Source organism: Carettochelys insculpta, chromosome 17, assembly GCF_033958435.1.
Source record: "Carettochelys insculpta isolate YL-2023 chromosome 17, ASM3395843v1, whole genome shotgun sequence".
NCBI classification, from domain to species: Eukaryota; Metazoa; Chordata; order Testudines; family Carettochelyidae; genus Carettochelys; species Carettochelys insculpta.
In genome coordinates, this window is record NC_134153.1 from 31306897 (window position 1) to 31367551 (window position 60655).

Consider the following 60655-nt stretch of genomic DNA (forward strand, 5'->3'; position numbering starts at 1 on the left):
GCAGGAGAGGGCTGTAAGGTGTGACGGGGAGATGGGGTAGCAGGAGAGGGCTGTAACGTGTGACAGGGAGATGGAACAGAAGGAAGGGGCTGTGGGGTGTGATGGGGAGATGGGCTAGGAAGCATCTGTAGGGTGGGACAGAGGGAGATGAGGTAGGGGGAGGCAGCAGTAGGGTGGGACAGAGGGAGACAGGTAGGAGACAGCAGTGGTGGGAGACAGGGTGGGAGGCGGCAGTGGCTCTGGTGGGACTGCGGGAGATAAGGTCGCGGGAGGTGGCTGTAAGGTGGGAGGCGGCGGTGGCTCTGGTGGGACTGCGGGAGATGAGGTAGCGGGAGGCGGCTGTAGGGTGGGAGGCGGCGGTGGCTCTGGTGGGACAGCCGGAGATGAGGTAGCGGGAGGCGGCTGTAGGGTGGGAGGCGGCGGTGGCTCTGGTGGGACTGCGGGAGATAAGGTCGCGGGAGGTGGCTGTAGGGTGGGAGGCGGCGGTGGCTCTGGTGGGACTGCGGGAGATAAGGTAGCGGGAGGTGGCTGTAGGGTGGGAGGCAGCGGTGGCTCTGGTGGGACCGCGGGAGATGAGGTAGCGGGAGGTGGCTGTAGGGTGGGAAGCAGTGGCTCTGGTGGGACCGCCGGAGATGAGGTAGCGGGAGGGGGCTGTAGGGTGGGAGGCGGCGGTGGCTCTGGTGGGACCGCGGGAGATGAGGTAGCGGGAGGCGGCTGTAGGGTGGGAGGCGGCGGTGGCTCTGGTGGGACTGCGGGAGATGAGGTAGCGGGAGGCGGCTGTAGGGTGGGAGGCGGCGGTGGCTCTGGTGGGACTGTGGGAGATGAGGTAGCGGGAGGTGGCTGTAGGGTGGGAAGCAGTGGCTCTGGTGGGACCGCCGGAGATGAGGTAGCGGGAGGGGGCTGTAGGGTGGGAGGCGGCGGTGGCTCTGGTGGGACCGCGGGAGATAAGGTCGTGGGAGGCGGCTGTAGGGTGGGAGGCGGCGGTGGCTCTGGTGGGACAGCGGGAGATAAGGTCGTGGGAGGCGGCTGTAGGGTGGGAGGCGGCGGTGGCTCTGGTGGGACAGCGGGAGATGAGGTAGCAGGAGGCGGCTGTAGGGTGGGAGGCGGCGGTGGCTCTGGTGGGACCGCGGGAGATAAGGTCGTGGGAGACGGCTGTAGGGTGGGAGGCGGCGGTGGCTCTGGTGGGACAGCGGGAGATGAGGTAGCAGGAGGCGGCTGTAGGGTGGGAGGCGGCGGTGGCTCTGGTGGGACAGCGGGAGATGAGGTAGCGGGAGGCGGCTGTAGGGTGGGAGGCGGCGGTGGCTCTGGTGGGACCGCGGGAGATAAGGTCGTGGGAGGCGGCTGTAGGGTGGGAGGCGGCGGTGGCTCTGGTGGGACAGCCGGAGATAAGGTAGGGGGAGGCGGCTGTAGGGTGGGAGGCGGCGGTGGCTCTGGTGGGACAGCGGGAGATGAGGTAGCGGGAGGCGGCTGTAGGGTGGGAGGCGGCGGTGGCTCTGGTGGGACAGCCGGAGATGAGGTAGCGGGAGGCGGCTGTAGGGTGGGAGGCGGCGGTGGCTCTGGTGGGACAGCCGGAGATGAGGTAGCGGGAGGCGGCTGTAGGGTGGGAGGCGGCGGTGGCTCTGGTGGGACAGCGGGAGATGAGGTAGCGGGAGGTGGCTGTAGGGTGGGAGGCGGCGGCTCTGGTGGGACAGAGGGAGAGGAGGTAGCAGGAGGTGGCTCTAGGGTGGGAGACGCGGTAGCGGAAGCGACCAAAGCAGACGAGGTTGTGCATGAGCAGCAGCGGGCACTGGCGACAGAGGAGACCTGGAGCCAGCAGCTGGCCTGATGCAGGTGGGATCCCAAGGGTGGGTGGGTTTGATGGCAGCGGCTGAGGGAACGCACAGCCCCGGGAAGAGCTGGGGGACAGGCCCTGGGAAGGGGACACGCCTGACAGTGGCGGACTCTCCCAGGCTCACGGCAGCCATGGAAGTCCATCTCTACACTGCCTGCCTAGGCTGAGGTGAGCTGGGGCATGCGGCCTCTCGCCGGCACTGGACAGGAGCTGCTCCAAGCCAGGAGCACTGGGCAGACCCTGCTGGTACTTAGCTCCAGGCAGCAGGGCAGTGACAAGCCCGCTGGAGCCCCTGGGTGCTGGGAGGGTGCTGCAGAGCAGCAGGAGGGACACAGTGGAGTGCAGCTTGCCAGTGCCACATCACTCCCCACTCCTACCTCAGAAGCCAGTGTGCATGAGCTGCTGTGGCCTCAGGACTGGGCCCTCCATGGCACCCCGGCCCCTGGGGTGGGCCAGACCCCAAGCACAACCGCTGGGGCCAGGGGCTGCTCGCTGTAGGGACAGGGCCTGGGGCCTAGTGGGGGTCCTGGCCCTGGCCGTAGGGACACCTGATGGCATGGGACCAGCCCCTGCAGATGATGCACAGGGCCGTCTCCCTCCTTTCGAGCTGCTGCGTGGGGCAGCCTGCCATGCTACAGGCCTGGGGCCAACTGCCCCAGCTGGGCACACTTGGGGGGCAGGTGGAGGGGGCTGCAAGGGCTGGTGGCCTGGGCCAAGCAGGCTGCTGCATACCAGAGCTCTGGGATGGCAGGTGAGGCCAGGCCACCTGGACCCCAGCCTGCTTCCTAGCAGCCCCCTCCCCCACCAACCCCTCATTGGTAGCCCTGCACTAGAGCTCGGGGCCCCCCAAAACCTACTAGCCCTGCCGCTGCTGTGGGGCTGGTGGATGAGGGTCTCTGGGGGGACCGCAGCCATGAGGAGTTGGGGGTTTTGCTTCGCACTTGCGTGGCCTGGGCTGATGTTTCTGTGGGTCAGTGGCCTCCGCACGAGTGCCACTCCAGCCGCCGCACTTCTGCCTCTCGGGGACAGCTGATCCCCAAGCACAGCTCTTCTCTGCCCCACGAGCCAGCCCCTGCAGCGCCTGGGCACGCCCAGCCAGGCCGCCTCCAGCACGCTGCACAGCAGCCGCGGGCTCTGGCTCCCCCCAACACGCTGTTCTCTCTGGGATCGGCTGGGAGACCAGGCACCTGCCCTGCCAGCCGTATGTGACCACCTGCTCCATCGCCCAAGCCCCCCGGGCAGAGGGCAGGCTCCTTCCAGGGATGCAAGCAGCTGGTGCTGCTCCCACCTCAGCCAGCAGGGGGCGGTGCCCCCCTCTGCTCTCTCCTGGCCCTCAAGGTCACCGGGGAGGCTCCCCCAGGGCCGGCACCAGCTGGTGGCCAAGCCCGGCCCCAGCTCCCGAGAGCACTTGGCAGCAGCTCAGCAAGGGAAGAACCAGCCCCACGCGCAGGGCGCTGCTCAGAGCAGGAGGTAGCCCTTGCTCCACAGCAGGAGAGCAGCACGGTGCCAAGGAGCTTCTGGGGGCTGTGCTGGGGGTCAGCCCAGCCCCGCACAGATGGACCCAGCCGGGAGCTCCCCGTCCCTCTGCTTCTATCACACCACACAGGCAATGTGCAGAGGGAGGCTGGGGCACAGTACTGGCCCTTCATGTGAGCGTGGGGCTGGGGACAAGGAAGGGGCGAGCAAGTGCAGCCCCGGCCTAGCCCGAGGCTTCTGGGGAAGCAGGAGGTGACAGCCCCCAGCCAGACCTACCCACAAGCTCCAGGGCAGGAAAGAACAGGACAGCCACACCGGCTCAGACCATAGGTCCATCCAGCTGGGCATCTGGTCTGAAGGCAGCAGCCAAAGCCAGGTGCAACCAGGGGAGTGACCGATCTCTCCTGCCGTCCATCTCCAGCTTCTGACAGACGGGCCAGGGCCACCATTCCTACCCAGCCTGCCTATTGGCCATCAATGGACTGAACCTCCATGCATTTGTCTAGCTCTGTTTAAACCCTGTTACGGTCCTTCCCATCACAGCCTCTGCTGGCGAGGAGTTCCACAGGTTAACTGTGTGCTGCGTGATAAACAACTTCCTCTCATTAGTTTTAAGCCTGCTGCCCGTTAATTTCATTGGTGTCCTCTAGTTCTGGTGGTCTGGGAACAACACGCATGATTTTACATAGCTCTATCATAATCCCACTTCAGTCTCCTGCTGACCAAGCTGAAAAGTTCCGGTATCTCTAACCTCTCCTCCCATGGGACCCCTTCCAAGCCCCTCATCATTTTAGTTGCCCTTTTCTGAATGTTTTCGAATGCCAAAATCTCTTTTGTGAGAAGAGGAGCCCACATCTGTCCGCAGTATTCAAGCCGTGGGTGTACCATGGTTTTATGTAAGAGCAATAAGATATTCTGTGTCTTACTCTCTATCCCAGGCCCTGCAAACAGCTCATCAGACTTCTCAAGCTGAGGTTCTGCTCTCAGACTCCCAGCCAGGAGATGCCAATGGCCAGGTGAAAGCATCTCCTACAGTAGGGCTCAGGGCAGCTCTCTACGACCGGCCACTGAGTGGCCAAGCTAGGGCTTGGGGCACACATCCAGTTCCATCGCTCCCAGCCCTGGGGTCGCCCAGCCCCGCAGCTGCACCCTCGGGAGACACGCCCAGCCCTGCTCTCACAGGACAGGCACTGAACACCCCAAACAAAAGCGGCGCCGGGGAAAGGAGAAACCACTCGCCCAGAGCAGGTCCTTTAAAATGGCCCAGTTACCGACGCCACCATGGAGCATGGGGGCATTTCCAGGGGGCCAAACACAGACGAGACGCCCCCCGGGCGTGGTTTGCGGGTGGGCTGGAGAGCCAGGGGTGAGGGCTGCGCCGGGGAAAGCCACAAGACCCACCCCTGCAGCTGGATCACTCACCAGGTGGGCATTGTAGGGTGACGAGACGACCCAGCCAGTCCAGGGCTCCCCTCACGTAACAGGCACATGCAGCACCTCACGGGCCTGGCCCTCAACCGCCCACTGAGCAGCAGCCCTGGCTGGGGTAGCAGCAAGCTCCCTGCCAGAGCTCACAGCACTGCCTCCAGCCCCCCAGAAACCGCCTACAGGTAGTCGTGGGGAGCGTCCAGCTGGCGTGTCACACGCCGACCCCCAGCTGGGCTGCAGGGCGTGATGGGGGAGCAGGAGAGGGCTGCAGGCCCAGGCTGCCCACACTCCCTCCTGCAGTGCTCGCTGGGGAAGCGCTGTTCCCCTCTCCCAGCGCGCAGCAAGGAACAGCAGGCCAGACGCTGGACTCCAATAGCACCCAACAGGGGCAGTTAGTCGCGGCTGCAGCAATCTGCTGGCAGGGGGCAGCCCGGCCTCGCGAGGAAGCCGATCACACCGGCTCTTCATCAGCACCACATCCCCCTGGCGTTGTTCATGGGCGGGACGGCAGAGCCGGCACCTCCCCACCAGCAAGCCCCAAATCCCCCCGGTTCTTTGAGCTCCTCCACCCCCAAGTTTGCTCACTTCCTTCTTCTAAAACGCCCTTCAGGGCTAAAGCGGCCCTGCCGCGTGCTGCCCCGCCTGCAGCGATTGGAACAAGGTGGCCGGGGCAGAGAGCAACAGCTGGTATCTGCTTCTGGGGAGGTCCCTTCTTCCCGCCTCCCAGCCCAGCTGGGCCTGGGCAAGGCACCCAGGAGACAGGCCAGAACCAGCAAGTGCTGCAAGGCAGGTGGCCTGGCCTCCAACTGGCCTCCCCACGTGGCGCTGGAGGTGCTGCCAGGGCCAGGGCCAGTTCGCTCCTCTGGGGGCTGAGAGCCCTGGAGTCCCTCTGCCTCAGTGCCCAGGGCGGCAGGGTGTTCTCTGCCTCAGCCCATTAACTGCTGGGAGGCTCCAGAACAGGACTTGCCCCAGCAGGTCTGGAAGAAGTAGCAGACGCTTTGTGCAGCAGGGCAAAGGAGTGAGGCTGGAGTCACCCTGGCGGGAGCTACACTCTCCTGTAGCTGTGGCCAGCGCTGGAGTCGACCTGCAGAGCCACTGGAGCTTGGAGGGCTGGGGACGGACTGACTTTGCTCCTGCGGGAGCAGCCTCGCTGGGCAAGGCAGAATTGTGCAGGAATTAACCTGGTGTGGATGGGATTCCTGTCCCCACCCCTTGAAATGAGCTGTCCTGGTGCTGAGCACCACGGGAGCACGGCTGGGCCTGGCAGAGCCTAGCTCACCCACAGGAGGCAGCAGGTCAGAGGGAGGACGTATCTGGGCAAGGGGGTCCCTAAAGCTGTGCTCTGGGGAGGAGACGGCATGGGTGTCCGCCCCCAGGCAGAGGAACGGGAGCTGGGCTGGCACGGGGGGGTCCTGTCTTGGCACAGCCCTGCACGCCGACCAGCGTTTTGAAATAAATTACCAATGAACCAAAACTGGCGTGAGTCTGTCGTGTTCCTCGGACAAGTGAAATCACCGTTTAAACGACTCTTTAAAATGCTGCGTGCATGCTGCCCCTGGCCTGAGCAGGTAGGCGGGGGGGAGTAGAGGGAGCTCGGGGCAGAGACGGGTCCTACCGCTGCACGTGGCTGAGTCGAAGCCAGGCTCCTGGGAGCGGCTGGGGAATCCCAGCTGGACTGGCAGCCCAGGCCAGATGCCTTTGCTGCCTGAAGGACATGGCGCACACACTCCTCTCCCCCCCGGCAGTCCAGCCTCACACCCCCACAGCGAGCCCCAGGGTAACAAGCCGACGCACAAACAGCACAACCACGTCCCATCAGTGGCAAGCCCCAGACGCTGTGGCAAAGGGACCACCGCAGGCCTGGCCCTGTGCAGGGAGCCTGCCAGAGGGCCGTCTGCTGCAGCCTCCAGCCTGGCTGGTGGGTGCAGGGGCGTAGGACCTGACCCTGTACCGATCCCAATGCCCAGCCCCACCGCCCACCTCCCTGGCACGTGCCACAGTGGCTGATACAACAGTGCAGCTATCCACATGGTCTGGCCCTGCCCCAAGGCGCAGGGGGCCGCCAGTGCCACGCACACAGCTTGGCAAGGCCGCCCAGCTGGGGCGAGGGTCACAAGCACCGCGCCCCCCAGCCCGGCCCCAGGGCTGCTGCTCCTTCTCTAGGGCGCTTGTCCACGGCACGGCCCCGGGGAGGCCCAAGCTCGCGGCCTCAGCGCGGCCAGACACTGCTGGGGTGGGGGGGTTCTCTGTCCCCCAGCCCAGGGCAGGCAGGGCCCAGCTCGGGGGGTGCTGCGTCTCCCCTGGAATCGTCCTCCCAGTGCAGACACCCACCCAGAGTAACGCCCCCTCCGGCCCTGCAAGCAGGTCCAGGCCGAACGGCGACGCCTCTGCTGCAGCCTCTGGCTCCGCACTACCCCTACTGGCTGGGGGGGAGTGAGGAGACGTGCAGTGCATCCGCAGGCGTGAGGGGCCCCTGGGACCCCCCGCAGGCTGCGGCGGAGCTGGCGCAGGCAGGCAGCGTGCGCTTTCTGCAGGGCCGCAGACAGCAGACCCGGCTCGGCTCGGCTCGGCTCAGCCCAGGCCACGCACCCTGGCTGGCTCCCTCACTCACTCAGAGGCCCCGCCTTCTCCTCCGCCCGGCTGGGCTCTGAGGGGTGCAGCTTGCACTTGGAGGGGGAGTGCCGGAGAGCCGAGCGGGAGGGCCGGGCGAAGCAGGAGGTGAGGGACTGGGAGCTGCAGTCGCAGGCGGTGTCCTGCCGAGAGAGGAGAGGAGAGGAGAAGGGCTCAGGGAGCTGTGGCTGGGCCAGACCTGGTAGCCCGCAGGCCTCGAACTCGGGGAAGTGCTACCAAGGCAGCCACACTGGGAGGCAGCTGGAACCAGAGGCTGGCAGAGTGCCTGCCCCAAAGCCAGCTCTCCAGCACACGAAGGCCTGGCAGGAGTGCAAGCCCCTGGGCCGCCCCGTGGAGAGCAGTCAGGGAAGAGGTTGAGCTGCTGCTCCGGCTCTGGGGTGGAGGGCCCACACTGCTCCTCAGGTGGGAGGAAGCCGCAGCCTCTGCCGGGAACAGCTGCTTAGCTGATAACTTGCTTTGCTAGCCAGCCTCGTCCCCCAGGGCATTCGTGGGCTTGCAATGCAACAAGGGATGGCTGCCGCGGCTCCAGCCACCCATGGCTACTGGGCGGGGCTGCAGCCCCATGGCTCCGGGTCTGCCTGGCCTGACAGCCAGAGGCTGGGCCTGGATACATTGCCCTGTTCTTGTTCTGTTCACTCCCTCGGAAGCACCTGGCTGAGACAGGCCACAGGGCTAGACAGACCATCCGTCCTCACCTCACTGGCCATGGCTGAGATGACGTCCAGGTCCCTCGGGGGCCCGTCTTTGCTCCCCTGGCTCAGGACAGACACCTTGGGCTCCTCGCTGCTGCTCTGCTTTGGGAGTTTCTTGGGTAAGCCCCGGGAGCTGGTCTCGGGCGGATGGCAGGTGGATAACTGGGCGTGATCCTGCTTTCTGGTGCCCTCATCTGCCAGGGCTTCCTTCTTCTCCGGGCCGGAAGTGGGGCTCTGTGCTCTCCCGCACACGCTCCTGAAGAACTCCTGCACAATGCCGTATTTGGGGGCTTCTGGCTTGGCTTTGCTCTCGGGACAGCCTGGCTTCCAGATGGACTCTGTGCTCCCCGAGTGCTCCACGACGCTGAACAAGCTGGACAGGCCATCATTGATGTTACTGAGGACAGGGCTGTCCCGTGTCGTGGTTGACCTTGCCCAGGCCGACCCGTTCTGCTTACTCTGGTGAAGGTTCCACAGGCTCCGGTCCCTGGAACCATCCAGCTTGGAGGAAGAGCGTCGGTGGAGCTTAGGGGAGCCGTACTTGGGAGAACAGCACGGCCGCTCGATCCTGGAGTGGACTTTGTCCAGAGACGACGAGATCTGCTTGCTGCGCACAGACATCAGGGAGGAGCTGCGTGGGGACCAGCTCTTGCTGTGGAGGCTGCCCCGGGGCGTGTCCGTCTGCAGTCCGATGCTCACTGTCTGAATGGTCTGGGTCCCCACGCTTGCCAGCCCCGTGGTCTGGCTGGAGGTGCTCCTCACCTTCCTCTCCAGCGAGCCGGAGCGGATGGCCTGCCGCACGCAGTTGGTGATCTCTTTCATGTCGTCGCTCATGTTGCCGGAGATCTCCAAGCCATGCAGGGAGGCCGGGAAGGCGGGGCTGCCAGGCCTGGCCTCAGCAGCGCTGCGCCCATCCAGCAGGTCACGGTGCTGCTTGGAGAAGTCGCACAGCCAGCGGCTGTAGGTGCTCTCCGAGCTGGTGGAGTCCTGCAGCTCTGTGGGCTTGGCCATGGTGAACAGGAAGCCTGGCTCAGTCATGGCCTTGCCCTCCTTGGTGTGGATGAGCGGCGCCTCCAGCCTTCGCACCACTGGGGGGCTGTAATAGATGCGGATCCCCGTCTTGTCTGGGGCTGTGTAGCTCCTCTGCATCTGCTTCTGGGCCGGATCCTGGCCAGAGAGGCCGTGTGCCCGGGAATAGTCCCATGAGGAAAAGCCCAGCTTGGCCTTTGCCAGGCTCTCGGGGCTGGGCTGCTCCACAGTCATGTATGGGCTGGCCTGGGGGTCTGCTACGCTGTTAGGCAGCCCCTGGGTGGCTGGGGACCCCTTGCCGTGGGCAGGGTCGGGGGCCATGGCCTTGCCTGGAAGGTAGGGAGAACAGTCGAGCAAGCTCTCGAACTCAGACATGGAGGAAACCGATTTCGTCCTAAGTGGAGAGAAGAGGGCAGTCGTCAAACCGCGCCAGCAAGGGGGTCATGGAGCTCCTGGGATGGCGGCTCCTGGGGGTGCTGTGCATCCCCTCTAAGCACGCCCAGGGCTGGAGCGTTTAGGATAGCAGTGCCCGTTGGGGCTCTGCTTCCCCCCTTCCCGCCACACGCCTCCTGCAGAGCCTCCGAGAGCTACGGGGACCACACAGACAACGGCGCCTCCAAGAGCGGCATCTGCTGCAGGGCAAGGAACCGAAACCCAGCCTGTCCTTAACCACACCCAATGGTGGGCAGGCCACAGCCGCCCGCAGCAGCCGAAGCCAGGGCGTATCACCCGACAGTGCCGAGTACTTCCGGCCCCACCGCCTGTGGCCGTGGCGAGCGACTGGCCGGGCCGGACCAGACCAGACCAGACCAGGAGGGGCCACTCTTTTCTCAAGGCTGTACTGGGCCGGTGGCGCTAGTCCCTCCCCAGAGGGCAGGTTTTTCCAGTCGTTTCCTGCTCTCCTCTGGGCTCTCTCCAGTTTGACCCCATGTCTCCTGGAGTGTTCCCCAGGGCCAGACACTGCTCCAGCTGAGGCCCCACCAGCGCTGAGCAGAGCAGGACAGCTCCCTGCCATGGTGACAGCCCTGCAGGAGAACTGCAGCATGCTGCGCTTTGCCGGGGTACCGCTGTTCGACCAGGAGATGCCCTGCTCGGATGGGACAGAGAGGTGCAGGTCTCCTGCCTGGAGAGGGAGCAGGCAGCCAAGGGAGGGTGCCCTGGCTGGACCAGGGAGGGAGCCTACAGGCGCAGTTGCCCTACCTGAACTGTGACACACACGCCACCTTCAACAAGCTAGCTGGGGGAGGCTGCTCTCAGGGCCACTGGCCTGGCTGCAGAACCCACCAGGTGAAAGCCTGGGGACTCAGCAACCCTAACTGGCACCTGGGCACTGAAGCCAAACCCCAGACTCCCCTGGGCAGGTGGTAACCCCACTGGGGCTAGACGCGATGGCACCAGGTACTGAGCAAGTGGGCTGGGGGTGCTGGCAGTGGGCCTCCAAGCCCATCAGCACATGGGGTCCCCTCCCTCTTGCACCTGCCCCCTCAGCCCAGGGGAAGTGAGCCATGCTGGGTGCCTGTGCCTCACCTTTTCAGGGCAGCCCCCCTGGGGGTCATTTCGGACTCGCTCTCTTTGTCTGTGATCTTCTCGTTGAGCGTCTGGAAGGAGACAGAAGGAAAGAGAAGTTACTCACCGTAGTAACGGTGGTTCTTCGAGATGTGTCCCCGTGGGTGCTCCACGATAGGTGTCGGGCTCACCCCGGCGCCGCAGATCGGATCTTTCCAGCAGTTTCTGCTGGACCGCGCATGCGCCAGCGCACGCCGCTCCCTTGCGCGCTCCCGGCCACGTGCGCGATCCGGTCCCCGCCAGTTCCTTGACCAACCGCCTCGGATGCTCTGAAAAATACTAAACCGAGATCCGAAGCGGGGAGGATGGGCGGGTGGTGGAGCACCCACAGGGACACATCTCGAAGAACCATCGTTACTACGGTGAGTAACTTCTCTTTCTTCCTCAAGTGTCCCCATGGGTGCTCCACGATAGGTGACTACCCAGCAGTAACCCAAGAAAGGAGGTGGGTAATCGGATTATGTGCAGCTTGCCCCCGAAAGGACCACTGTCGAGAGACGGGTATCCTCTTGGAATACCCTGTGTAGGGCATAATGCTTGGCGAAGGTGTCGTAGGATGACCAGGTTGCCGCTCTGCAGATGTCTTTTAGCGCAACGCCCTTGAAAAAGGCTGTTGATGCCGCCACCGCCCTGGTGGAGTGAGCCCAAGGCGGGGCCAGTAAAGGAGTCTTTCAAAGTTCGTAGCACATTTTTATACAGGATACGATGTGCTTCGAGATTCTCTGCGAAGGGAGACCTCCTTTTGATCTGGGAGCGAGAGAGACTAGGACTCTATCCGTTTTCCGGAAGGACTTAGTCCTGTCTATATAGAAAGCCAGCGCCCTCCTCACGTCCAGGAGGTGTAGGCGCGCCTCTTTGTTGGAGTTATGAGGCTTTGGATAAAACGAGAGTAAAACTATAGGTTCGTTAATATGAAACTCTGAAGAAACTTTCGGAACAAAGGCTGGATGCAGCCGTATGGTTACCGCCTCCTTGGAAAATACTGTGCAGGGTGGCGTTGCCGCAACTGCCGTGAGCTCGCTCACCCTGCGAGCTGACGTGATTGCACGAAGGAAGGTTGTTTTTATCGTAAGGAGACGGAGGGAAACCGTGGCTAAGGGTTCAAACGGTGGTCCCGTTAGCGCATTAAGCACCAGGTCCAAGCTCCACGAAGCTGGAAGCGGTTTCCGAGGGGGGTATAGGTTTACCAGCCCCTTGAGGAACCTGGTAACCATGGGATGGGCAAACACCGTGGGCCCTTCCTCTTCATGCTGGAAAGCCGATATAGCAGCAAGGTGGACCTTCAACGAGGATAGGGAAAGTCCGCCTCTCTTGAGGTCCAGTAAATATTCTAATATTACAGATATAGGCACATCAAGGGGAGCTAATTGCTTGGTAGAGCACCATGCAGTGAATCGAGTCCATTTCTGCTTGTAGGTCTTCCTGGCAGAAGTCCTTCGGCTACTTTCTAGGACTTGTTGCACTTCCTCTGTACATGTACTCTCTAGGGAGCTGAGCCATGGATTAACCATGCTTGCAGTCGCAGGCCTCGGGGGTGTGGATGCACTACGGACCCCTGGGCTTGCGTGAGCAGGTGCGGCGCCACCGGAAAGGGCATCGGTGGGCGGTCCGACATGCGCAGAAGCAAGGGGAACCATTGCTGTCGATCCCAAGCTGGGACTACTAGGATCACGTGGGCTCTCTCTCTCCTGGCTTTCTGCAAGACCATGTGGATGAGCACTGTGGGAGTAAAGGCGTAGAGCAGGGGGCCCTTCCATGAGATTGCGAATGCGTCCCCCAGGGACCCCCATCCCAGTCCTGCCCTGGAGCAGTATTGAGGGCACTTCTTGTTGTGTTGAGTGGCAAACAGGTCTATCTGGGGAAACCCCCCATGCATGAAAAATCGGTCGTAGCAGATCGGAACGGATCTGCCACTCGTGTGTGAGTGCAAAGCGCCTGCTCAGCTGGTCTGCCTTCACGTTGTGAGCGCCTGGTAAATACGAGGCTTTCAAGGTTATATTGTTGGCGATGCACCAGTTCCACAGCTGGACTGCTTCCGCACATAAGGCACGGGACCGAGCTCCTCCTTGTCGATTTATATAAAACATGGTGGAGGTATTGTCTGTATTGATCCCGACTACTTTGCCTTGTATATAGTCTCGAAAGTGTTTGCAGGCGTTGAACACTGCTCTGAGCTCCAGTATATTTATATGCAGCGACTGTTCCGTAGGGGACCACAGTCCCTGCATCACCTTTTCGCCCATGTGTGCTCCCCACCCTATGTGGGAGGCGTCGGTGGTAAGGAAGATAGAGATTTGTGGTTGATGAAAGGGTACCCCTGTTAGCATGTTCTTGGGGTTCACCCACCATTCCAGGGATTTGCGCACCTCTGTCGTGGGCGACACCACCCTGCGGACGGTGTGTGTTGCTGGTTTGTAGACGCTCGTCAGCCAGTGCTGCATGCTGCGCATGTGTAACCTGGCGTTCTGTACTACGAACGTTGCTGCTGCCATGTGGCCTAGCAGCTGCAAGCACGTTAGAACCGGCACCGTGAGGCTGAAGGTGATGACTTGCACGAGGGAACCAATGGCGCGAAAGCGAGTCTCTGGTAGATAAACCCTTGCTGTGATGGAGTTTATGCGTGCCCCTATGAACTCTATGTCCTGTGTGGGGTCGATCTTTGACTTCGCCAGGTTGATGACCAGGCCCAGCGAAGAGAACGTGCCTGCTGTAACACGTATCATGCGTAGTACCTCTTCCTTCGAGGCCCCTTTGAGTAGGCAGTCATCCAGATATGGGAATATAAACACCCTGTCTGTGCAGATAGGCTGACACCACTGCCAGGGTCTTGGTAAAGACTCTGGGGGCCGAGGAGAGGCCAAACGGCAGAACCTTGTATTGGAAATGTTCTTTGCCGACCATAAACCGGAGAAAGCGTCTGTGAGCCGGGTGGATTGTTATATGGAAATACGCATCTTGTAAGTCGAGGGCTGCGAACCAATCTCCATCATCCAGTGCCGTGAGAATAGAGGCGACTGTGATCATCCGAAAGCGTTGTTTGCGCAAGTACCAGTTGAGGCCTCGAAGATCTAAGATGGGCCTCCAGCCTCCTGTTTTTTTCTCTGTGAGGAAGTATCTTGAATAAAACCCTTTCCCTTGGAGTTGCTCCGGCACTCTTTCCACTGCCCCTATAAGCATAAGATGGTCCACCTCCTGCTTGAGTCTCGTTTCGTGGGAGGTGTCCTTGAGATGGGGCCTGGGTGGAGGTCGTGGCGGTGGGAGCGACTGGAAGGGGATCGCGTAACCCGTGGCTATGATCTCCAGTACCCATTTGTCTGTGGTGATCTTTTGCCACTGGGCGTAGAACGGTCGGAGGCGATGATGGAACAGTAGCTTCGGATGACATTGCACGATGGTAGTGATAGTGCAGCCCTCGATCTGTCCATCAAACTTGTTGCCTTTGGCCCTGCCCCGAGGAGGCACGGCTCTGTTGAGAACGTCGCCTGGGAGTTCTGTACTGTTGGTGCTGTTGATGCCGCCCTTGTTCATAGCCCCTTTGGTACTGAGCACGCTGGGGTTGATACGGGTATCGTCTTTGCTGTGGGTAATACTTTTTCTTCCTGTATGGAGGGGTATAAATCCCCAAGGTTCTGAGAGTGGCCCTTGAGTCTTTACTGGAATGAAGGACCGAATCAGTTGATTCGGCAAACAACTTCTGCGTGTCAAAGGGGAGATCGACAATCTTCGCCTGCAGATCCCTCAGGATAGCCGATGTCTGAAGCCAGGATTCCCTGCGCATGACCACTGCCGTAGCCGTTGAGCGTGCCGCCGTATCTGCTACGTCCAGGGCGATCTGAACTCCCGTCCTCGAGGCTGCGTAGCCTTCTTGCACGATGGCCTTGAGCACCAGCTTCTTATCCTCTGGAAGCGAGTCCATGAGAGAAGTCAGTCTGGAGTAATTGTCAAAATTATGGTTCGCTAGGTGTGCTGCATAATTTGCCATTCTCAACAGTAGGGTAGAGGAGGAGTAGACCTTTCTGCCGAACAGCTCTAGCTTCTTGGCATCTTTGTCCGTTCCCCCTGCCTTGTACTGGGAAGTTTTCGACCTCTGTTGAGACGATTCCACCACCAGTGAATTTGGTTGTGGGTGACTAAACAGCAACTCCATGCCCTTCGTCAGCATGAAGTATTTCTTATCCGCTCTCTTGTTTATAGGTGGAGCGGATGCTGGGGTCTGCCATATCGTGGTAGCGGACTCCATATTTGCTTCGTCGAGGGGAATAGGTATTTTAGAAGAGGCCGGAGGTCTCAGGTTTTTGAGGAGCTTATGGTGCTTCTCCTGCACCTCTGCTGTTTGGATCCCTTGCGTAAAGGCCACCCTTTTAAACAGCTCTTGGAACTGTTTGAGATTGTCTGGGGGGTGGACATCCCCTGGGGCCGTAGCCTCGTCGGGGGAGGACAGAGGAACCACTGGGGTAAGCCTCCCTTGAGCCCTTGGGGTCCTGCTGACGATGATACATCCTCTCGCTGGAGGCTTGCGAGGGAAAATCTCGGGGTTCCAGAACCAACTCCCCCTGAGATAGCTGCGTTTCCGTCCCCGTCCGCGACTGCCCTCGGGGATAGTGAACCATCTGGGGGGATCTGTCCCTGGGGGTGTGCTGTCTATGCCCAGCATGATAGGGGCGACCATGGCAAAGCGGGCACGGTTCCTGGGATGGAGACCTGGACTACTCTCAAGGCGCATATCCCTGGCGTCTGGGGGAGCGAGATCGTCTGGGTGATTGAGACAGTGGTAGTACTCCAGGGGGTCAAATTGCAGAAAACGCGAGGGTGGCCCGAGCCATGGTGATGCTGGCTGGAGGAACGGGGAGGGAGGCTCAGGGTAGACTGTGGGAGACCCCTGTCTCCTTGTTGGAGTTCGCAGCATAAGGGGAGGGCTTAGAGTGAGCAGCCCTGCAGCCCTGTCTGAAGAAGGGCTGCGGTGCCGGGTTTTCTCTGCTGCCTTTCCCCTCCCCTGTGGGGCTAACTCCGCCCCTTTCCATGCCGGAGATCTCGGCCCCGCTGTCGGCGCTGCGCTCGGCACGCTTAACTGCGGTGCCGTGCGGGTGGTCTCCCCCGGCACCTGCAGGCCGCGTGCCTGCGAGCCCTGCACCGTCGGCGCCCCGGGGGTCTGTGCCGCTAGCTGCGGTGCCGCCGGTTCCGGCGCTTGCCTGGCTGCCGCTCTGACCGCGGTGCAGGCCGGCTGTTTAATCATCGGAGGTTCAGCCTCTGCCACGTGCGCTTCCGCGCCGCCGCTTGTTTGTAATTGCGGCTGGGGGCTACATGCTGCACCCGTCCCGCTTGCTGTGGCTGCCGGCAGGGATCGGGTTGGAGAGAGCTTCCTCTGTTTTTGCACTGATGGGGTGAGGGACGCCGCCTTCCTTTTATGGGGCCCTGTGGTTCCCTCTTGTTGAGGCCGCTCCGGCACGTCTGGCTGGAGGGCCTTATCAAAGAGCAGCATTTTTAGCCGTATTTCTCTGTCCTTCCTGGCTCTGGCCGTGAGCTTTGCGCAGAAGGAGCATTTCTGGGTGACGTGAGATTCCCCCAGGCACCTAATACACTGACTGTGCCCATCGGAGGCCAGCATAGCTTCGCGGCATGACTCACACTTCTTGAATCCTGAAGAGGACATTGCGGTGAGTCTTTGAGTTGTTAATAGGGTACTTAGCACCTTCTCTGTGCTTGTTCCCCTCTCTCGGACCCAGCCTGCCGCGGCAGGAGGCCTAATGGCCTTACGTCCCCAGGCCTCCGCTGCTCCTCTGGTTACTAAGGCTTTCTGCCTATGCTGTTATATACCCTTTTTTTTTTTTGTGCAATAAGAGAAAACAACAAGCTAACTGAAAGACTGAAAAGAAACTCTAAAAACACTAAGAACATTAAATACACTGACTCTGGCCGCAGCCTGAGCGGATTCCGTCTGCAGCTGATGGTGGTTAAGAAGGAACTGGCGGGGACCGGATCGCGCACGTGGCCGGGAGCGCGCAAGGGAGCGGCGCACGCCGGCGCATGCGTGGTCCGGCAGAAACTGCTGGAAAGATCCGATCTGCGGCGCCAGGGCGAGCCTGACACCTATCGTGGAGCACCCACAGGGACACTCGAGGAAGAAGCACTGTTAGCAGATGTGTAACCCAGGCTGGGGACAAGGACGTCAGGTTGGGGGCCTCCAGACCAAGGAGCTGTCCAGGAGCGTGCCCTGAGCAAGGGGGGCACGCCTGGCCAGGAGCCAATGGACAGGGCACTCAGACGGCAGCCAGGATGCCTGGGTCCTACAGCAGCTTCCCGGCATCTGGTGCTTTTCACCTGGAGCTGGGACCCTACATCTGTCCTTAGGCCACTGGGCCAGAGCCCCAGAGTGGCACCCAGCAGCGCTGCCAGCCCTTGGCAGGCCTGGAACATAAGCCAGCCAACTTTCGAGCCCTGTTTGAACAGCCCTTAACCCTGTGACAATGACCCCTCTGAGACCCCCGATGCCAATCGGGTTCTAGTCACGGCCCCAGGGAGCAGCCGGCGAGCTCTGCGCCAGGGACTGGAGTGGGGCGGGCACCTGGCACAGAGAAGCCCAGCCATGACCATAACACAGGTGGGGGGCAGCAGAGTCCCATGGAGCTGGCTGCTTTGGGCAGCTGCTCAGGGGAGAGTCCAATGCTGCCAGCTGATTGGCAGAGCACCCACAGAGGTGGTACACATGGCACATGCCTCAGCGCACACAACAAAATTTATTCCATACACCTGGACTCGATTAATTGGAACACGGCTGGGCCACGCCCCCTCCCTGAGCACAACAGGTTTGTTACATGCCCCAATAGAGAGGTGATGTGGCGGGGGGGAGCCCAAGGGGGTCCAACATGGGAGGAGCACAGGGCTCGGGCAGACGGTGGGCAGCAGGGGTACAGGCTATGGAGGCAGCCGTGCCCAGGAAAGCTTTGGGGTGAAGGCGAGAGGACTGCCCCCAGCTCTCTCCTCACAGCAGCACCTGGTATGGGGAGCACACAGGGCTGCCACTGCAGCCTTCTGCAGGGCTGGGCCCAGGGCTGGGCTGCTGCAGCTGCATGGGAGGCTGGTGCCTGCAGCAGGATCGGGAACAGGCATCACTTCCTCCAGCACAGGGTCCCGGCTGGTGACCACCGGCCCAGGCAGGTTGGAGGGGGGCAGCCCTGCCAGCTGTCAGGGCTCCTGGGCCCGCCTGGCACGAAGCAGACTACAGTGCAGCCGCTCAGCCGCAAGGCTTCCCCGGGTCCCAGCCAGCAGCTCCCCCCACCGGATCCAAGGGAACAGGGCTGGGCAACTGCCTCCAGGGCACCTGCCCCCAGCCCAGCCCAGCCCAGCCCACCCCACAGCGCTCACCTCCTTCCAGCTGCTGCCCTGCTTCTCCCCTTCCGAGTGCTTCCCAGCCCAGCGCTCGGCTCCCTTCTGCAGCTGGGGACGGCACAGAGAGAGGAGCCGGTCACTCCACAGCACGTGGGACAGGCTTGGTGACCTACAGCTGGTGGCCCAAAGGGCCATTTCCCAACAGAGGCCCCATGTGCTCAGCTGGGGACTTCAGGCCGCTGGGACTCAGGGCCACATTCTGCCTCGGGAGTGCTGCAGGGGAGCACGCGGGGCAGGGCCGCAGTGGGAAGGCTGACCGCAGGCAGAGGGGGAGAGTTCCACCCAGTGCTCAGCCTTGCGTTAGCCCACTTACCACGCAGCACAGCCATGACCCCCAGGGAGAGGCCCTCTGGCAGCAGTGGGGGGAACTGTGCAAACGTGATCACACAAGCGTGCACGATGCAAGTCACATAAGCCTGTGCAAAAGTGCACCAGAACCTCGTGCACTGCATAACTCGTGCGAGCATGCGCTTGTGTACTGAGCACTGGCGAGAGAGCTGGCACTCGCTTCTTCCTACGAACACCCGCCAGCGTGAGCTCAGGAACGGCTCCGTGCACCGGCCCAGCTGCGTGCGCACGAGGCTGGGCCGCAGGGGGACCTCGGTGGCACGAAGCACACGTGGGAACGCCCGCTCCGGCACCCCCACCTGGTTCAGTTTGTTCTGCAGCTCTTTCACTTGCTGCTCCATCGCCTGCTGCTCCTCCTGGAAGTGGCGCAGCAGCTCCAGCTTCTCCTGGCCCCAGTTCTTCTCGCTGATCTGCAGCTGCTTGGTGAGGTCCATGACGGCGCTGTAGGACTCGGCCAGGAGGTGCTGGTGCTCCTCTCGTTCCCGTTTCAGTGCTCGCTCCGGGGCCCCTTTGCCAGCCTTCGACTCCAGCTGCGGGCAGCCGAGGGCAGGGATCAGCCGCAGGCTCCAGCCAGCCAGCGAGAGAGGCTGAGCCTCCCAGAGCACCTCCCCCTGCCGCAAGCTGCTGTGTCCGCACGACCACTGCAGCCATGACCCCGTGGAAGGGGGGCGCACCGGGGACATTACAGATCTCCACAGCCCAGCCCAGGAGACAGCCCCTCTCTGCTCCCAAGCAGCCAGCCTGGTCCCAGCCAGACAGTGGCCACGCAGGGCCAAGCATCCCCCAGCAGGGCCCACGGCCTCCAGCAGCAGCAGGCTGGGGGCTACCACTCAGGACCAGTTGGCACCTCATCTTCAGTCAGAGCTCTGGCCCGAGGCCTAGCCATACCCTGCTCCTGAGGCGGAGCCCATCTCCGGCAGAAACCTGGGTCTGCGCCTCCGCCCATCTCCCCATCCAGTGCCGCACCAGGAACGAGCCCAGATCCTGACACAGGCATGTCCAGGCCCCAGCTGAGCAGCCCGGGGCTCGCATGAGGGCAGCAGCTTGGCCATGAGAGCAGCGCTGAGGCCGGCTCACCCGCCGCCTGGGAGAGGGACAGCCGAGGAGCAGGAGGGAAGCAGGTCGTTGCCTGTCTTGGGTGGCAGGGAGTCCTGGCTGCACACCCCCAGCTGTGCCAGGGTGGGCTGCAGGAAAGGCTAGAGCCAAAGCCAGCCCACACCCCAGCCCTGGACGGGAGCAAGCAGAGAACTGGCGAACAACCTCTGCAGGAGCAGGCCCCAGCCCTGCCACGTGAGCCCCTGGGCGTGGCACCCTGCAGTCGGCCGCCCAGACAGCTCAGCGGGGCTTAGGCGCACGATATCTCGAGCAGCAGATTAAGGCCTCAGACAGCTGCTCTGCCAGTGGATCAGCAAGAGCTGCTGCCGCCAGAGATTCCCGACTCCGTGGGCAGGGCACCAACCCGGGGAGGGGAACCCAACAGCAGCAGAGCCTCCGGGCTGCGAACGGGGGAAGCAATCGAGCACAGAGCTCGGGCAGCCGGGGCTGGGCAGGCTCAGACCCTGGTGAGATGCAACAGGCGAGACAGCTGCTGCACCAGCAGTTCAGCCCACGGAAGGTCCTGCAGCAGAGCGCCGGGGCAGGGCTTCAGTCCTCCAGCAGACGACAGCGCCTTGAGCTAGCAGCTGCAGCAGGGATAAAGCCTGGCCAGGGCAGCAGTCCAGAGGAGCGCCCAAGAACGACCCCTCTGGAGCACGGGGCTGGCACGCTGCTGTTCTGCAGGGCACCAGCGCGTGTCTGAGCAGGCCCAGGCAAGAGAGGGCAGCGGCCTGCGTGGAGTGGCAGCAGGTGCGGCCAGCCGGCAGGAGCGGATGGGACAGCCAGCTACGTGCTCCCCCCTCCAGCAGAGGTGGGGCTGCACTGCTCCTGGCGTGGCTGCCCGCGTCCCAGTCCACCCCAGGGGTGCAGAGTCCCTGCTGAGCACCCGAGGGCTCGCCGCTGGCTTGGGTGGGATCTGGCCGGCCCGCTCCTCCCACCGCATGGCCCCCGGCCCCGGGACCCTGCAAGGGACAGCACGGGCCTCGTTCTCGCCAGCCGGAGCTGCAGTGTCAGCCCTGTTGCCGTGGAAACTCCCTGGGCCTGAGCTGCTCACAAGGAGCCCCACAATGCACTGCGGCCCTCCTCTGCCCCGCGCTGCAGCCAGGGGCCAGGCACCCCGGCGGCAAGGCCCATCTCTGGAGCCCGGCCCGGATGCAGCCAGCCCCACCCAGGGAGCCACGCGCCTGCCCCCGGCCTGCGGCGCTCACCTGGGCGATGTGGCACTTGAGCTCGGTCCGCTCCACCTCCCACGCAGCCTTGGCCTTGGCCAACTGCTGCTGCAGCTCGTTCGCGCCCTGCCGCTCCTCCCGCAGCTCCATGCACAGCTCCTTCAGGACCTCCTCCGTGTCCGCCAGGGTCTTGACGTGCTCGCTGGGCTGCCGGGCAGGCGGGACGGGACGGGACGGGAGCAGGGTGAGCGCGGTGCTGCTGTAGCGGCGGCTCTGCAGGCCCTGGGCTGAGCACCCAGCTCCCCGGACGGAGCCCGGAACCTGCCCTGTGCCCCAGACCGGGCAGCAGCAGCGCAGTCAGAGGGGAGGAAGGAAGTGCAGCCTGGGCCCACACTCCAGAGAGGGCCTGGCAAGCACCGGCCCATGGGCCTCAGCCCTCCCGTGGGGGGCCCAGGCAGGGAGGGAAGGACGGGAGGAAGGCCCACCTGTGCCGGCAGCTAGCCCACCCTCTGGCACAGGGCAGAAGGACCCTGCGTGCCTATCAGCCATGCCAGTCCCAGGCAGCCAGCAAATTCCAGGCCAGCACAGAGCTGCAGCCCCCACCCGGGAGCTGCCAGGCTGCAGCCGAGACCTTAGGGCTGCCTGGGACGCACCTCCAGGGAGCTGCCCTGGCACCAGGACTCGACAGCCCAGTCGCAGCTCGGAGCCCCCCACCTGCTCCAGCCTCCCCACCGATGCCCACTGCTTACAAGCGGCCAGCACTGCAGTGCCGGGCTCCTGTCCTGCGGGGCACTAGCTCCGAGGGCCCGGCCGTGATGGTGGCTGGCATGGCAGGACTGAGGGGCTGCTGCAGCAGAGACACAGAGCCCTAGGCTGCCCAGCACCCCCAGCTTGGCCCAGCACAGCCTGCCTGCACCCAGGGAGCTGCAAGTCGCCTGCCCGCCCCCCACTCCGAGCTCAGCGCCCGGACACCCGCCACAGCAACGCCAGGGCGCCAACTCACCGTGCTCTGCCTCCAGGCGTCTCCAGCACACAGCTTGTTATCGGCCTGCTGCTGGGGGGCCAGCTCCTCCTCCTCGATCAGCAGGTACAGCTCCTTCATGCTGTTCACCTGGAAGCACGAGGACCAGACCAGACCATGGGGGAAGGTCACTCCAGCCGCAGGCAGGAGAAAGGATCCCGGCACAGAGAACGCCCCCCAGCAGAGCCCAGGGACTGTGAGCTGGGATGGAGGGCCCAGGACTGGTGTAACGGGGCTGCGTGCAGAGCCACCGGGCAGGGGACCTGGTCTCAGCACCAGGCTGCAGAAACCACTGCCCCTGGCCAGGCGAGGCGAGACACGCCATGGCCTTGGCACAAGCCGGCCCCAACAAGGCAGCTGCCACCAAGCCGCAGCCGCAGCCCCTCAGAGGCCACCCGCTCCGTGGAAGTGGTTTGTGCTCCTCTGCGAGCGAGTGCGGTGCCATAGATGCGAGGGCTGAGCGCCCGGTGCTGGGCAGGCTCCCCCGACAGGCAGCGGCTGCGTCGGGCTGGCAGCACGCGGGAAGAGCGAGGACTCAGAGGCGCAGCCCCAGACTCAAAGGCCCAGCCAGCTTGCTGGGAAGTGAGGCTGGAGTCTCTGAGCTGGGCTGCTCCAGACACTCCTGCTCTCTGCCCTGTGACCCCCCCGGCACGGCGGGCGGCCGCACACAAGCTGATGTTGTGCAGCAGCCGGCCCTGCCCTGGGCGAGAGGGCGACCCATGGGGCCCCTTCTACGCCCACAGACCCAGCGACGGGCCACGGCCTCGCTGGGGCTGCCAAGCCCCCACGCCAGCTGCTGAGAAGGGGGCAGCATCCAGTGCAGAAGTTTGGAGGGCAGCGCTGAGCATGAGGTGCCATCCCCGCCCTGTGCTCTGTCCCAGGCTCAGCAGCGGGGCCCTGCAGCCCCTCCCTCCTGCCTGGCCCCCACACCCGCAGTGCCGTGCAGGAGGCCAGGGAAGGGCTAAGCCAGACGGACCTCCAAGAGGCCCTGCCAGGCTGCGGTATCCCGCCACTGGTACCCCAGAGGTGCACGGCTCGCCAGGCCACCTCGCGGGCTGCAGCCAGTGGGCCCAGCCACCTCCCCACCTCCAAGAAGCCGTCGCCCTCGCTGTGAAGGATCTTCCCCTGTCTCCAGCGCTTGAGGAACCACTTGAGCTTCATGAAGAGCAGCAGGAAGCTCTGCTGGAACTGCTGGGCCTCCTGCACCAGCAGGTTCTTCTCCTGGCTCCAGAACTTCTGCTCCAGGCGCCGCTGGAGGCCCAGGCTCTGCAGCTCGAAGTCGCGCCTCAGGAGAGCCTTCTGTTGGTCGTCCCTCAGCTGGGGAGAGGCACCCCGACATGACCCCGCTGCAGGACCAGCCCAGGTGGTGGGGCTGAGCCTGGAGCAGAGCTCCCAGGGCTGGGACTCATTCCCTGGCCCAACAGCACTGGGACGGGGCTGGGGGCGCTCGGGGCAGGATCATCCAGCCAGCGACCCTCAGCAGCAGCAGTGTGGAAACGCTGCACGTCGGCCTGACCACAGGCCGGGGCGTGTGGGTGTGCAGCAGGGGGCAGGGCACGGGGTGCAAGGAAGGGGAAAAATGCCATGGACCCCAAGCCTAGCTGGCAGATGTGTGGGGGGTGCCTGGGCCGGGCACGCTGGGGGCGGGGGCGGAAGGGGGGCCGGGGGCTGGGCACGCTGGGGGGAATGGAATGGGGGACTGGGGGCACTGGAAACCTCAGGGCTCGGGGCAGTGGGCGCTTGGCTGCTGCACACTGCCCAAGGAGCTGACTGCCGCAGGCAGCCCCAGAGACTCCGCTGGCCCCCAGCGATGGGGCGCTGCTCCCTCTTGCTGCCAGGAGCTGGTGGCAGCAGGCTGGGCTGCTGTGCTGGCCCCTGGCTGCCCCCGGCCCAGGCAGCACCTCTCACTCACCTGGCCGATCTTCTGGGAGAAGGTCTCCAGCTCCTCCTTCCTCAGCTGCCTCTCCTGGGCGAGCTGCTCCTGCAGACCCCGCAGGCTCTCGTTGGCCTCGGCCAGCACCAGCTGCAGCTCCTTCATCTGCAGGCCAGCGGGCAGTCAGCCCCGAGCGGCAGCTCCCCGTTGCAGGCTGGGGCACGAACCCACCAGGGCACAGCCAAGAGGGGCTGCAGCCACGCCTATGCGGTTCTCGCGCTACTGGGGCCTCCAGCAAACAAGGGCACAAAGGCCCCAGCCCTGGTCAAGCTACTCCTGCTGGGAGGGGCCGAGCCCCAGCAGGACCTTCAGCCAGCCCCAACCACAGCGCTCTGGGGTTAGCCACAGAGCAGCTCGGACCTGGGCCTGGCACCGCAGCTGAGGGCAGTGCAGGGCACAGCACACAGGGCCACCTGGAGAGGTCCCTCCGGGAGGTGCAGGTGCTCAGTGAAGGGCGTGGTCGGCCAGCTGGAGTGGCCAGGCTCAGCCCTGTGGCGTTCCCCATTCACCGCAGGCCAGGGAGCTCTCCCCCGGCACAGCCGGCCAGCTGGAGTGGCCAGGCTCAGCCCCGTGGCGTTCCCCATTCACCGCAGGCCGGGGAGCTCTCCCCCGGCACGGCCGGCCAGCTGGAGTGGCCAGGCTCAGCCCCGTGGCGTTCCCCATTCACCGCAGGCCGGGGAGCTCTCCCCCGGCACGGACGGCCAGCTGGAGTGGCCAGGCTCAGCCCCGTGGCGTTCCCCATTCACCGCAGGCCGGGGAGCTCTCCCCCGGCACAGACGGCCAGCCCCGGAAAGCAGCTTTCAGGGTGAGCCAGTGCCTCTTTAGGACCCGTCCCCTCTCACCAGCTGTCCTGTGGCAGACCCCAAGGGCGCAGGCAAAGCCAGCCCACCAGCACCCCCACACTTCAGGCCCTCTGTCCCCCACAGCTGGTGTGCTGGCTCAGCTGCTGCCTGGCTGGCCCGCCGCCACCTACCTCGGCAGCATAGGAGTCACTCTCGTCAGGTTGGTAGGGCCGGTAGCTCCTGGGCAGTCTCACATTGGGGTCCACGGCCATGGCGTTGCTGCGGTACAGGTCCGGGGGCCGGCTCCCTGCAGCCTCCCAGTCTGGGCTCTCCCTGAAGTCTGACGGCTGCGCGCACGGGCAAGTTAATGAGAGCAGCCCTCAGCGAAACGGGGCCAACCCGCCACGCGCTACAGGACGACGACAAGGGCGCGAGGCAGAGGACAGCATGGGCCCCCGGAGACACAGGACGAGCAGACGGGGAGGGAGAGAGGGAAGCGCATGCAAACCCCAGCCGCGGTGCCGTGCAGCACAACAGAACTCTGAGCACACACACCAGTGTGCTGGGGCGAGGGGCTGCCACCCACCTCCCTCCAGGTCCTGCTCCCCAGCGGCGGCCCCTGGGCTCCTGGCACACTCCTGCCCACCTGCCAGCGGGGCCCCGCTGTGCAGATGCTCCTCAAGAGAAGCACCACAATGCACCTGGCGAGAGGACTGCAGGCGTCAGGCCCTGCCACACCCACAGCTCCCGCTCTCCCGGCCGAGCTCGGTCAAACCGAACTCCGCCACGCGGGGGCTCCCTCTGCAGCACTTCGCAGAGGAGCTGGGAGCTCTCCCCAGGAGTGCTGCGTCTGGGGCACCTGGAGACCCAGGACAGCACCGCCCTCTGTACTCACTGCGCCCCAGCCTGGGGATGTTGTGCCATCGGAGCAGGCAGCTGCTCGTGAGCCTGCACACGCTGAGGTAGGACTGGACTCACGAGCCCTTCCCCAGTGGTTGGCCCAGGCTAGCCGCACCACAGCCCGAGAGCTGGGAACGGGGGTGACCAGTACAGAGCTCTAGGGCTCACCCCTCCCCGGCAGAGTCCCACCACCATGCAGGGAGCTGTCAGGCTGGGCGCTCCGGAGGAGCACAGGGGAGGTTACGCTCTCGGCATGTCTGTGCTGTTAAACAGGACAAAGGGCCAGGCAAGCAAAGCAGTCGCCCCGGAACCCATGTACCTGGGGGTCGGAGCTGTGCTCTTTGCACTGTGCCGCTCTGGGGGAGTCCTGGGCACCGCAGCCGGGCGGGAAGGACTCTCTCCAGCAGTCCCCAGCGTGACCCACCTTCCTCACGAAGGCGCTCAGCTCCTGCTGCAGGGCGCGGAGCCTCACGAAGATCACACTGATCAGCTTGGAGTCGCTGGGGCTCTCGCTGCTCCCCACCACCTCGCCCAGCACCAGCTCCAGGCGGTCGTTGGCCAGACACACCTTGAGGCTGGAGGCAAAGCCGTTGGCGTCCGAAATCAAGACGTCGATGGCTTTGCTGACAAGCGCGGCCTGGTCCCGGAGATCGAGCAGAGTCTCCAAGTCCTTGGCTTTGGCCAGCCGGCTGGGGCTGTGTTCCTGGGACTTGCTGTTGCCAAGCCCCCGCTCCAGGTGCTCCTGCACACCGCCCTCTCCTCCAATGGGCACCTCTCTCCAGAGCTGGGGCGGGATGCAGTCGGCAGAGTCACCGGCCTCGGCATCGGTCTCCAGCATGGGCCTGGTGGGCTGGCAGGAAGCCAGGTCGCAGCGCTGCAGGTTGGAGAGCAGCACACGGTTCTCGTACTGCAGCTTCTTCACCTTGCCGCTCAGCTCGCTGATCTGCACCTTGGCCACGGCCAGCTCCTCCTGCGATGGCTCACTGACCACGGAGCAGCTGTCCTCCGACAGGGTGATGTCCAGGTCGTGGTCTGACTTGTACTTGTTCAGCTCGTTCAGCAGAAGCTTGTTCTGGTCTTCCAGCTCCAGCAGCGACCTCCTCAGCAGCTCGGCCTCCTCTTCCACAAACTGCAGGTGTCGCCGCAGCTCCCCCTGGCTCTCCCCGGAGTCCCCAGAGGAGAAAGCACAGTGGCCATCCTGCCCCAGCAGCTCTTTGTCGCCGGGTCCCTTCATGTCGTCCATCTCCGCCCGCAGCCCACGGTTCTCCACCTCCAGCTCAACGATCCTCCGACTCAGGATGTTGGCTTCTTCCTCCACGAGCTTCAGATGGACCTTGAGCTCGGCCTCGCGGGAGTGTGGCAAGTCGGCCAGCTCCTCTCTGGACAGAGAGCTCTCCAGGTCCCCGTACAGGGCGTGGTACTTCTGCAGCTCCTCCTTCACGCTGTCGTTCTCCTTGGCCAGCTTCGTCAGCTTCTTGCACATCAGGGCCGACTCCTCTTTGGCAAAATGCAGCTGGCACTTGAGGTCTGCGCTGTCCTCCTAGGTGCCGAAACAGCAGAGGCGTTAAAACGGTGATCCCGACGAGAGTCCCAGCTCTCAAGGGGCCTTTGTGCCCATCTAATCTAACCTGTGCACCACACTGGCCAGAGAAGGGCCTGAAACCGCCCTGAGCAGAGCGGTTTGACACCTATTGTTTGCAGCTGCACAGAGCCCAGGTAGTGACCCCCTCTGAGACACAGCCCGAGACCAACAGCACCAGGCTCAGCTTCCTGTGGTTGCGGCTTCCGGAAAACTGGTGGCCCCACCTCAGCTGTCCCCCTGCCGCAAGGGAGCTCACGTTATGGAGCAGCCCTGGGCCCTCAAACCTCCAGGCAGAATTTGGCCCTTCGGCCACTCACCCGAAGGAAAACCGAAAACCATCCCGCAGCAGATTCTGCCCCGCAGGCCTGCGGAGCGCCGCTTGCTCTGACCCCTGCGGAGACTGGAACCTGGGGCTGCCCACAAAGCGTAGCAAACACGACAGGAAATGCAGAGCCAGAGCCGAGGGAAGCAGCTAATCACGCGGGACACAGGTCTGGCCCAGGAGGGTGCTGACGTGCTGCTTGTACTGCACGCTGGCCAGGCCAGCAAAGCAGAGTGCCATGGTGGGGCCTGGCATGGCCCTGCGCACGCTGAAGGGCTTTGAATTAGCTCAGATCGCTAGCAGGCCCTCCTCCGGGCTCCCTTCGCTGCCCAGCCAACAGGAGCCAATTATTTCACAACAAAGCTCCTGGGGCCTCGCTGCGGCTGGACTGAGGCGCTCTGTGTGCATCCCAGGGACGCCAGCACACCGAACACAGAGCTTGTTTGTCTCATGGGCCCGGGGCTGTGTGCACCGCATGGTCACTGAGCATCTCCTGTGCCCTGGCGGAGCTGCAGCCCTGGCTAGCCCATCAGTCCCCTGTCCTGCGGGGCCCAGGCTGGGCTGCCCCTCTGCACAGTGCAGCAGGGAGGCCCCCCCAAAGGTTGCCTGCACTTCCCTTAGCAGGACTCGGTCCCGTTGCTGGGAGCGGTACCCCGCCGCTGACAATGCCTGAGGGGCCGGCGCTGAGCCAACACCAGAGGGTCCCCGTGACCCTCAGGTCAGCCTTCCAGGGCAGCCTGGGGGGCCCCACATTGCTCACCCTGACATGGAGCTGGCTGCTCCCCACAAAGCACTGAACCGGGGGGAGCCTGGGGAGGTCAGAGACCCAGGGGCAGCAGAAACCAAGCCCGGGAGATGGGACGGAGCCATTGCATGTGTAACACAGGGAAAGCTGGACACGGCCCACAACCCAGGGAAAGCCCAGCTACACTGCTGGGCTCCCAGATGATGAGGCAGGAGATGCGGCCGCTGCTTCCCTGCACTCCCCCAGCACACAGGCGATTTTCCCCCGTGAATCTGAGCTCAGGCAAAGGGTCTGTTGGCTGGAAGCTGATATTTCCTGTTCCCAGGCCTGTTCCTAGAGCACTGCGCATGCTCCCAAACCCCTCCCACTGAAGCCTGGCAAACACTCGGGGCTTTTCTCCAGATGGCCAGGAGAGTTTGAAAATTCAAATTCAAATTCAAATCCAGCTGCTGCATCCCAGCCTGCACTGCCCTCAAAGCGGCAGCTGCTGCTCTCCAAGCCCCCCAGCTTTCTACAGCTGTCTCGCTCGCACTGCCAGGATGGGGCCACGTTCCCAAAGTGGGCAGCAAACCGCTGCTTGATGGAACTGTGGGCACGAGGGCCAAAGTATCCTCCTGGGCTCAAGGCCGTCTGCAGAGCAGAGTGCTGCTGAGGGCACGAGAGAGCCCTGCGTATGGCCCCAGCTGGCAGCAGACTTCCAGGAGAGGTTCCCGCTTAGGCCCCAAACCCCCAGCTCCCCACAGCTACCAAGGGGAACTCCCAGCCAGATTGCAGCCCCCACCATGCTGAACCCCCTTTTAAATCTGCCCCTTGCTCAGGTGCCTGAATGGGAGCTCAGATCTCTGGAAAGTCAAGTCTCACTCTTGAAGCTCAGGACACACACAGCTGCCAAAGGCCAGCCTGGAACCATCAGCCCTGGAAGGGATGGGGACGGGTGCTCGCTCGGGGGACCGAGAGAAACCGGCCTTTGGCAGGCTGTCTGATTCCCTCCCGACACCCACTGCACTTCAACAGTCAGTGGACTCTCAAAATCCACCCCTCCCACAAGGCAACGCCCCTGTAGGCCACAGTGCTGAGATGCGGCTAACGCGCACCAACGGCTGCACCTGGCCAGCCAGCGGCTGTCGCACACTTCCAGCCCATCACCGGGAACGAGCTCCGCCACGGAGGAGAGCCAAGCCAGCAGAAACAGCCCCCCCCGTTCCTCAGCCCCCGCCAAAGGCCTCTGCTAACACGCTAACGCCTGCAAAGGAAACCACGTCCGTCTCTCCGGGCAGCAGCTGCAGACGTCCCACCCGGGAGTTACGGGGTCTATCTTCAGGGTCTAGGTGTGGGGGCGACAGGGGCTTTCCCACCACTGCAAGGGAGATGGACTGGCTATTGCTGCAGCCGCTCTGCACCCACACACGAGGGGCCAGGCCCATGGCAGGTCCACACCCACACCGCTGTGCTGCTAACCCCGGCTGAGCACCAGCCCCTGCGCGCACGCGTGCTGCAAGGCCAACCGTGCCCTCCCTGCGGACCTCAGCAAGGCTGCGAGTCGATTAAATAACCACCCAGCAATGCGATGAGCTGGAATTGCCTCCAGCACTCACTCGGCTGTGACTCACAGTATGTCCTCTGTGCTGCTCTAATGAACCCGCAGGCCCTGCTGCCAGGGCAGATAATCCACCGTGGTACAGGGTCATCTAAGGCAGCCTGCAGGGGTCAGAGCAAGCACTGATGGTGACGCGCCCCACCTCTGCAACACGGACTCGGCCCCCGAGAGAGACTTTCCCCTCTCGTTTCTGCAGCGAGCCCGGCTCTGAACCTGCGCGTCCTGCTCAGATGATAGGACAGCCAAAGCCACGCACGCGCCAGCCACCAAGAGGGCAATCCCTCCGCCTGCAGCAAGGGCCCAGCTCGACCACATGGTCCAGTGCCCCTTCAAGGCAGGGTTCAGAGCAAGGGATATCTGCGACATTCACAGGGCTGACTGCTGGCCGGGGCACCTCTCCTGAGCAGATGGATACCTGTGCATGCCCTGGCTGCAGGCAGGTGTGAACAGGGCACCCCCAGTTTGCCAAGCAGCGGTGCTCTGCCGGCTGAGCTTCAGCGTGGATCTTTAAATATTACCTCCCAGGCCCAAGCCACCCGCGTGGGGCTCTCCATCCAGCACAGCAGACCGGGCCTGGGACAGGAAAGGACCTTCTAAGGCCATGGGACCCAGCCCCTGCTGCTGCGCCTGTTATGTAATGTCCCCGGCCATCCCAGCCAGCCAGGCCCCAGGCCTACAGCAAGAGCCACAGGCCTAAGACCCCACGCAGAACACACCTCTCGGTGCCCCAGCCACACGCCGGCGAGAGCTCGGCTGCTGCAGAACCGCGAGCGCCCGCGTCCCACACCAGAGCAGTGCTGGGGCAGGCATGCTCGTGGCTCCTAAACTGCTCGACTTTCTGCAGGGAGGAGCCTGGCTCATCTGCCCAGGAAAGTGGCTACAGGGCTGCAGCCCCAGCACCACCCCCCGCGGAGCAGCAAGCCCATTTAGCACTGCAGTGCCTCGTGGGGCCAAGCTCCAGGCGGAAGGAGCTATGCCCCAAACCCCTTCAGAAACCCACCATGCCAGGCCCCACAGCTGCACCAGGACTGTCCCCAGCCAGCTGAGCACAGCTCCAGGAGCTCTACGCCACCTGGACGGGCAGCAGGGCCCCAGGCCAGCCTGCAGTCACGTACCTGGACAGGAGATTTCTTGTCTGTCTTCCCCATGGAACGAGACCCCCGCTTCTTCAGCGAGTTCTGCAAAGAGCAGCGAGAGGGTTAGGCCATGGCACTTGCACCCAGCGTGGCCCGGCCAGGTCTGTTATTTAATACTCCACAGATGCACGCGCCAGTGCCCGAGTGATTGCTGATGTGTCCTCCGCCAAGCCAGGCCTGGCTGCCAGCAATGGCCAGGGGCTCCTCAATACAGGCCCAGGGTGGGGGCAACCCTGGCACTGCACGGCCCCGACGCCGGGTGGGCTGCGTTACAGGCACCGGGGCGGGGGCAACCCTGGCACTGCACAGTCCCAGCATCATCAAACAGACTCTGGCCAAGAACGTAGCCGAGGGAGGGAAGGGGCAGCTGGCAGCGAGAGCAAGAGCCATGTGTCACTGCCGGAGCCGCTGGCTGGAGTCCCTTGCCTGCTGCTGCAGGAGGGAGAGCACAAAGCACAGAGCCACCGCAGGGAAGTGCTGCCAGGCTCAGGGCACCTCTGGACTGGAACCACACAGCTGGGCCGGGACACCAGCAGCCCTGATACCCAGTTCTGCTGCCGCCCCGGAGTTTCCTGCAAAGGGGGCGATGAGCCCCGGGGGGAGCAGCGCAGTCGAGGGCAGTGCTGCTTTGGCGCCAGGACACCACAGCAGCCGGGGAAGGCACCTAACGCAGGCACAGCACAAGCCTCCCTTGCTTCTGACTCTCACTCAGCAAACATCCCCGCGTGCACAAAGCCTGTCTCGGGCCTTCTGGAGCCACCCGCTCCTGCCCGCTGCCCTGCAGGGCTCACACACAGCGCCCAGCCACCTGCCGCCGGCCTGTGCCAAGCCCTGCACTGACCCCCCACAGCAAGGCCTGGCACTCTGCTCCCCTCCACGCCGGCTAAGAGAGGCATTTTCCAGCTCTTCCCTCCGCCCTCGAGGTGAGCAAGGGCCGGCGTCAGACTGCCGAGAGGTGTCATCGCCCCTGCACTGCCGTTACTTCCCCAGCCGCTCTCCCAGCTGCCCTGGCATCACTAACCAGCCCAGCGCAGCCCAGCCGAGACACTCTCTGGGGGTTGGTCAACCGCTGTTCTGCAAGACTCCAGCAACGGCTTTCAGACCTGTAGCTGGCTGCAACCTCCCAGGGAGCCGGCCTGCAGGGCTGGAGCCTCCTCCCTTCCCCGGCACTGCAGGGCTGCTACCCAACTCCCTCCCACACAGCTACTGCAAAGGCAGCACCCTGGCCACAGGACGACGCCCTGAGCCCAGCCCAGCCCAGCCCTGTCCCAGGTCACTCAGATACGGTCGAGCCAGGCTCCAGGTTCACCAGGAACGAAAGGCTCCTTCCAGCACCTGCGGCCGGGACCTGAGTGGGGGCGGGCAAGACGTGCCACACAGGCTTGAAGGGGACAAATTTCACGTGGCTCTCGTGGGTCTTGGGAAGCCCTCCACTAAGAGCCTCCGGCTTTCCTGCTGCTCCTCCCAGCTGCAGGCAGTCCCTGGCCAGCCACCCTGCTAACCAGGGGCCTTTCAGCACAGCAGCACCCTGGACGCTGTCCCAGACTCATGGGCGGCACAGGCCTGCTGGACCCATCTGTGAGTGAGCCTTTCCCAGTGCCAGGACAGGCCGCGGGACCGGCCACGTTACAGCTCCACCCCGAAGCAGAACAGAACGCCCTGGTGCCAGCTGCCTGCCCCGAGAGCGAGGCCGGACCCAGCTGTCCCACCCCAAGGCCAGAAAAACAGAACTCAGCCAACTGCCCCAGGCCTCTGCATCGCAATCAGCAGTCTGGCTGGGCCGTGCCCGAGTCTGATACCGGGGCAGGCGTGGCCGTGCCCCCGGGCACCACCCCAGCACTGCCAGCAGGACCGGGCCTGCTGGGCAATGCTGGGCTCAGAGTGCGCCGCTCCCCGTCTCACCGCCTCCAGGCTGAAGCACTCCAGCAGACTGTCCAGAGCCACAAGCGCTGCGGCAGCTGCCGGTGGTGAACCGGCCTTCCCAGCATTTATCCAATTACGGGAGACGTCTCTTCCGGCTGCAGAAATAATCAGCCTCTAATCCCCGCTGGGGCAGGCCAGGCCCCGCTCTGAGCTGAGCACAGCAGCTTGTTTGTTCTGCCATTACCCAGCTCCGCCACCGCTGAGGCACAGCGCAGCAAGAGGAGCCGAGGGCTGTCGGCTCACTTGTGCAGAAGCCCTAATCCCACAGCCATGTGTTCCTCTGCAGGCGCAAGCAAGGGCCAGGCTCTGCGTTGCCCAGCACGGCCCGGCCGCCCACCTCTCAGCCCGGCTCTGCCCAGCCCGGCCGCCCACCTCTCAGCCCGGCTCTGCCCGGCCCGGCCGCCCACCTCTCAGCCCGGCTCTGCCCAGCCCAGCCCAGCCCAGCTGCCCACCTCTCAGCCCATCTCTGCTGAGGAGCAGCCGGTGTGGACACACTCAGTCAGCAGCCACGCGGCAGTTCCCAAGGAACGGCTGCTGGAGTCAGGGCCCCGCCAGGCCCCCTGCACTTGCGATACATGGCTCCCAGCTGAGTGCAGAGTTCAGGTCCTGCTCATCCCGCGCCATCGAGGGGCAGAGTCCTGACAGCAGGCACAGACCGGGCTTCCCCAGCCCCCACAGCAGCCCTCAGCCAAAGAGGCAGCAGAGTTTGGCCCTAGCTAAGCCTCCCTGGCACCTCCCTCCAGACCAGCCGCTGCCCAGCTGCACGCTTCCCAGTGCCCGTGGCCAGATTCTAGTCACACCGGCACACTGGGGACCTGCCCGTTGCCTCAAGAGCGCTTCCTCTCTCCAGCCCCGCCCCAGGGAGCAGGGTCACAGCTCCATTTCACAGAGGGGAAACTGAGGCACCTTGCCCAGGGCCACCAAGCAGATCAGCTGGAGAGATGAGAGCACCAGACAGGTCTGACCAAGCCCACTCCCCAACTAGATCACATGGCCCGGCGAGGCCGCCTGAGGGCTGGGCAGAGCCACCTCCCCCGCAAAGCTACGGGGCAGCAGCTTCCTCTGGGTAGCCTGCGGAGATGGACAAGAGGGACTTCGAAGGCAAGCTGCCGGGCAGAGGAGGCGGAGGCGTGACCAGACACCAGGCCTGCGGCTGAGAGCGCCGACGGAGGTAGCCCATGTGTATGAGGGAGACCTCTCCAGAGCCCAGCATCAAAGCCAAGGAGGGGGCTGGGAAGCCTCCCCTTGGGGGCCGCCAGAGCGGGAAGGAAGCCCAGGAGCTCACAGGCCCAGGAGGGTGGCTCTGGGTGCCTGGCCTGGCTTTCAGAACAGCCCCTCCGCACCCAGGGAGTACCAGGGCCTGCAGAAGGACCTCTGCCACCAGGACTGCGGGAGAACCAGGAGGGGGAGCCACGCCGGGGCAGGCTCCTTTGGGCTCCCCTCCATGCAGTGCTGGAAGCGCAGGCGCGATTTACTGCTCCCCGCCCAGCAGGGATTAGAGGGGTCGTCCGCGCCTGGAGCACAGGGCAGCAGAGGCCAGAACACTTGGGAGCAGCAGCGAGATCCTGAGTGCAGGCGACAGTCAGGCACTAGCCCTGGCACTGTTCTCGGTCTCTGCACAGGACAGCTCCCTGCACTCTGCTCCCATCACCCCGCACCGGCTGCGCCAAAGCAAGCTCACGCCCCTGAGCAGCAGCTGCTCCCAGCTGGTCAGAGCTCTGCCGGGCAGCTGTGCTCAGGACGGACTTGGCTCGGCAGCTCCAGGAAAGCCACTGCTCTGCGATCAACCCAGGCCTGTGCACGGAGCAGCTGGGCAGGCGAGACTGATTCTGAGCTGCTCACGTGACAAGTCAGTCCGGCCTCGCTTGCCTGCAAGGACAGCGGCTACAGGGCATGGCGGTTACTGCACAGCACAAGGGCAGCACAAAATGGCCCCAGAGCTCCCTGAACACCAGCGTGGGGACAAGGCGGCTGGGCTCATCACCCCAGCTCGGAGAGGGGCAGCTCCTTGTGCCAACCTGCTCCCGACCACGGGGCCCTGCCGTGCGCTGTTAGGGGAGCCGGGGGCTGGAGAGCACAGCTGCTGCAAGGCAGGAAGGCAGGGTGGAGAGTAACCCAACACCCAGCAACCCGGACCACTGCCCCTCGCCCCGGACGCTGGGGCTTCTCCAGCTGTAGCACCCCAACGGGCACCGGGATGAAATTCCCGAGTCCTCCCTGAGGCCGACGCAGACCGGCAGCATGGCGGGGAGGGTGGGTGAGCCCAGGGTGCCCATCACGTAGGCTGGCTCGCACTGCCCCCACCACAGCAGGCACCCAGCTACGCGCTCGCCAGCCAGAGTGGGCACTGCCCAGCACCTGAGGCACAGGGCGCTCTAGGGGGCACCCGGCAGCCCTGCACTCAAGCTGCCAGCACCACACTCAGGGCTCCTGGCTCCCCGCAGCTGGGGACCTTGCCTGGTCTCCTACTCCCACCCCTCTGCACAAGGGAGGGAGCCCTGCAAGTCACCCAGCTTGTGGGGCCTGATGTCCCAGGGGCTCGCTGAGGAGTTAGATGTGCCCCAAGCGGCTGGGACCGCCAGCTCCGGCCCAGCCAGCAGCCTGCCTCCCAAACAGGGCTGAGGCAGCCCAGAGCCCACGGGACAACCCACAATGCCATCCATCACCCAGTGTGCGCATGCAGCCTTCCTCCTGCTCCAGCCCACATGCCTCAGGCGGGATGGGGCCACTGCTGTGGAGTCAGAGGGCTGGAGGCCCACGGGCATCCCCCCCCCTGCCCCAGCCAGGTGGCTCCCCGCAGCATGTGCCTGGTGGGCACAGGACAGAGCTGCCAAGCGCCTGAGCCAAGCCCCAAGACACAGGCTCCCAGGGAGAAGACAGGCACTACTGCAGGCCTGCAAAGCTCCCAGGGCTCGCACGGCAAAGCGGCTCCGTTCCAGGGGAGCGGCGAGGCCCCGAGGCAGAGAACACGCCGGGGACAGGCGACGCGCTCCCCACGCCACGCGACCCCCGGCCCTCTCACCTCGCGAAGTCTGTCCAGCTCATTCTGCAGCACCTGCTTGGCCAACTCGGTCTCAATCAGCCTCTGGCGCACGTCCTCGTTCTCCTCCTCCAGCCTGACCCTCTTCTTCTCCACCACTGCCAGCTCGGCGTGGAGTCGCACAGAGACGTCCTTGGCCACCTGCGACAAGAGAGGCCGCTGTTCCTGGGGAGGGCAGCTCTGGCGCCCATCCCACAGCTGCCGGGACTCGGCCATGGCCATGGCCACGCAGGGCAGCCCAGGCATGAGGGCTCTGCCAATGGCCCCGGCTCCAGCAGTGACCCCTCCCCAGAAACGGGCTGCGGTGTAAAAACCACCTGCAAGTGGTTTGTCCCAGGCCCCCCGTGCTCCGCGACGTGCAGGAGAAACTCGCCAGGGAGTGGCGGCTCTCCGAGCTGGGCCGATAGGCCCGGCCCTACGTGGGCGGGATGCAGCCCCAAGGCCAGAGCTGGGGGCCTGCTGCTCTCTGCATGAACACTGGGCCAGCTCTGGCCAGGCCAGAGCATCTTTGCAGGCGCTGCTGTCCGCGGCACGTCAGCTGCCCTGCTGTGCGGTGCTGGGGCCGGGCAGCGCTGGGGCAGCTCCCAGAAAAGGGAGCAGCATGCTGCTTCGCACCCAGCTCTGCTGAGAGCACGGGGGGGGAACAGCCCCACAGGCAGGAGAGGTGTGTGTACAGTCACTCCCCCGGGCCCCCACAAGGCGGGGGGCATGGTGCGCCGGGGGCTAGGGGCCCCCACAGCTCCCTGCTTGGAGCAGTGTGTTGTGGCACGGCAGGGAGGGAACCTGCCCACAGGTCCCACAAGCCTAAGCCTCCTGGTCCCCCATCACCTCCCACACCCCAACACCCTGCTCCAGGCCACACCCCTGTGCCCACCCCACAGCTGTGCCCCCTGGCAAGACCTGCCCCAGGTCAGTATCCTCACCTGCGCCCAACCTCCACCCCACAGCCTGCACCCCTGTGCACCCCAACGCCCGCCCCACAGCCTGCACCCGTGCACCCCAACCCCCTCCCACACCCTGCACCCCAACCTCCACCCCAGAGCCTGCACTCCTGTGCACCAAAACCCCCTCCCACACCGTGCCCAACCTCCACCCCCCAGCCTGCACTCATGCACCCCACCCCCCATGCCTCTGTGCACCCCAACCTGCTCCCACAACCTGCACCCCAACCCCCTGCCCCAGGCCCCTCCTCCCCCTAGCTCCCACCCCGGCACTCCTACATGACCATTTCAATGTCCTGCTCCTGCTCTCCCACCCCACCTCGCCTCCCCGCTGAGCTGGGCCTGTGCAGCCCCCTCAGCCAGTGGCTGGGGCTCAGATGGGGGAGGCCTGCAGCTGCGGCATGGAGGGAACAGCCAGGAGCCTCTCCAGGCCCTGCCAGCCTGGGAACGGAGCACAAGCACAAGGCAGCTGTGGGGCTGGGGAGGCCTCAAGGCAGCCCTGGCTGACAGGCTGGGCCGGGGCTCCCGCATGCACAGCTGCGCGGGTGTGGGGGACCGGCAGCCAGCAGGGGGTCTCCGGAGAAGCGGGAGCCCGGGGGAAGTGCAGGGACAAGACAGACTGAAGTCCCCAGTGAGCATCGCCCCCAGCTGCTGCTGCGGGGACACAGCCAGTTCCAAAGCCATCCCTTCCACAGGACCCGGAGGGGCAGCCACCCAGAACCCCCTTTCGGGACCCCGCTGCAGCAGCCCCAGCCTGCTACGGAGGTAGGCGCTGGCAGCTGCAGCAGGGGGTCACCTGCCTCAGCAATCCCCTCATCCCCTTGCCCCATGTGGTGAGTGTGGAGGGGGAGGGCCGAGGGAGGTGACCCCCCGCTGCTGCAGCCATCTGTCATCACCGCTGAGCGCCGGGTAATCCCTGGCCAGGCTGCTGGGGAGGGCTCAGCATGGGCAGAGAGGGGAAAGGGAGTGGGGTTGCCCAGGGCCCCACATCGCCCTTGGGACAGCCCTGCTGGGCACCCTGCCTGCCCATTCGCCTCCCTGGCATGAGGCTCACCTGAGGGGAAGGGGAGGCACAAGTGATGGGGGGGAGGGAGATAGCTCAGTGGTTTGCACATTGGCCTGCTGAACCCAGGGTTGTGAACTCAGTCCTGGAGGGGGCCAGTTAGGGATAAAGGGATGGTGCTTGGTCCTGCCAAGAGGGCAGGGGACTGGACCCAGTGCCCTCCCAAGGTCCCTTCCAGCTCTAGGAGATGTGTGTCTCCATGTATTAAGTTTTTTTACATTGGAAAAAATTGCCACAACTACACTTCCAATATGCCGGGGGCTAATTTAGCTAGAACTAATCAGCAGAGATCTTGGAATTATCATGGATAGTTCCTTGGTAACATCCACGCAGCAGCAGCCAAAAAGGCAAAGAGGATGTTAAAGTATTATTAAAAAAGGGATAGACAATAAGACCAGGAGTATCTTACTGCCCCTATATAAATCTATGGCACAGCCACATCTTGATACTGTGTGCAGATGTGGTCTCCTCACCTGAAAAAAAAAAGATACCCTGGCACTGGAAAAGGTTCAGAAAAGGGCGACTAGAATGATTAGGGGCTTGGAACAGGCGCTGTACGAGGAGAGGCTAAAAAGATTCGGACTTTTCAGTTTAGAAGAGAAGAGACTGAGGGGGGAACATGATAGAGGTATGTAAAATTCTGACAGGTGTGGAGAGGGTGAATAAGGAGCAGTTATTTACTGGTGGCTATAATACAAGAACTAGAGGACACCAATGAAATTAATGGGTAGCAGGTTTAAAACTAATAAAAGAAAGTTCTTCTTCACTCAGCACATAGTTAACCTGTGGAACTCCTTGCCAGAGGAGACTGTGAAGGCTAGGACTGTACCAGAATTTAAGAAAGAGCTGGATAAATTCATGAGGTTAGGGCCATAAAAGCCTATTAGCGATGAGGTAGGAATGGTGTCCCTGGCCTCTGATTGTCAGAGGCTGGAGATGGATGGCAGGAGACAAATCGCTTGATCATTATCTTTGGTCCACCCCCTCTGGGGCACCTGGCACTGGCCACTGTCAGCAGACAGGCTCCTGGGCTGGCTGGACCTTTGGTCTGACCCAGTGTGGCCATTCTTATGCAGCCCCGCACCCCGCGCTGGAGGCTGCAGCAGGGTGACCTGGCCACCGTGTGCGAGAGAGCTGGGATGGGCAGCCTGGCTGGCAGCACCAGGGCGCAGCACTGGGCGCCAGGGGACAAGCAGTAGGGCTGCAGGAAGCGCTCTGCTTTGTTGGCTCCAGCAGGGCCGAGGTGCGGGCAGCCAGAGGCTGCACAAGCCCAGGCCAGGGAGCACTGGCCCTCCCTTGTGGCCTCTCTTCCCTCGAGTCAGCCACCTTCTGCCGCCCGGGGCCCTGGGCGGCGCAGCCACTCCTGCGTGCAGGGGTCCCTCTGCGGCCGCTCTCCGCCCTCCCTCACGCAAGGCGAGAGCAGCACTTGGGGGCCACGTGGCTGTGGATGCCGGGTGGGCCGTCGCCAGGGCTCTGGCTGCGTGCCTGATCGCGGAGCCTGGGCACGGAGATGTCCTGCTCCCCCAGCGCAGCAGGGCAGGGAGAGGAAGCCAGGCCCTGCCTCGCTGCGGGCTGCCAGCAACCACCCCACAGTGACCCTGCAGCGCGAATGCTAAAGCCGGCTGGGAAGACCTGGCTCCTGTCCCCACCTCAGCCGGGCGCTCTGCTGGGGCGGGAGCTGCAGCCCAACAGGTCTGAGAGGAGACAGGGAGGGGCGGACAACGCAGCCGGCCGGAGGGCTGGACAGGGCCTTGCACGCTGCCAGGCACCAGCTCCCTGCTGCCACCAAGCCGCTGGCAGGGACAGGCCAGCCCTGCTGGGCTGCATCGAGGCAATGGGAGATCGGCCGACACGGCAGCACGGAAGGGTGATGGCCAGGCTGGCTGGGGTTGGAAGCCTGGGTTCCCTGGGGATCGGACGCTGGGAGCAGGGGCGTGGGAGAGCCAGTGACGTCTGGCACTTCCTGGCCCCCAGCAGCTGCCTGCGCCGCTTCTTATCTGCAGCCCACAGACTGTGGCGCTCTGCAGGCTCCTGTCACCGAGCCTCAGGGACCTCTACACTGCAGCGCCTCCAGCTGCCGCACTGCCATCGCCTCCATCCCAGGGGTTCTCCACGCTGTAGCTATCACCACCCCGCAGCCAGGAAAGAGGAGGAGCTAGGCTGGCAAGAACCCAGCTCTGGGTAGCACAGCCCACGACCTGCTCTCCAGCCCTGAGCGACACAGCCAGGCGAGCGCAACGGCTCTGCAAAGAGCAGGCCTTGGGGCGTCTAAGTCTCTACGTCTGATGGTCGCAGAGGTCAACTTCCAAGGCCAACAGTGTTCAGCTGATCCCAATCACCTGCCCAGAGGTCACTGCTGCTGCTCTCGGGGGGGCGGACAGACGACTCACCTCCCAGTGCAGGGGCCACACACCCAGAGCCAAGAGGGGCCAGGAGGAGCTGGCTGCTTTCCCAGCCACTCAGGAGCGGTACAGAGCCGTGGGGACCTGCAATTAGCACCTGAACTGCTCCTCCACCCCAGCCCCTGCGTGGCTGGCCTGAGCTCCTAGCACTGTGGCCCACCCCTCCCACACCTGGGTCCTCTTCGCTAGGCTCGGGGCCAGCTGGGGCAGGGACGGTCTCTCCCCAGGTTTCTGGACGGCACCTAGTGCAGCCAGGCCAGAGCCTGGCTGTGGCCCCAGGGTGCATCTGCAGCACAGCACCCATAGGCACTGCTGCAGAAAACAGTTATAATCACCAGACAGGCCCCTGTGACCGGCCAGTCCAGCTCCGGTGCCTGGTGTGCGCCTGCCCCAGAGAGCTCTCTGGCCAGGTCCCAGCCCCACGGCAGCTCCATGTTCTGGGCTGTCGGGTGCCTGGACTTTTATACTGGACATGGAAGCCATTTGATGGGTCCGTGGTATCGACTGGCCGGGCGGCTGTGTGAGGCGTGTAACGAGCGCTGCGGATGCCCTGAGTCTGTGTGCGCTACTTGGACGTCTGTTGTGTTTGTGGGCAGAGTTGTGGGTTTTCGCTCTGTAGCGGTATGGGCAATGTTTTAGTGCTACAACTCACAAGAGGAGGTGCAAATTCAGCCCTGGCCAGATAAGGAGCTAACCAAAGGCTCAGACAGCCAACACACGTCAGGAACGTGGGCCTTCTCTCCTGGAAGGCGTCCAGTGGCACCAGGCCACGGCAGAACTGGGTCAGGTGACTTTGGGCTAAACAATGGGATGGAAACCAGACGCCCATTCCACACATCAGGGATACGGACTGGGGGGTGCTGGCAAGCTCGAGTGCCCCTGCAGCCTGCCTGAGCCAGGCAATGCCGACTCTCCAGGCCGATGGGCAGGAGAAAGGGCTTTTTCCCTCCATGGGGAGAACTACACAGGGGGCCAAGCAGCAGCCGCCTTGGGAGAAAGCCTTTGCCTTTTGCTCCTGTTCCAAGCAGCCACTTTGCAGCATGCTGGCAGCTGCTCGCCAGATCTCCAATTCTCCGGTAACCAAGGAGCTGCAACCTGGACTCGTACCCCTGCGGCTGGCCGGGCTCTCAGAGACTTCCAGGAGCAGCACAGAACTGCACCTTGCTGCAGCCTGCACCAACAGCCGTTGTCGACGTAGGAAACGTTTCGCTTTAGCGATTCGTTTCTCTCACCCTGCTCTCTCTTGCTTTGTAAATGAACCCTCAGATGCTCAGGTGCAAAGGGCATGGAACAGGTGTGGTGATCTGGGTACGATCCAGGTAGATACTGACCTGGGGCTGGACCCTCTGGGGCCTGGAAGAATCCGTGTAGTGTTGGTGAAATAAGTTTTAGAAACCTCCACCCGAGCACAGGGCTGCTGGTATGAGCTGGTGCAGCAACTGGAGAATCTGTGGGTTCGCTCGTGTGACTTCTGGCTGGCCAGTGGGGCTGGCAGAGGTACTTTTGTGGCTGGTGGATGTGCCTTAGTGAGAAGGAAATCCCAGCCTGGGGCTGTAAGTGGCTGGTTTTAAGCAAAGATAACCTGGACTGATTTCCTTAGCTGTGCCCAGAAACCCCATCATATTACATGGGCCATATGAGCAGCCCACCCCGTACCTTGACGTCCTGCTCCAGGCTGTGGATGAGCTCGCCGTCCACCTGCCCCGTCTGCGCCACACGCAGGCTGCGTCGCTCCGCCTTGCGCAGCCGGTACTGCAGGATGCGGCAGGTCTTGCTGGCTTGGTCCAGCTGCTGGCGCAGCTCTTGCAACTGGTAGACGTCCTCCTCCATGTAGACATCTCTCATCTCCAGCATCTCAGCACGCAGCTCCTCGAGCTCATCCTGAGGGGGGACAGGCGCATCAGGAAAGGCCCCCAGAGCTCACCTGCTGCCCCCCGAATACCCACCCTCAGCCTGCAGGGCCGACGCCTGCTGAAAGAACCTCCTCCCCCCCGCAGAACAGTCCCTGCGCCAGGTTCACCAGCCACAAGGTGGGCAGCACACCCAGCTGCTGCACAGGAGTTGGGAGAGCGTCAATGGCTGTTTCATTGTCGGTCTGCCGCGCACCCCCCCCCGCCCAAAAACACACAACTACCACCTCTTCCCTCTCCACGAGCCTCTTGCTTCCTTTGCCCCCACACCCACAGAGGATGCGAGCGGCACCTGGCTCTCCGACAGGTGAAGCCACTTTCAACCCCCACGTGGTTCCCCTAGCCCGGATTCAGGGCTGGAGGATGCCAGGTTTTAAGGCAGCGCTGTCTACGGATGCGAAATCCAGGAGGGGTGATTGCAGGCCTGCACCCATAGCCCCTAGGCCAGCTGTCACCAGGGACTCAAACAATCGCATGGAGTTGTTCTACCCACACACTGGGAAGTGCATTGGCTCCCAGGGATAAGCTCCAGCTTTCCTCTCTGGGGCCCAGCCTGGGAGCACTACTCCACAATGCTTCCCCACCAGCCTGGGTCACGTGCCCTGCAGTCAGATGCTCACCATCGTTCTGCATTGTGCGTGAGGTGCCAAGGGCAAACGGACAATGGCAGTTCTCTGGCATTGTCCACGATGCACCAGACAATGGCTGGCTGTGTGCAGGCTCCTGCCCCTCTCCCTGCCACCCGCAGCTGCTGAGAGGCAGCGGCCAACTCGCTGCCGTGGTGTAGGGCAGGCACCAGGCTAACGCAGCCCAAGCTAAGGGCTCCGACCACGTCCCCCAGCAGCACTGGCTGGACCGCCCTGGCTGCTCTCCCGCAGAGGGCGGACGGATACCCTTTATGCCACTTCCAGGAGAGCGCACACATCCTGCGTCGGGTGGGGCTTGCTCCCCATGCCGACCCCCAAAGCAGCAGCAAGAACAGCTTAGGGGGCTGCCAGCTGTGGGGTGTCCCCTGCCAGGTCACTAACCCCCACTGCCCAGGCACGAGCCCTGGGCTCAGCCTCCACCACACAGTGCACCCCCGCCCAGGGTGCGCTCACGTGCGCCGCAGGGGGTGCTGCCCAGCCGGAGGCAACAGCTGCCGTGCCACGGAGACACCCCACATTCCCTTCCGGGCTGCCATCCAGGCACTCGGCACAGGCCAGGCTGGTGGTCTGCCCACCCTACAGGGCCAGGCAGCCAGAAGCTCCGGGCTCCCAGCCACGCCGTGCAGAGAGCAGAGCTCTGGCCGTGCGCCAGCAGCTCCTCCAAGAGCAGCCCCATTTCCAGCTCTGCAGTTCCGCTCCCAGAGGATGGCACACCCAGTGCCTGCAAAGCCAGCCAAGCCCTGGAACTGACCCCAGGCAGGCAGGGAGCACTGACCAGACCCGCTCCAGGGACAGGCCTTGCCAAGCGCCTGGGGTGGGAGAGGAACCAGGCAAGAGAGGAGCAGCCCCATTTGCAAGTGGCAGCAGGGCCACCTGACTGCTCTCAGGACACACGCAGCCAGGCCACAGCCCAGGCCCCCAGCAAGCCAGGCTGAGCCACGACTGCTTGGAGTACTGGAGCAACGCCGGCCAGCCGCCGACCAGCACACAGGCCAGCCGCCCTCCCAGTGGCGCTGTCCGGGCCGGAGGGAGGCTAGGCCTCCCCGGCAGAGCCAACGCACCGGGCACATCAGCACCCGCACAGAAGGTTACAAGGCAGGTGGTGCGAGCGCCAGCCAGGGAGCTCCGGGAAGCAGGGACCTCGGCTGCCCCTCTGGTGGCCAGCACAGCGCAACTGGCTCCCCTCAGAAGGTCGCTGGCAAGGCAGCGCCTCCGGAGCCCTCCAGCCCTGGGGCCTCCTTTGGCAAGGAAAAGCTACAGGGCAGTATGGCCCAGCTGGATGGACTGGGGACGGGGAGCTCCCTAGGCCCAGCCCCAGTTCACGGGCTCAGACGGAGATCTCCTGGAGAGCGACGGCAGCTGCAAACAGAGGGCTTCAAATGTGCCCCGGGAGCCGCACCACACCGCACTGCAGGCCTAGAGTCCTCAGGAGCCTGGCTGGTGCCTGGCCGCTCTGCCTGTACACCTTTCTCCCCAGGTGGGGCCAGCCCTCAGGCAGCTGGCTGAGAAACAAGCACCGGCCCAGGCCACCCCCCATGGGCGTGCGCTGAGCAAGAGTCCCCCGTGGGCGCAAAGCAGGAGTGTCTCTTCCGTCCCTGCTCTGCAGCACCCGGTGCCTCCCGGCTCACGCCACTGCCCATGCAGAACCCGCAGGAGGCGGCGTCCCGCCAGGGGCCCGTGGGGGAACGTCCCCTCGCTCCAGAAGCCACATCAGCCTGAGAACCATCCCAGGCCAGGGCTCCACGGTGGGAGGCAGCAGGACGGCACGGGCTGGCTAGGGAGCTGACGAGGCAGCTGCAGGGGCACCCAGCTCCCACCCAGCTGGCAGTGCAGGGCCCTGGGGCGGGCGACAGGAACGCCTCCCTCAGGGCCTCATGCTCTCCTAGACGGCGCTCCCGTGCTGGCCCTCCCGGCCTCCTCCGCCTCTACCACCTTCTCAGACGCCCCCGGGCTCTTCCTGGCAGCTCGTCGGGGGACCCGCGTGAATGCCCCCTTGTCTGCCCAGGCCAGCGAGCGGCTCGCTGTGAGGCAATCCCAGGGCAGCCCACGGGAAAGGGCCGGGAACAATGGATGGCAGCGCTGCCTCAGCCAGCACGTCAAGTCCAACGAGAAAACGAGGCATCATCTCACGGAGCGCCAGGCTCCAGCACAGCGCTCCCCTGTGCTCAGTTACACAACGCAAGGCCCTCAGCTGCCCCGCCCCAGCCCTTCCCCCAGGGCCTGGGAGCTGGGCTCAGAGCCGTTCGCCCCCGGGGGCCAAGCCTCCCCTGCCTCCCACCCCTTGCACTGGCGGCATTTTCCAAAGCAAACCCACGACACACCCCTGCTGCCCTGGCGGAGCCCATCTCCCACTGCCCTGGCCCACGCTGCCTCCTTCACAACAGAACAAGAGGGGGCTGAGCGGATGGAGCCCATGGAGTTCTGCTCCGTCTCCATGCTGCCAGACGGGGGAACCCTGGGGCAGGCGCAGCTCAGTGCCAAACACAGACACACAGGTCTGGGCATGCTCTGCAGACTCAGGCCCTCGCCTGGCCGAGGTGGAGACTCCTGGCAGCCAAGGGGACAGCCACAAACCTGCTCCATTTTGAATGTGGTGTGAATCCGGCTAACAGGAAACCGCCCCCAGGGTCTCCTTTGTGACCAGCTCAGCCCAGCCCCAGCTCCCTCCCGCACCAAACCCCCGGCACCTGTGGCACCCAGCTGCCAAAGCCTGGCCCAGCTGCCCCAGAAGGCCGAACCCGGGCCAGGCGCAGGTGTCTTTAAGTGCTGGCTGGCAACCGGCCAGGCTAACCCAGCCGCTCTGCAAAGCGCAGGGAGAACAAACCCAACTCAGCTCTTGATTCCGGGGCTCTCTGGTTCCAGGTTAACACCCACTGCTGCTCATGGCAGGCAGCACTCGGGAGGAAGCACAGGCTGCCAGCACACGCAGGCGTTAAACGCAGCAGGGAAAGGCTGTTCCCTCTCGGCCAGGGCAGCCATGGCACACAAAGCAAAAGGGTGAGCACCGGAAGAGCACGTGCCAGGGCACAGAGCAGGCTTGTGGGAGATGTGTTGGGAGAAAGGGTCCTTAGAAATGCAGCAGCTGCCTCCGGAAAGAGCCCTGCATTGTGAGGGACCAGCGGGGCTGCGACTGCATCCAAGGAAAGGCAGCGCACGGCCCAGGCTGGGGCACAGGCATGCGTGCCCACCTTCGGAAAGCCTTAGCGGAGTATCAGAAAGGGCAGGGGTGGAACAGCGCAGCACAGAGCCCAGCCGTCCACCCCACCGCATGCACCGCGTGAAAACGCTGCCAGTACAAACCCCTGGCAGGGAACGGTTATGCCCCAGAACGGCCTGAACTCCAGGGGCCGGCTCCAGAAATCAAAGGAGTCTCTCCCTCGTGCTGTGTGAGCAAACACCAGCCTAACCCCGTCACCACTCACCTCTTGCACCAGGCCAGCGAAAGAGCTCTCCCCCGCCTGCAACCTACCGGCGGGGCACTAAGGAACCCAGGAGGCTGCGGTCTGCAGGCATCTCCGCCCTCCAGCTCCACTCCGGCAGGCAGACAGCACCAACACGATGGGCTCGAGGAGGGACAACTCAGCAGACCAATCAGGGTCTCAGCCAGAGCCTTGCCTACTCCTGCACTGCCACTTCAAGGCAGAGGTGCCCCAAATTTACCCAGCTCCGGGCCACGATGACAGCTTGCAAGGACCCCTGGAGCTGCACCAGGTAGCATGAAGTGGAGCAGATGCTCCTTAGCACAGGGCCCCAGTATAGCTGAAACCAGCAGCCCGTCCTACTCAGGTGAGAGGTTATAAAAACTGATTTCATCAAAATTGGTACCAATTCTTCCAGGCCCAAGGGGTCCAGCCACAGTCCCAGGTCAATGTATACTTGGCTCTGACCCAAACAGCGTCCTGGGCCAGTCCTTCACAGTCTAACATCCAAAGGTTTATTGGGAAAGAAAGCACGACAGACCAGGGCGAGAGAGGAGAACCGGTGAAGTGGTACACTGCATACATCGGTTACAGCTATTGATGCGGCTACAGCTGGTGGTACGAGCTGCTGCTCTCGAGAGTTTCTGAAAACACATCCCCTGAGGGATGGGCCCTCAGTCCACACAGGCTTAGTTCATGACGACTGAAGAACAAGATGGTCACTGCCAGGGACAGCTTTAAAGTCACTGCCAGGGACAGCTTTAAAGACCTGCCCTACAGAGGGAAAACCCTTTCTCCCTCACGTAGGCAATGAGGGTCACCTGCTCAGCCGGCCTGTTGGGGCCCTCAGCCATCGGCCGCTGGGCTAGCAAGCGCTTCTCACTCCATTTCCATACGATCTGAGCCTCTCTTCAGCCCACACCACCTGACTGGGGAGGCGACAACACCTTCCAGTGCGAATCCTTTGCTCTAGGACATTTCCCACGCGGGTCGGGAGCCAGTCTCCAACCTTCCACACACGCAGGGCGCAGACATGCGAGCAGCACAAGCAGCGCCAGTGACTCACCAGCTTTCGTTAGACGCATCCCTCGGCTCACCTGGCACAAGGTTTGGTGCAAACTCAACACAGGGGTCACAGAAATGGTTTTATAATTATGGTAAAAATCCAGGAACATCACACAGCTCACGACTGGCACCGGCGCTGCTGTGCTTAACAGGGCTCAGGGACGCGCCTGGAAGGCTCTGGTGGAATTACCAGTATCGGCTTTTCTCCTCAAACGCCTGCAGACGAAACCCCAGAAACGGTTCGACACCGAGACTGGAACCTGGACTCTGCCAGAGATGCTGGGAGCTCTGCACTGGCCTCAGTGCCACGTCCACGCAGCAATGAACACACCAGGCCAGCTGACTCGGACTAAGGGGCTGTTTAACCGCAGGGCCTGAGCCCTGGGGCCCTCCCACCTCGCAGGGTCTGACAGCCCAGGCCCTCACAAAGCACAGCGATGACGCAGCCCCTTAGCCAGAGCCTCATGAGCCCGTGTGAGCTGGAGCGGGCCAGCTGCGGGTTTAACTGCAGCGTAGTCAAAGCAAACAGAGCCAGAGCGTAACAGACTCGCGTGCAGTCAACCCTGAGCTTACAAAGGAAAGGCTGGCCTGCAAATTTTGATTGGTTTAACAATAAAAATGCCAATCGCCGTGGAAGCAGTGAGCAATGAGGTGTATTTGATCTGGATTTCCATGGAGCTTCCAGCCAGGCAGCTCACGAAGCCTTTTATCCCCAAAGTAATTCAGCCTGACCTCCCGCCCAACAAGCACAGCCACGTGGGCTGGGCCAGCAAACTGCAAAGTTGCGCCCAAGAGAGGCATCCAGGGAGGGTAAACAGCAGTGGTCCAAGAGCCAGGACTTGCTGTATCAATCACTGTACCGGGGCAAAGACGCCCTACTAGCCTGAGGGCCCACGTACAGAGCAGAGCCTTGCGCTATGCAGGGTGAGAAAGGAACACTCTCAGATTCCCAGGGCTGCCCCAGGAAGCCACGGCCTATTAGAGCCTCAGCCACCACCAGCTGTTCAGCTCCCAACCTCATGTTCCCAAGCACCACCCACTTTACATCCAACCTGGTTTTAATGGCTCCTCGCAGTTCCTGGGACAGACAGCGTGTCTGTCGGGTTAGCTCTCGCGCAGGGCACTACAAACTCATCCAGTTTCCAGCCCTGGAGACTCCCAGCATGTAAAATCCAGCTGGGAGTGATGTGGGGGCTGAGGTGGAGGGTGCTGGGCACTGAACGTTAACTGTAAAACAGCTACAGCCGCAGCAGAGCAGAGAGATTTCAGCCCTGTGCCTTGCTTCAGCGCTTCCTAAGCCGAGCTGAGGGGCATTGGCACGCCCTGCAGCTGTGGACATGGGCACACGCACCCAGGCTTCCCACACACACCAGCAACACGGAGGCTGTGGAGAAACATCTGCAGATTAAGGAAAGCAGCTGCTTGTTCTCCACCCAACTCCCCCTCAACACCACCCCAGAGTCAGCACGTCAGACTCCTGCAGACCCGGGCAGGAAGCCCTGGATTCCCCTCTGCAAGGCTCACGCCCCCTCTCTGTGGGGTTTTAACTCAGCAGCATGTGGCAGCAGCTCTGTGATTCAGAAGCCCGTAGTTACTTCCCGGAGGATGCCCGCTGGACCCAGGCGGCTTGGCCCTCTCCTCGGAGCTCTGACCAACTGCCTGGACAAGACCCACCCAGGCTCCCCAGCCGCTTGCACTCAGCTCAGCAGCAGACGTGTGCACAGGACAAGTGAGGACCCTGCCTTGCGCCAGGCTCGAGCTGCTGGCTTGGCTGGGGTTGGGGAGTCGGACAGGCTTCACCCAGCTTCCCAGGGACCGTAGAACAAGCCCAGGTTTCCCAAGCAAACAAACCCACCAGCTCCTCTGCAGGCACAGCTGCAAGGCCTCAATTCCAAGCAGCGGCGCTGCATGTTACGCGGCCAGGCCCCTTCCCTGAGCAGCAAACTGCCCCTTCAGACCCATGGTCGTCAGCCCATGGCCACAGCGGGGACAAGGCTGGGAATCGCTGCTGTAGCCTAGAATTAGAGGCCAGAAAACACTGACAGATTGGAGAGTTCAGAGGCCAGCTGGAGTCTCCCTGGGGCTGGAGGGACTGATTCCCACGAATGGAGGCACTCACTGGGCGCAGTAGAGCTCGGCAACGTGCCAGCAAAGAGGGAGGGGACAGGCTGACCTTCTCCAGCTGGGGAGGGCTGCCCGCACCTCAGAGGGAGAGCCATCACTTGCAGTGACATGGCAGGTGTCTAAGAGGGGGAGATGGCCAAGAGGAGGGCTGGGCACAGCCACCGACTGCATGTGGGACCCAGACAGGCCGAGCGACCACTAGGAGAGGCAAACGGTGCGTTTCAGGAGGAGCTGGAGCCCAAGCACATCCCAACCCTACAGACGTTAGAGGGAATAAAAGGAAAAACAAATCAACCAGAAGCAGAGGCCGGTGGAGTGGCAAAGACTCGTAGCTGGAAAAGACCCTTCAAACCTGCGACTTCAGGTCAGGTATCACCAAGTCCCAAGTGCCATAACCTCAGACAAGCAAGATGCAGCTGGAAATTGGGAGGGCCCAGAGAGAATCAATCGGAAGAGCAAACAAGCAGAGACATGACCACAAATGACAAGCATATCAGAAGCAGGAAGCCTGAGTCAGCAGGATGGCAGGGAACCATCCAGGTTGAGGACGACAGTAAAAAGAAGCTAAATGGCTCCTTTGCATTGGCACTGCCTGCAACACATATTGGGTAGATACTCCTCCAAAGCTCCTCGTCAGTAACTAAAGTCACGGCCCATCAGCTGTGGAGAGGCGCTGGCAGAAGACAGAGAACAAGCCAGTCTCCCAGCCCATCACAGGCAAGAGTTCTAGAGAAACTGATGACTGAAGTAACAGAGTTCTTACTGGTCCTTGGTAGCTATCAGTCACGTCACCTGTCTTTGGAAAGAGTGCCGGGGCCAACCTCGAAAGTCTCAGGAGCCTCATTTAAAATAGCTCCAGAACCAAGATCCAAAGGAGAAACCAGCTCTGCTTTTGCACAGGAAAACCCAGACCACTGGAATTCTTGTGGCAGTCAGCCAGAATACACGGCTAAAAGAGATACTGCTCAGACTTTCACTAAGCCTTGGAGAGAGTCCCTCACAAGAGGAAACTCAGGAAACCAAGGCCTGGTCTGCACTCAGCAGACAGACTGGCCCACCGAAAAATCCACACCCTGAGCAAAGTATAAAGCCTGTCTCACGCAGGGTGCAGGCAGTGCAAGGTGCAGTTACCTCATGTCTCTTGGGGAGGTGGACTGCCCACAGCAGTGGGACAATCCCTCCCATTGGCACAGCCTGTCCACACTGAGATGCTACGAAGGCACCACTGTGCTGCTACAGCGGAGCCAAGAGCTGGAGCTAAAGTTTGGTCACGGATGAAAAATGGATTAAAGGAGAAACAGAAATCCGCTGCTCATCATCAGACGGGAAGGAGGTGGTCAGTGGCCCCACAAGCTGCTTTCCGATCAACATATGGATCTCATGCAGGATGACCTGAACCGGGAGGCAACAAAGTTTGCAGATGGCAAATAATTTTGCGCCTGGAGAAGAAAGAGGCGACTGGGAAGACATGCAGCTAAGCTTGAGAACGACAGCAGCACAGGAAATGCAAACTGCACAGTGACAGCAGGAAGAGGCCAGTGATCACATCCAGGGACAGGCTGCACAGTAATTGCTACCACTCGGGAAAAGTCCCCTAGCATCATCTGGGGCAGCTCGCTGCATAGGATGAGGTCTCCAAGGAACAGCTAGCGAGACCACTGGACACACTCTCCCCCTACATAAAACCAATGCTTGGCCTTGCTGGGTACATTGCATTCCAGGCTGGTCTCCCTGTTCCAAGGAGGCGCACAAGTGGCAGAGGTCCAGAGAACAGCAACCAGAGCGATGGCCGGGCAGAGAAAGATTTCAGTCCCAACTCTGCCAATACTTACACTTGTGTGCGATTTTACTCCTGTGAGCAGCCCCGCTGCACGAAAGCAGGGCTCTGCTGCAGCCAACAGGGTTTCGACCTCTGAGTTAAATGGAGCCACTCGTATATGTTTAGGGATTTGCAAAACCAGAGCAAATTTAAAACCGCTCAGAGGAATTTTCATACAATGTATAATTAATGAGAGACTTGCTAGCACGAAATATCGAGACAGCTTTGGAGGAGTCAAGTGACACCAGACACTGGTATGGATGCGGCAAAGTGGGGATTTTATTCCCCTGGTTATGTTGCGCCTGCTTCCTAAGGGCCTGGCCTGCCAAAGTGGGTCTTTGCCCTTATGCTCCAATGTATCTGTTAGTCTCTAAGGTGCCACAGGACTCCTTATTGTTTTTGCAGATCCAGACTAACATAGCTGCCCCTCTGCTTCTGGCCTGGGGTAATTTCAGGGATGTGCCTCAGTTTGTCTAGGCACTGCACCAATAGCTAGCGGCTGGTGGGAGTTTCTGCACGTATCCAATGCCCACGCCTTTGTAACCAGAGCCTTGGGGCGGAGCAAGTGCAGCCAGGTGACCCCTTTTGCCCTGGAAGCAGGAGAAAGGCAGGAAGAGGGGCCTGGCGCTTTGCATTTGACCCAGGCAGCTGGGAATAGGCAGTTTCGAGTGTCTGGGGAAGCAGAGGGCCCCTCTGGGTCCCTCTTCCCAAGAAGTGTACTGACAGGTCTGTTCTGCTCCATGTCCCTGTCAGCTCAGAACCCTCCTGTTCTCCCTGCTGAGCGAGAGACACAACCAGCTGCAGATGGGTGTGCAGGGCCCACTGACCCCACACTTGGTGACAATGGACCACAAGAATATCACCTGCTGTTATGCCCGTTAGGAGGAAAATACGCAAGGGCTGTCGAGCCTCCTGCTTCACAGCACAAGCTGCCTAGGACCTGCCTGGGGAAGGCAAAGAGCCTCTCTCCTGAGCCTGTTACAGTGGGATTTAGTACTAGTGATTACACCAGGCTGCAGAGCCTCCAGCCAGGACGGAGGCCCAACGGATGCTGGACAACACGCAGCAACAGGCAGGCCTGGCACCACACGGTGTGCAGGCCAGCTAAGGCCAGGACCTGATGGGAGGGGAAAGGACGGGAAACTGGAGATGGCAGAAGTAGGAGCAGCAGCTTGGGCACTGTGTCTATTCACACCTTCCTCAGGGCTGCTGGTACCAGCCCCAGTCAGGGCTGGGCCCTAGGCTAGAGCCCCACTGAGGGGCGGCAGGACGGCAGACCTGTCATTGTGATCTCGCCCTGTAAAGTGGGGCTCGCTAGCCAGGCATGGCACGGGACCCCACTGGGAAATGGCGAGAAGGAACCTGCCCAGGCTCCCACGAGGTGCTGTGTCCCAAACTCCCAAGGGCAGCACGCTACTCTGCTGGGTCCCCGCCCAGCTGGAGTGAGAACAGCTGCAAAGCTCAGGCTCAGACGCCTCACCCCACCAAGGGATGTCTCTAAACAACTCAGTCTGAGCTGCATAACCTGCCCCAGCAAGAGAAGCCAGCTGTCACCGGGGGCTGCACAGACATGGGGCCAGAGCGAGCAAGCAGGGACCAGCATTCCCTGCAAGCTGAGCACTTGGGTGCCCACCCAGGGGAGCTCCAGGTGCCACCCAGCTGATCGCCAGAGCACCCACATTGGTGCACACATCCGCACATGCCTCGGAGCACACAGCAAGAAGTATTCCGCCCAGGGACCGAACGCCGTAGAGGGAATGGCCAGGGACTGCGCCCAGAAGCGCTGCAGCTGCCTGAGTGGGTCACTCCAGCCCGGGACACCGCACAGGCCAGGCTGCAGGCAAGCCAGACCTTGGCCACCAGCTCCCATTGCTCCAGGAAGGGCCTGTAGTCATCTGCCCACAGCACAGATGGCAGCAAGTGCTGCTGGAGACCGGCTGTTACTTGTGCCGGTGGTTCCCAGAGGTGCCTGGCAGAGACAGGGAGACCAGCCCCTATCCCGCCCCCTTCTGCACCTCCTCCCCTACCCCAGCCTGGCAATACCAGGCTCCTTGAACAGCTCCACCTCTGGAAACGAGGCCCCCTGAAATCCTCTCCAGCTGGGACTCAAACTTGCTAATTGCTCTGGAAATCTCGCCAGCCTCTGACGAGCTGGGGAGGCCGGGCCCACGCTGGGCTGTGGTTCTCAGCTGGGACAGCCGCACTCCTGGGGTACGTCACCTCGCCAGGGACCTGCCTCGTTTACAAGATGTGACAGAAGAAGCACTAGCAACGTCGGCCCAAACTAAGATTTCCTACAGACGCCGCCCTGCGCGGCACAGTAAACCCCCCATTTTACAGACCCCCCTTAGCGCACTCCGGAACAGCGGACACCCGCCGGCTCCCCGCTGTTCCCAAAGCCCATTCAAACGGGGCTGTAAAACTCTAAAGCGCGCCCTCCCCGCCCCACCCTCCAAAAGCAAGGGGCTTTCCAGGTCCGCCGCAGCTGAGCCACCCCTGGCGGATTACACCGCTACCAGAGCCGCCACGCACTCCCCCCAGGATGGGGCGTGCATGTGGGTAGACGGCACTCACGTACGCAGCCCACCCCAGCGAGAGGAGCGCGCGGAGGCAGCTCTCAGACGCATGGCGGGACTGCCAGCTGCAACAGCGGGCGCTGGAAGCTCCTCCGGTGGGGGGCGCTCCTTTGGTGAGTCACAGGCGGGCGTGGGGTTCTTGGGTGTGATGGGGGGGAGCCTGGCGGGGGCAGTAAACCCTCGATTTAATGGACGGAGCCCAACGGCCACGTGCTGGGAACAGCGCGCTGCCACACCTTTGCACAGTTATCACCATTTGGAGTCGTGACAGGGCACTGCTTTGCAAAGGCTGAGAGCCACGGCTCCCAGGGACTCTCGGACTCTGCCCCTGGACAGAGACTGCAGAGCCGTGGTTTGCCCCTTCTGATGGGGAGCCACGGCCAGGCTGGCTTGGTCTGCCTCAGCCCTGTGACACAAGAGTTTGGGGTTGATCCTGCTTGAAGCAGGCGGCTGGACTAGATGACCTCCTGAGGTCCCTTCCAGCCCTGTGATTCTGTGAAGAGAGGGCAGGCGGGTGGGAGGAGGCAGTAACTAGCCACATCTCTGCTAGGACTGTTCCGCAGGTGGGTGCTGTGAGAACACAATGAGCATCCCTGAAAAGCAGTAGCTGCTGGGAGCTGAAAGCAGGCTCCTCCCCCACGGAGCCGGGCACAGAACAGCACATGTGGCTTGCGCTGCGACTCCCGCACAAGGAAGCGACTCTCCAGTGCTGTGACCTGCAGACAGCTGGGCCGGGGAAAACACACAAGCCACCAGCCAGCTGAGAGCTTCGCTCAATGCTCACTCCACCAGGCAGCACCCCCAAGCCCAGAGGGGCTGCCACCTCGCCTTCCGCGCACACCATGCTCAGACCACACACAACTACCCGGTTATTTCACAGAGTGCCCAGCACTCCAGCAGGGCCGCAAGGCTTTCCCCGTTGCACAGCGCCCGGCTTGCAGGGGGAAGGTCCTGGAGCAACGCAGGCAGAGGCTCGCCAGGGCCACAAGACCATGTTTTAAGCAGCTGCAATTCAACCCCATTAATGAAAACCAGTTGTAGTCTCTGGGGCCTTGTCATAGTGCCAACAATGCGGGGCCACCTCGCCACAGTTGGGCTGGCACCTCCTGCTCCCTCTGGGCCTGTTCCATCAGGTGAGGCCAGAAACCAGCATCAAGCAGAGATCAGAACCACCGCTCGCAAAAACGGGGCTGGCACAAGACAAGATAACACATCCCACCAGGGAAAGCCTAATTCTGGTCCGAGCAGAACCAGGGTGGGAGCCCTGGGCTGCAGCAGGTCTCAGTCCATCTGTTAGTGTCTGTAGCATGACCCTTGTCTGTCTGCCCGGGGATTGCTCCGCAGGCTTTGCCCTCCCCTCCTTCTAGAGTAGCTCTCCAGGCCCCAGCCTTTGTCTGCACAGCCCTTGCAGCAGCAGCAGCTGCAGTATCACATCTCACATTTTCCATTTTGCTGAGCAGGGACTCAGGGCGCTGCTCACCACCCTACTGGGTGAGGAGACGACAGCTGGCTGGGCTCTTAAAGGCACAGCCACTCCACTGAAGAGCTCACAATGGGAACAAGAGCTTTGCTGCCTGTTGGGGGAAAGCTGCTAGCAGAAGCCCGCTGGCCAAGCAGGGCCAGGGCAGGTGCAGACAATGGGGCACCCACACGCATTTACAAAAGTCAGAAAGGAGCAGTCTTCTCCCTGCAACATGCCTGACCAGAGAGAGCGAGTGAGCGGTATCCGCAGCCGGGTGTAGGGGTTTCAGTAACTATCTTCTGTTCTACTGCACAAGCCACACCGCTCTTGTGGGGCACACACAGAATCATAACATCCTAGGGCTGGAAGACACCAGCCACCTGTCCAAAGCCAGACCAACCCATCATCTTCCAAGAGGGTCATTTGAGACACCTCGTGCATGTTCCTGCTCCTCCCCCAGCTAAGATAGGAGTTCTCATCTCTCCAGACACTACCACAGAGCTAACCAGAGCTGAGGTGCAAACGCAGAACCACTTCCAGTCCCACCACCTGAACATCCGGAGTGGCAGAGAGGCTTGTCCTCTTCATCTTTGGAAAACCCTGTGTCTCACCAACCCTTGTGCAGCAGAGAGGAAAGGGTGAGGGAGGGACCTGGTGTACTTGGCTTCCATTTATGCACAGCCTAGAAGGGAAGCAACACCAACTGGCTAACTTATAGAAAGCTGCACTTTGCTGGAGGTGTTTATGCAGTAAGAGCTTCTGTTACACACCACGCTGGGAGAGGAAGAGGGCTCCAGCAGGAGGTGTGGGGTGCAGGAAGGGTTCTGGGATGCCAGGTCTGGCGGCGCTCACCTCCAGCAGCTCTGAGCAAGTGGAGAGACATCCCTGCTGCACCCTGGCTGGGGGGTCCAATTATTTTCAATTGGGGGCCACTCCACTAATTTGGTCAATGGTCAGGAGCTGTGCTTTTCTGTGCCCCTAGTAGAGGAGATGCAGGGTCTGGGCTGGTGCTCTGGTAGGGAACTGGGGTGCAGGCAGAGTTGTGAGTTCTGGGACACAGCTTGGGTTCAGGTGGGGTTCTGAGCAGTGGTGGGGCAGGGAGGGTGCTGGGATTCAGGAGGGGTGCCCAAGGCTTAGGTGACCTGGGACAGGGGACGGGGCAAGGGTGCCAGCCTCCAGCCAGAGCCTGTGTGTGTTTGCATGGTGCGTTCCGGCCAATGGGAGCCGGAAGAGTTGTACGGGGAAAGGGGGCAGCACGTGCAGACACCCCTTCCCCCCCAGGGGCACGTGCCAGGCAGAGACACACATGTGGCCTGTGGCAGCCAGGGAGCCTGTCTGAGGATCTGGCTGACTGGGCCACGGCAGGCTGGAGCCAAAGGGGCCAAGTCCAGCCCACAGGCCAGGTGTTGCCTGTCCATGTCCTGGGCAGAGGCACAGCTAGTGCACATCTTCCACAGCTCCCACTGGCTGTGGTTCTGGGCCAATGGGAACTGCTGAGCCAGTGCTCGAGTTGGGGGAGGGGGAAAAAAATCACATGGTGCCTTGCGGCTGTTCCTCTCCCTAGGAGCAGCAGAGCACACTGCCCTTCCAGGAGGCCAGGCAGGGAGTCTGCCAGCCCTGTACCAACCGGCCTAGAAAGAGGATACCAGAGTCCAGGGCTTTCCAGCAGGCAAGTGCTGGCTAAGCCAGCTGCGATGCTCACACCTATGCTGCGCAGAGCCCTAGCACAGCCCTGCTCAGCTGGAGCAGTCAGCAATGGGGCGTGGGAAGGCAGCCGCCGCCCGCTCCTCCTCAGCGACCTGTCTTCAATACCTGCTCTTGGTGGGAGTTCACCACTCCCGCGGTGGAGCCCTGCACTGCAGCTATCTCCCTGAGGCCTAGAACAGACGAGATTTATCAGTAACCCAGAAGGATCAACACGAGTCAGGAGCATGACCTCCGCTCCTAAGCCTGAGCTCAGCCAGCTGCCGCTGAAACCACAGCCCAGAGACTCTGCCCTGTCTCATACAGAAGCTCAGTCTCAGTGACTGTAATGATTTTTTCTCGCCTTAAAGCCCGGCAGACGACGAACGTGACTTTCAGCGTCGAGATCACTTTATGAAGGGGCTCCCAGAGTCTAGCACGTGATTATTGCTGCACCCCGGGGGAAAAGCTGGGCAGAATTCAGAGAGCAGCTTCCTTTCTCTCGCAGTGCGCAGAGGCACATCAGTCTGTGGTCTCCAGCCAGCTGGAGCAGGGTGTGGCTCTGCACGCCCCAGGCTGAGGGTTCAGAAAAGTAACCTGAAGTGCCAAAATAAGCTGCTTACAAGTGAATACACAGAGGTGTGCTCAGAACTACAGACTCTGGCAGACTTCACGGACACCTGGCAGCTCCTCCCTAACATCAGGAAATACCGTTACGTTCCACAGCCCAGCACCACTCCAGCTGCTAGAGAATGCGGGAAGCGTACTCCATATGCAGACTTCAATGAATCCACCCACCCGCCCCAGGCTCTGCTGGTTCGTGCCGAACTGAACAACTTCTTCAGAATTTCAGCTTTTCCACGTTTGCTGAGCAAACCTTCCAAACGTCACTCGCCAGTGCTGACTTCCTGAGCCTGCAGACACCGCATCAGGCTCACTCGACTGCAGCTGAAAAGGAAAGAGCAGTAGCACAGCACAGCTCAGCTCTAGAGCTGGAGTTTTGCTGTGGAAGATGAAATCTCCAGTCATGAGAGCCCAGCTCCTTTCCCTTCCCAGCAGCCAGGGTGGCCACAGGAACAGGGGGATGTGATTGTCACCCTGCACCCCGGGGGCCTCTCAGTTGAAGCCCAGCCTCATTTTAGAGCCATAAGCAGAGAACCCTTCTGCCCACGGCTCATGTGGCGTGTGTCACCTGTGCACATGGTCACCAGAAAGGGATCACCAGGATGTGCAATTCCTCAATGTGGACACAGAATCATTGTCAAATGCGCCCCTAGGAAGCTGCAAGGTCTCATCTGTATCTCCCAGCCAAGTGTAAATGAAAACCTTAAAGCAGCTCCTCCTACTCCTGGCAGGAGTGTGGGCTCCAGCTATGCGCGAGCTTTGCTGAGGGACACAAGGCCACGGCAAGCATCCCCCAAGTGCCCAGCACCCACCTCAGAGCTGGAATCCCAACACATTCCCGGTCCTCCGGCCCCCTCGGAGAGCCGCTCCATATTCCAGCCCAAGCGTAAAGTCACCCTTCTGAACACACTCCCAGTGTGACAGGTAACAGATGTCACAGCACAAACCTCACCCGCCATCATGTCACTTAGGGACACCTGTGGGCGGATGTGGCCCCATCATCCCAGCTTTCCAACCCCTTTTCTTTAACGCACAGTGCAAACTGCACCTCCACCAACAGACGGTCCCGCAGCCTCCAGCCTGTGCCCCGCAGAGCGCTCTGGCCATTGTCCCAGCCCGGATTCAGCCCAGCTCCCTCCAGTAAAAGCTGCTGTATCCCACTGTTGACCGCTACGCCCCACGTCTGGTTTCACGCATTAGCGAGTTCAATAGCAAAGCCCCAGGCCTGGAAAACGGCCCCACGGTACTTGCAGGCGCCATGCTGGCAGCATGAGAGAGAAGGAGCGGAAAGTAAGTGATTTGGAAAAATCTGTTCCCAAAACGAGGCCAGCAGCATGTGCGCGTGGGGGGAACCAGTCACTCGCTGTGCTCCTTGGGGCAGCGGGTGCGCCCAAGCACTGGCAGGGCATCGTTTGCGTTGCTGGGCTCCCGCGAGCAGAGCAGACAGGCAGGGCACAGCAGTCACAGGAGCCAGAGCTCCTTCCAGACCTCCGAGCCCCAGCCCCACTTCCGTATCTGCTAAGGGTCACACCTCAGCCGGGGGCAGGGGCCGAGCCAGGCTGCTGATCCTTCTCCAGGGCTGAACGCTCTCAGGCCTACGGAGCTCCGGGCACAGCCTGCAAGATGTGGTTGTTTGTTTCCAAGGTCGGGAAACTTGGGCTATTGCCATGACAACTTGGAAGGGGCTGCAGCAGCTGTCTCAGAACACTGGAAGGTCTGTCCGGGGGAACTGACTTCCTGCCGGGGCTCTCAGGGAAAAGCCCCACACTGAGCTCAGGCAAAGCTGCAGAATCTAAACCCGTCACCGGCAGCTTTCAACCGGGGTCTGCCTAGAGGGAGCCCGGCCTGGGGCAGAGACGAGCCCGGCCCTTGGGGCACCTAGAGGGAGCCGGGCCTGGGGCAGAGACGAGCCCGGCCCTTGGGGCACCTAGAGGGAGCCGGGCCTGGGGCAGAGACGAGCCCGGCCCTTGGGGCACCGCTTCCAGCGCCAGCTGGGGAAGAGCGCTAAGGCCCCGCGGGAGGGGTCCGCAGAGGTGCAGGGCGAGGCCCTTGGCGATGCCCGGGCTGTGCCGCTGTCACCGGGCGGGGCGAGGACAGCGAAGGGACCCGCAGCCTGGCCCCAGCCGGGGGCAAAGCGCCGCGCCCCCCAGCGAGCCCTGCGCTCTGCACCGAGCCGGGACCGCCCCGCCCGCACCGACTGACCGCACCCGGGCGCGAAGCTAACGGGCCCCGCTGCGCCCCGCCCCGCCCCCGCCCCCGGCCCCGGCTCCGCACCTTGAGATAGTCGTTCTCGGAGCGCAGCTCCTCCAGCTCCCGCGCCAGCCCCTCGGGCCCCGCGTCCAGCAGCTCCTCGGCGAGGTCGGAGGCGAGGGAGGCGCTGAGCGGCAGGCGGCTGCTGGCCATGGAGGCGGCGGAGCGCTCGTCGGGCGGCGGGGAGGTGCCCCCCGGCCCCAGCCCCGGCCGGGCCTCCTCGGCGGCGCTGCACTCGGAGCCCTCCGAGCCGCTGTCCGTCAGGCTCGCGGGGGGCGGCGGCGGCTCCTCCCCGCCTGGCCCCCGGCACCGCCCCTTCGCCTTGGCCCCGGCGCGGCCCGGCGCCCCCTTCCCGCAGCCCCGGGCCGCGGCCCCCGCCGGCAGCTTCCCCTTCCTGTCGGCCCGGCCCTCCTTGCCCCCGGCCGGGCGCCGCGCGTGGCCGGGCCCCGCGCCCAGCGAGGCGGCACCGGGGTGGCTGCCGCGCCGGCTCTTGGCCAGGGACCAGCCGGGCACATCCTTGGGCCGGGCCGGGGACGGCGCTCGCTGCAGCTTCTTCCTCGGGGCCTGCGGCGCGGGGGCCTGGCCCGGCCCCGCCTCGGCCTCGGCCGCCTCCATGCGGGCTGCGCGCTGCCCCGAGCCGAGCCGAGCCGCCCGCCTCGCCCCGCCCCGCCGCGCCGGCGGTGACGCGCTCGGGCTGGGAACAAAAGGCCGAGCGGGGCGGGCGATGCTCGGCCCACAGCGACCCCTGGGCGGGGGGGGAAGAACGAGAACGAGGGGCCCGGCCCGGCGGCGCCGTAACCGAGCGCTGGTGCCCTAGGGGGCCCCTCCGCGTCCTTCCTGCTCCGCTTCCCCCGCCCAGCCTGCGCTGCCGGCTGGCCCCGTGGCCGGCCGGGGATAGCAGCGGGCAGGTCCCCGAGCACCGCCTGCCCCTGCTGCAGCGCCCCCAGCCCTGCCGCTCTCCGGCGGGAGCCCCCTTCCTTCGCAACCGCCTCCTCGGGCCCTTTCCGCACCCCCGCTGGTGGCCCGAGAGCCGAGCCG

At 63.0% G+C, this 60655-nt stretch overlaps 1 protein-coding gene across 1 annotated transcript; it reads right to left on the reverse strand.

Annotated features, from left to right (window-relative positions):
* Positions 1-2005: 2005 nt before the first annotated feature.
* MTCL2 (microtubule crosslinking factor 2) lies at positions 2006-60274 on the reverse strand. The gene is made up of 15 exons (XM_075011590.1): positions 59642-60274; positions 41695-41919; positions 35615-35773; positions 30649-30711; positions 25607-26827; positions 24579-24734; positions 23585-23710; positions 22759-22989; positions 21655-21762; positions 20691-20858; positions 18687-18917; positions 18016-18087; positions 10615-10685; positions 8062-9481; positions 2006-7488 (listed from the first exon to the last, which is right to left on the reverse strand). Exons 1-15 carry the CDS (start codon positions 60230-60232, stop codon positions 7339-7341), a joined length of 4992 nt encoding a protein of 1663 aa, XP_074867691.1. The 5' UTR covers positions 60233-60274; the 3' UTR covers positions 2006-7338.
* Between the last annotated feature and the right edge of the window lie 381 nt (positions 60275-60655).

Excerpts from the sequence above, each read along its gene's own strand:
- MTCL2 (XM_075011590.1), bottom strand. The coding sequence starts at position 60,232 with ATGGAGGCGGCCGAGGCCGAGGCGGGGCCGGGCCAGGCCCCCGCGCCG. Across the intron at positions 24,735-25,606 it reads AGCACAGCTCCGACCCCCAG|CCGTCAGACTTCAGGGAGAG; the intron begins GTACATGGGTTC and ends CCGTGCGCGCAG. Across the intron at positions 18,088-18,686 it reads TGCAGAACAAACTGAACCAG|CTGCAGAAGGGAGCCGAGCG; the intron begins GTGGGGGTGCCG and ends TGCCGTCCCCAG.